The sequence below is a fragment of the Lycium barbarum genome, chromosome 4 (assembly GCF_019175385.1).
Source record: "Lycium barbarum isolate Lr01 chromosome 4, ASM1917538v2, whole genome shotgun sequence".
NCBI lineage: Eukaryota > Viridiplantae > Streptophyta > Magnoliopsida > Solanales > Solanaceae > Lycium > Lycium barbarum.
The window spans coordinates 13048470-13120558 of record NC_083340.1 but is presented as its reverse complement, the minus strand read 5'-3'; the positions used below and the strand labels follow the sequence as shown (position 1 = coordinate 13120558).

Sequence of the window (72089 nt, the reverse complement as noted above, 5' to 3'; positions counted from 1 at the left end):
TTTATGTGGTGATTTGGGTCAAGTGAACACATGGTCTTTCTGTAAAACAAAGTATTTTATGTATATATTTTTTAAAATTGGTATAATATTACTCAGTGGAACACATGCTACAAGAAGGCTACATGATGCACTTGGTAGAAGGTTGAGTTATTTACTTAGAGGACTAGGGATCAATTCCTACTTAATACATTTTTTTCTTCTTTTTTTAGGTGTGAACCTGTGTTCTAGAAATCCTATATTCGCCTAAGATAGGTGATCACCATTAATCATTCCAATTAATTACCTCTGTGGACTCCTGATTCCCGGTGGAGCAAGAGTATTTTCCAATGTATTTTAAATCGTTGTATAAGAGTTAACAATTCAAAAGGAATGTTTGGTGTTGAGTTTTCCTTTCATGAATACAATGATCCAATCGTCATTGCTATTTCTAATCACCACGCCAGTTCCCCTTAGACCAGGGTTCGGCCAAGAGAGGAGCCATCGGTGTTTAGTTTATAGCTTCATCCGTGAGGAGGTTTCCATTTAACCTGATGGAAGTCCTATCAGGTTTGTTTGAAATAAGGCACTACTGGTCTACCATAACACCACTCGATCAGATTTCTTGTAAATGTTACGAAGTTGATCGATATTAAACATTAATTTCACTTCATTAAGGGGATCATAAGTTTAGCTTTAATACAATGTAACACCCTGATCCGTTATTATAATTTGACCCCGCAAGTGAAATGTCACATGCTGTTATAACTGTTTTTGATGTGTTTGGGTGCTGGAACCAAGTTTGGAGGGATTCGGAACAGGAATCACATTGCTAATTTTTGGCTGTTGTACCAGTCCAGTGTTCAGTAGTGCGATCGTAGAAAGTCCACCACTTCGATCACGACACTACGTGTGAAGGCTACGAAGCCAATTGCTGATATAGCCACATTTACACCATATATAATGGGAAATTTCACAAATCCTCATAACTTAGTACTTTCACGATAGTGGAAATTAAGAACCGCGTTCACTGCATAGCAGATCCTTGCCCAGCCCCTCCGAGCACAGTTATATTACGATCGCTGGAGTGAATCCGTAATCGCAGTTTAATGACAGGTACCTAGGCTTCAAAGAGTCAGTACTACTGATTTCGCGGCCAAGGCTCTACGATTATATTTTATCCAGCATAAAATACAAATTGAATTATTAATGCAGACAAAATCATCTTGCTCAAAATACTGCATTGGGGCCTATTGCCCATCACCGCATCAGTTTTTGTCTTAACATGGATGGAGATGCCTGTAATGTATTCTGAGATCAGCTTGTTTTTTTCTATTAATTCTATACAAAATAAGCATTTCATTCAAACATGTGTGCTTCAGGATGAGGGCCAGTAAAAAAAATAGATCTTGCACCAATTTAAATCTCTAGGAACTATCAACTTATAGTATAACCACATGCATCCCGAGAAGTAACAACTGTATTCTCGATTTAATTTACAAGGACATAAGAGTAAGCAAGATTCTATTATGAAGTACTCATATTTTGGCAAACTATGAGATTTAAACCCATTAATTAGATGGAATCCTATACAGTACAACCTTTACCACAGAGAATACCTAATTACCCCTCTAAACTTGTCTACTTTTGCGGAATCCTATGATCCACCAAGACTTGTCCGAAGTGAAATTATAACCGCCAGCCTCAAGATTTAAACTCGGTACGTGTAGTTTTTATACACGCGCGTAGTTTATGTTGCATGTCAAATACTGTCTTTTCAAACCATTTTCAAGAAGTGGAATTTTTCATTTTCTTAGCTAACTAGTTGGGGGCTGTGAAAGCCCCAATGCTAGAGCTAAATATTCCAAAAGAGTGACACCACACGTTGACGCACAAACAACAACAACATACCCAGCAAAATCTCATAAAGTGGGGTCAAGGACTCAAGGGAGGGTAAAGTGTACGTAGACCTTATCATACCTTGGGAGATAGAAGGACTGTTTCCGGTAGACCCTCGGCACAAGAATAAGCAATTCAAAACAGTTTAAAAAGTCATGGCAATATACTATAAAAAGCATGACTATCACAAATTAATACAATAATCGAAGTACAAGAAACAACATATGGTCGTTGCAGAAATCGAAGTGTAAGAAGCTACAGAAGTAATACTACGACTACTAGTATGAAATCGAAGGGCAACAAACCACACATTGACGCAAGTTATGAAAATTCTTAGAGATTCCATTTGGCTCTTTGCCCAGACAATAAAAGCTAATCACAGAGCTTTAATCCAATTATGTTGCCTGTAGCGATAAAAGATAAACAGTAAACCTGTCCAACAGATCCATTGCACTGTCATCTTCTACCTAAAAAATAAAAAATAAATAAATACAGAAGTACCTAAAAGCAGTCACAGAAAAATGAAATAAGGGAAATATTTTATTGACGGAGTACTATCCAAATAATGGAGGTCCGCAAGGCAAGGAATCAAACAAGATCTCGTGGCTCTGTCTTGGAACGTGTGAAGAAAATATATGATAGTTAATTAAGCATTTTAAGTGGACGGTTGGCCATCAAAATTATTCACTTTTAGAAAAACTTATTTTTCAAGATTTTTTTACTTTTTTCACCTTTTTACACTACATTTCACTAAAAATTACAACTTAAAAAACTATGGCTAAATACAACTCCAACTCTAACTTCAAAAATTTCAAAAAAAATATTTTTTTTTTTATATTTATGACCAAACGACACCTAAAAAAAGACAAAGATCTCAATAACACGAGCAAGCAAGCCAAACTTATAAATATATATAGTAATACAGTATTCTTTTTTCCTCGTGTCGAGAAAATGATCTTAGATTATTAGTATAAAGAAAATAAGCTTAAATAAAATTTATTTTGTTTTATTTACCAAACACGTTAAATATTTTCTAACGATCTACTACAATAAAAAGTCATATAATTAAGGGTGTGTTTGGTACGAAGGGAATTGTTTTTCATAAATAGGCTTCAAACTTGGCTATTTTTTTAAGTATGTCCTCCAACTTTTGATGTATACAAGTAGGCATCTCAACTTGTAAAAAATTAAACACGTAAACATAAATGCTGACGTGACACTAACATGACAGATAAATTTTGAAGGTGTTTAGAGACAAGTTGAGGTGCCTACTTATGCACACCCAAAGTTGAAGGGCATACTTCAAAATGAAACCAAGTTTAAGGGCCTATTTATGTATTATGCCACTTTAAATCAAGCCGTAAAATTTGATAAGAACAGCCATAAAGGCAGAGTTCTTTTTGAAACTTGGCAGCCATGATAGCAATAATTTTCTCTGTTTTCTTAATTGCCACACTGGTTCTTGCTAGGTTCTTATACAAATCATGGTTGTATCCAATTTCCCTACAGTATTTCATGAATTCACAGGGAATCAAAGGTCCACGTTACGAGTTTCGCAATGGAAATTGCAGAGCAACTTTAGAAATGCAATTGAAATGCAATAATGCTCCCATGGATATATCACATGACATATTCCCTAGATTGCAGCCACATTTCCACTCATGGATCAAACTATATGGTAATATCCATTTTCCTTCTCTCTTTTTTTTCATTTTTTTTTTTATCAATTGCCTTTTAAACGATTTGTGAATTTATGTATCAGGAAGTACTTTTCTTTACTGGGTGAATAGTAGTCAACCACAATTAATTGTAAGTGATGTTGAGTTGATCAAAGATATTTTTACCAACAAACAAGGTACATTTGGGAAGGCTAAATTTGATGGCATCCTGAAGAAATTCGTCGGGGATGGAAGTGTTTTTCAAGAAGGTCACAAATGGTTAAAACTTCGGAAAGTGGCTGACAATGTTTTCCATGCCCAAAGCTTGAAGGTGAACTAATTTCTTAAATCTTCTCCAATATTTAAAATCAAGATTCAAGAACCAATAATTATTAAAAAAAAAAAAAAAAAAACTGGGCATTAGTGACGAACAAATTATGAACCACTAATTATTAAAAAAAGAACTGGCATTAGCGACGAACAAGTTATGTTGTTACACTGCAAAATCTGTCCCTAATCCTATTTAGTTACAGATTAGCAACAAATATGCTAGCTAAGAACAATTTAGCGATAAATTAACGACGAAGCTCGCAGTGAATTGCAGTTGTTTCAGTAGTGAATATATCTAACTAATGTTACCTATCAAACAGGATATGTTGCCAGCAATGGTTGGAAGAGTCGAAGCAATGTTGAAAACATGGAAATCTTATGAAGGTAAAGAACTTGAAGTGTTTGAAGAATTCAGGCTTTTAAGCTTGGAGATCATCTCAAACTCTGTTTTCGGAAGCGATTACTCAACTGGGAAACATATATTCACTATGCTGGACAATATAGCTTATATAAGTTCAATGAGCTATGGAAAGAATCAGAATCCTATTATCGAGTACGCTTAAACAACTTTTATTTACATCAAATTAACTTTAACTTACTATCGTTTTTATTTAATTTACTCTGGCTCCTCTACAGTAAATTTTTCAGGTCATCCGACGAGATAGAAGCAGACAAAATCCTTGAAGAACTCAGTGACTCGTTCGCAGGAATCATAAAGAAAAGAGAAGATAGAGTTAAGGCACGACAATCAGACAATTTTGGAGATGATTTTCTTGGATCGCTCTTGGAGGGTCGCTTTAATGCTGATCAAATAGCAAGAATTTCTGTGGATGAAATCATAGAAGAATGCAAATCATTCTATTTTGCTGGACATAAAACAGTGACCAGTTTGCTAAGTTGGAGTGTTCTACTCTTAGCAATCAACCCGGATTGGCAAGAGAAAGCAAGAGAGGAAGTTTTTGAAACTGTTGGGCAAGAAAATCCAAAGGCAGAAAGCATTTCAAGGCTAAAAATTGTAAGGACCTATTATATTCTTCCTTGGAATTAATCCGGTCAATTGGTTTTTAAGCTCTTCACAAATTTATTTTTAGTTTTATGTTTTTTTACAATAGATCTTTAATCTTACACACACAATATTTGAATAGTTGAGGTACAAAAATGGAACAAGTGATAGTTAAAGAGTGTTTTGATAAATAGTTGGTGATAGTTTAGGTAGGAAACTCGCACGCATATAGTTCAGGTGAGAAACTCACGAAAAAATAATAGTTCAAGTGTGTTTTTGACCTTTATCTTTTTATAATTTGAATAGAAGAAGCAATCCTACAACGATCTTCCTGTATTACTTTTTACTGATCTCCTAACTTCACAAAAAGTTATAACCCCTATTATTTGATATTTGCTTGTAGGTGGGCATGATAATAAATGAGGCACTAAGGCTTTATCCACCATTTCTTCTTCTACAAAGAGATGTTACAAAAAATACAAGATTGGGAAAACTAAGAATTCCAGCAGGAATTGAAGTGATTATAGCAACTTTAGCAGTTCATCACAACAGTGAAGTATGGGGAGAAGAAGCTCATCTTTTCAAGCCAGAGAGATTTGCTGATGGTGTGTCTAAAGCAGCAAGGGATCAAGTTATGGCCTTCCTATCATTTGGTTATGGTCTTCGAAAATGTGTTGGATACAATTTCGCCACAATGGAAGTGAAAATAGCACTGTCGATGATCTTGCGGCGTTACAGGCTCACTGTTTCACCAAATTATAATCACTATCCGATTCCGATGTTTACCCTCCGTCCTAAAGATGGAATTCAAATCATTCTTCATCCACTGTAAGCAAATTTTTAAGTATGATCATGCTTAATTAATAAAATTCCAGTGAACTTGACCTTAACTTACCCAGTTCCTCTTTATTTCTTCCATTCTGTATTGGTAATCCAGAGATCTTAAGTATCTCATGAAAACGAATTGCACATAAATATTACTTCTACCAACAGGGTGCTGCATCGCAAAATGCTAAGCATTTAAGGGTGCAACATTTTAAAGAAAATGATTGTTGTTTATCTATCTCTTTTTTTTTTTTTTTTTGTGTCAAAATAAATCAAACAAATTGCGCATCTCAAATATCAGTTTTGAGTGCGTGAGAGTATTTTCCTTGAACCTTTTTTTTTTTTATGTTATAGGAGTAACTGAAAAAGCCAAAAAGATTCAGTCATTTTCTCCGGCAAATAACTAATTGGAAAATTTAGAGCTTCAAACTTAAAAACATAATTCAGACAAAATAAAGGAAGAAAGGTTCAAAAATTCATCGTCCTTCACATGTTCACCACCTGATTTTTTTTTCTTTTAATTATGTTTTGAGAAGGTGCTGATAGGAATGTTTCGTACCAAAATTATCGCCTAGGAAAATAAGGTAGAAAATCGAGATTGGGTCTACAAACGAAATATCACCCACCGTAAAAATTGAATGGAAACCAAAAAGGAAGAAGGGGGATGTCCAGGGGTTGTTTAACTATACACAATTCATGTCGTGGTCGATGGGTGCTCGAGTACCCGGCACCTACAAAGTAAGTCCGCCCCTGCAGGAAAACAAAGGGGACTGCCGGGGGTAGGGAAATGTAGGGGAAGGTATATATGGTGTGGAATGGGATTTGTCTAATTGTTTTCTTATTTATTGTACTTTTGTATTTTTTTTTAATTTCTTAGTTACACTTAATTACAAGTGTCATTAATAATTATTTTAGTGAGCAAGTGCAGTGACGACTTTATGTGTTAAAAAAAAAAAAAAAGAGTCACGTCAAGCCACGTTTATCCGACTAAACTCGATGTATGATAGAAAGGCTATCACTTGGTCATGTATTTCTAAGTATAAGTGTCTATTTTGCCAGAAAAAAAAAATATAACTGACGACTAGTTAAATTTTAAAGTGTAACATGCAAAAAGTAATAAGTTTAAAAGGCGATTGAAATATTTAGCCTTAAATAAAACTTTGTCAAATAAGGCATTGGACGTAACTCACATCCCAAAAGCTATAAGGAGCCCAGAGTTCTCATCCTTCACCGATGTGATATATTCTCTTCAAACTCCATTATCTTTCCAAATTTTTTTTGGGGACTTTGAAAGGTTGGTGGTACATTAAAGGAGAGAAGAAAATGTTTGCCTACCGGCAGTTAGGTGGAGACTAGGAAGGAATGAATACATGATCCTGATTCCATTTTGCTTGTAATTATTCTATACAATAGATAAATAACTGAAATTGATCAAAGAATCAATGATAAATTATTTATTGAGAGATTTAACACTACAGATCAGATTAAACGCAAACTTCATATTTACAATAAATTAGATTTTGGAGATGGTATGAAGGAATAACGTATTTTCTTCAATCTTTTTTGGAGTACCGATCTTGTTTGTTGTCTCAATCAACTCATGTTTGTACTAGTTAGATCAACTTATAGTCATTTGAGTGTAAGAAAAATTAATGGGAAACATGGCAAGGTAGAAAAAAAAAATCTCCAACCTACATTATTAACGAAACGCTTTTAAAATTCTTGATAAAAAGTTAATGCGATTGAATCTTTCAAAACGTGAACTCTCAGAAGTGTTAGATCAACTTAAAGTTGGTTCGCTGACTGTGGGTAGAGTATTGCAGGACGGTCACGTAATTTTAAGGCATGATACCCTTCATGTGTGCTTTAGAGCGTTACACGAATGTTAGAGCCGCAGCCAAAACAAAAAACACTGATTTTGAACTTGTAGTTCTTTAACATGCCATGAGATTGTGTTACTATTAAAGAATGAATTAATAAAGAAATAGTGTTATATAAAATGAAACGGGATTGTATAATATTCTGTTTGATCAAGCTTCTTGAAAGTCAAAAATGCTTATTTTGGGGAGTCGAGGTGTTTGTCCTAATTTTATTTTATTTTATTTTAAAATAAGGGCCTTTTAAGTAGTATTAGAAATTATTTTTCAGGAATTATGTTTTGTGTATTACTGCTCCAGAAACTAGGCAGCATCTGTTTTTTGAGTGTCAGTTTACTCAGGAATTATGGCTAAAGCTACTCAGATGACAGAAATGGGATAAAAGGATTCAGGACTGGGAATTAGAATGGCTATGAGTACAACGGCAATCAAGAGGTAAACAACGAAAGAGAGTACTACTCAAAGCTAGCTTAGCTACTATGGTATATGGAATTTGGTTGAAAGGAATATGCAAGTGTTTCAACATAAGGCGTCCACCAGAGACAGCATGCTGCACCAGATGAAACTCAATCTGTGTATTCGAGTTAGATACAACATGAAGCTGCTTAACTATATCAGCTCATTGGGAGCTTAGGAATTTTGGTAGATTAGTTTTGTTTGTTTTCTTCGATTGGTATAGAGGTTTCATACCGTGAGGGGAGAGGATTGGTTAATCCACCCCTGGTTTGTAAATATCTACTTGGTGATTAATAAAATGTTCCTTTAATATTGACAAAAAAGTTTTTTTTTTTTTTTGAGAAGCTGAAAAAAGTAATTTTCTAAAAAGCATTTGTAGAATATTGACCAAGCACAACTTGATGCTCTAATATTGTCATAAGTGTCTTTCAAATTGATTATCCAAACACAATATGTTACTCTTCAAAAATACTTTTCAAAAAGCACTTCTAACAATTTTTTTTTATTTTTAAAATAAACATATAATTTCAAAGACGGCCAAAGAAGCCATAAGTATATCAAACTTTCAAAAGAAAAAAAGAAGAGGGGGAGCTATCCGCCTTTGCAGCTACCGCTTCAAGTTGCCACTTAGATCTTTTTTTGGTACAATCAAGTTGCCATTTACACGATATTGTTGCCAGGTACATTGCTTTGAAAAATTATTTTGAGACTCGTCGAGGGCTCGTCTCTGGGCGGAGTACTTGCAACACGCTCTGAAATTTATGTGTGGGATTTCATTTTGTGAGGCTTATACCTCAAGCGTTATTTGTGTACCCTAAAAACACCCCACGCTCATGCTTAGGAGTTGCCCAGTAATTTCTATGTAAATTATGTGTTAATTTTCCTAATTAGTTTTGTTGACCCTCAAAATTATATTTTTTTAACAAATGAATCACAAAACTTCTTTTCATCTATAAAATAATGAAAATTGAAAGTAACTCGAATAACGAGTCATATATAATATTGCATATTTACTAATTGTTAACATATTGAGAATTAATAAACTTTGATTATTTTTTTTGGGAAAATAGATGCCGAAATGTATATTTTCACTTGTTATTGATTTTCTTGTCTTATTTTATCATCTACGTCTCCTAAAATTATCATGCTTTTATTAGTTTGCTATTTGTAATCAATTTTGTATTTGTTCATGGAGTAATGCTTTAAATTAGTAGTACTGATGAAATTTATTGACTATTTATTTTTAGGGAAGTAGAATGTTAGTTTAATTGTTTGAAAGTTGAAGACATTACAGTTGATTTGTATCTCAGAAATAACTTTAACAATATGCATTATTTTTATACTAATAAAAACAGCCTGGATATTTTGTCTTTTAAGCTGTTTTTATTCTCTTAAACATTTAATGTACTTTTTATATATTTTCGTGTAACCCCACGATGTGGGATTTCACTGGGTTGTTGTTGTTGTTTATATATTTTCGTGTTATTACTCTATTTTATTTCTCCTTCTATCTCAATTTATGTGCCACAGTTTGAATTTCGAGAATCAAATATGTTAATTTTGACTGTGTCTTTCGGGCAAAGAATCATTATGTCTTCTAATTAAAATTTACATAATTAAAAACTACGTAAAAAGTATCATAAGTCACAATAATTAACAATTCAAAATATTTAAAGACATAAAAAAAATGTGATTAAAAAAACTTGTTTGAATCCTGAAATGTGCAACATAAATAGGGACAGAGAGAGTAATTAATAAATTTAAAGATCAATGGAGCTTACTTCTCATATTTCGAGACTTACAGACATCTTCCTCTAAATTAGGTAAAACGTCTTACCTTATGCTCCTATCTTTTAAAAACAGATGAGGACCACTAAAGACGTTACTATTAGCTATCTATAAAATCGCTCACTTTCTCACGATTACACGCATCTAATTTTCACCTAAATACACATAACTCTCTGTTTATATCTCTGTTAGTCTTTCACCGTTCATCAGGTGTTCTTCATTGCCAAGATCGAGCAATTCAATAACGGAAGATCTAAGCCAAATGATTCACGTGTATCAAACCTAGCCTCGGATTTCGTTCTACCTGCCTTGGCATTGAAATGTGTGCATATAATAATCCACCACTAAATGAGTATGGGCGCTAGGTACTCTGGACATTTAACAATCAGGCTTTTTATAATTAAATAAATATATATCCCAAGATCCATTCCTTTACACTTTCGTCCCTAAATATATGTTATTGTCGCTTCTCGAGAATTTAATTTGCTAATTTTCAAAGCTAAATTGAATAAAATTAATTTAATATTTTAAAATTAAAATTTTGGGATTCGGAATTATGCTCAAAACACTAGTAGAAACAGAGGTTTTTCCCACCTTATTTACACCTAATCAGCTCACCGGGAAAATGCATGTTGAAAATAGATTTTCATTGAAACGTTGAAAACTTCCTAATTTCTTTATGTGAAAACACTACCATTTAGATATTTCCCACCGACATTTAGTGAAAATAGCAACTGAACATTTTTTAGTGAGAAAATAGTGAATTTTTATAGTAGAATTCTATAGGTTGTAATTCTGTCATACCATCGACATTTAGTGAAAATGCAAAAACTGGTTCCGTATGTTTCAGGGTAGATTCAAAATAATCCCTTCAATAAGCACTGAACAATTTTAGTTCTTCTAGTGTGAAAAGTTAACATTCATCTTTAATTTTTATATTATAACACAAATACATAGCTTTAATACTATTAATATATATTTTTAAAATTTGTAACACTATTAAATATATATATATATATATATATATATATATATATATATATATATATATATATATATTTTCCCACTGATGTTCCACGGAAAAATGTTTAGTGGTTATCCACTGAATGTCTGTGGGAAAAAACAAAATAGCAGTGTTTTCACACGGAAAAATTAGGAAATTTCCCAACGTTTAAATGGGAACCTGTTTCCCACCATGCGTTTTCACAGTGAGCTGATTCTGTGGGAATGAGATGGGAAAATCATGTTTTAGAATACAAATTTTCCACTAAATGTTAGTGAAAAAATATGTATTTCTAGCAGTATATAGTGTATACTCATTGGCATCAGGTAGCAAATCACATATCATGAAACTACCATGAGACCAGTGTCATACCCCCTTTTAACCGGAGTTAAATTAGAAGTATGACATATTGGAGATTCCTAAATTTGTTTTATTTTAAGGAGTCGCCACCTAATTATTTATGGTGAATTAGGACACCTAAAGTTTAAAGTTATGTTTAAAGTTAGCTCTGTTTAAGGTCTGCGAAACTTAAGATTCTAGGTAAGGGTTCAATTAGTCTAAAGGGAAGGTATTAGGCATCCTTTAAGACCCATTAACAATGGTTAACCAACCGGACTTATGATTAATTAGGCTAAGGGTAAATATAGTATTATAAATGTTTGGGGAATAACCTATAAATATAGCTAAAGTTTTTTAAAGTAAAAGGTAATAATGTTATTAGAAATAAGACATGTAAAAATAATAAGTTGTATAAAAGGATATTCCTAATGTTACTTCGTAAACACGACTTATAAATGTTGTTGATTTTTAAACGAAAGTGTAATAGTAATGTTTAAAATAATACTTGTAGAAAATGTAGTGATTTAATAAGAGTTTAATTATAAATAAACCAAAAGAAATGGGATGAGTGATGTTTCATATGTATTCCGATTATGAATTACGCTAACTAGCAGATTAAAATGCATTTGTAAAGTTATTGCAAGATTTATATTAATATTTTAACAAATGTGTATTTCAAGTGTTCTAAGATAAAGGCATAAATATTGATTCTTTTAACTCAAATATATATAGTCATGCTATTAAAAAATTATTCCAAATAAATGTTATCGATACTATATAAGCAGTTTAAAACATAACTAGAAGTGAATGTAATTTTGTAAAATTAACTACCCACAACTAAACTAAAACCCTTAATGTTACTAAAGTTTAATTAACAAGCACGAATGTCAGTCATACAATACATGTTAAATACACACAAAAATAAAAAATAGAGGAGTAGATATAATGAGAATGGGCTCATCCCATTTAGACTGTTGCCATCTGTTTGCAACTGGGCTTCGGCCCAGTAACAATTTATATGTGTTGTTGCGGACTGCCTGATACTGTATGGCATATGGGCCTCGGCCCAGAATTCGTTCACTGCGAACGGAAGGCTGACTCGAGAGGAGGATTTTGTTGGGCTTTGGCCCAACATCAAATGCGGGAGATGACGATTCCAAGGGACTCGTATGCGATATTCATGCATAAAAATAAAAGAAAAAAATTAGTAAAGTGAAGATATACAAAACATTCTTCAGATAGAGTGCGAAATAAGGACAAGATGTATATGCTAGTAGCACGCAGAGGGAGTCAATCATATATGACATGTAAGTGGAACCAAGTGACAAATTGTTAAGTTGAGAAGAGTGCAGTGATCCAATTAGCACAGATAGATTATTAAAGGGTAGGAATAGTTACAGAGATTTCCTTATATCATACTACAAGAGTAGAACCAAAGAACCATTTTTTTTACGGACACTTCACACGATTTCTGATTTTGTTCAATTGTAAGCTCAAAATTTCCAATTGCAATATTGAAATGAAGTCGTTAATGGCTGTTGGGATAGAGGCTAACACGATATTCTCCCAATATCATATCATAGTGACATAACAGAGCCACCTCATAAACACCAAACACTTGTCTTTGCCTTTTATACTCATGACTCAGAAGAGAAGGAAAACAAATAAAGCAAAATGCAACAGCCTACCATTGCTATTGCTATCACTACTCCTGGCAACATACACACACCCTATTCACTAGTTTTTACTCCTGTTCGTTTTTTTTTTTTTTTTATAAGAAAGTGTTAAAGGGAATATGATTAGAAGTAGTCCAACAAATAGGATCCCATTTAGCGAGACCAACTAATCAACATCTCTTCCCACCTCTATTTCCAAATTTGAATCACTCTTATTAGTTATAAAGAATGAGGTTCACATAAATATTTTGCATTCTCAACAGTGCAGGAGATCGTGCATATTTTCAGAATTCCTAGCTAAATGCAACAGCCACATGTGCAGGAAGGAGAGAGCATTTAACTGATTTTATACAAACACGGGACAACAATATAATGCATGAAAACCATATCAAATAAGTTTCCTTCAAGGCAATTATAACCTAAGGCAAAAGGATCATGTCTAATTTCATACTAGCAGTACCAACAGTAATTTTAGGCATAGAGTGTTTTAAGTGTTTGATCAAACAACCAAAAATGAACATGCGAATCAATACGAGGATATACATATTGGACAACTAGATTCAACTACTGCATACTAATGCTAGCACAGATAAATAAACCAAGATAGAACTAACTTATGTGCTAACATATATTAAGGCCGAACCAGCCAACCAATTTATATGCTGAACATGTCCAATAAACTACAAATTCAATGCTTAAAACAAACTTAGTTAAATGAGCCTGATCAGGTACCAATTTAACGGAAATGATCATATAGTATACAACCAACAATTTTGTCAACAAAGGACTTTAAACAGCCTTACAGGACTTAATAGAGCATTGGTGCAGGTTAGCAAACTATGGACTGGACAGATGTTAACCCAAATAGCTTATACGACAGTCGAGTTTTAAGTTAAAACTAAACACTTATGCATTTGAAAGCCAAACTGTATAATTTAGCAATCTTCACTAAATCATTTGAACAGATAAAAGAAAATACAAAAGTTGTAAACGATTCATGCTTCTCAATTCGCATACCGAAACTCTTACAAAATCAAATCGACCAAACCATGTCGCACTTTAAACAAGCAGAAAACAAAGCTAAAAATTAATTGGAAACCATCAAGATAGCAACAGAGCTCTGAAGTTTATACAGGCAGAAAACAACAGCGACTTAACATTGATTTCTAAAAATGAATTTAATCCATACGACACAGGTATCGACAAGAGGAATGCTTGATATCTACTTTCACAATACATCAACATAACAGATGTCCGAATATCAACACAAGCATCCCATATACGACATTAACATATTCCGAAGGCATGATTTTACACTAGAGACTCAAATTCATGTTTTTATTTCAAATAGGCAGATTCATCCGTGAAAGTAAAAAAAACAGAGAAAAGGTTAAAGCTTAAAATTCACCGACCTGTTGTGGGTGCAGTGAACGGAGGTCGTCGGGGTCTCGAATCTATGCTCGAACTCGAACGAACCCGAACCCGAACCCGATTAAAGTAACTAAAGTTTCAAAACGAAAAAATGAAAATAGAGTAATTGTTGGTCGCGGCTAAAGTTCACCGGAAAAGGAAAAATCAAGTGTGGAAGATAGTTGTGTCCCTCAAAACTGAATCAACTTTCTCAAAAGAAATCTGAAAAAAATCCCTCGAAATTTTTATATGCTTGACTTCGAAAAATAAAAGAGCAAACAGAAATAAGGTTTGGAATTTTCAAAACTCCTCCCTAGAAACAAATGGAATTCCCCTTTTTATAGGAAAATATGAGGGGAGAGAGGAGCGTATGAGCAATAGGAGTGGGAGACAAAGAGAAGTGGAAGGAGCATGAGGCGTGGGGGGACAAGGAGAAGTGGATGGAGTGGAAATGGTGGGAGGTGGGAGCGGCTAGAAGAAGGAGAAAGAGAGAAGGGGAGGGAAATGAAAGAGGAGGAGAGTTTTAGGGGTTTTAATTGTAGTGGGCCGGACCGGGTCGGGTAAAAATAGAATTGGGCTGGACCGGGTAAGGGAATTGGGCTGGTCGTTAGTGAGCTGATTTTTATTCGAAATGGGCTGATATAATGTGGGTTGGGTATTAAAATGTGGGTTGTTTATTTGGATAGGGACATAATATTGTATTTGCATTTCGGGTCATTAATTTGGCTGAAAATTGTTGATCCTTCCTCCGCTATTTAATTATTTTTGGGCTTCTAATTTAATAAATGGTATAATATATATTATGTAAAGACAATAAATAATTAATATATAAAAAAATATTTTGCAAAGTGTTGTCTTGTAATTAATTTAACGAGTCCAAACCCGAAAAAAATGAAATGATGACGAATCATCTAAAATTTGTAGTAAAGTAATACTTGTAATGTTGAAAATAAAAGTAATGATATTAGTAGTAGTGGCAATAAAATATTGTAAAAAATAAAGTATTTAGCTCGTCAGTAAATTTAGAAGCCCGAGTAAATTAAATAAAAGAGGGACAAAATTGGGTGTCAACAACCAGTATATATATATTTGGAAAGGAAGAGTAAAGAATATGTCCATTTGATATATCTGAAGGCAGCTTAGTGTATTCAAATCCACTATATTAGTAAATTCATCCATGGTCTCCAAGATTCCCACCATAGATTTTTGCAAGCCAGACTTGAAACCAGGTACTGCACAATGAGACTCAACAAAAGCTCAAGTCTTCCAGGCCTTGAAAGAGTATGGTTGCTTTGAAGCAATATATGATAAGATCCCAAAGGAAATTGGAGAAGCCATGCTTGATACTTTAAAAGAAATATTCCCATTGGAGTCCAAACTGAGAGAATATCTAGATAAACCCTTTGCTCGGTACCAAGACCTACTTCCACACACACCATTCAATGACATTAGGCGCACTGCCGATTTACTCCTCCCTGAAAGTGTTGAGACCTTTTCAATACCTTTTGGCCTGATGGAAATCCTCATAATAGGTATTATGCTTGCTTATCTTATTAACATACTAAAATGGCGAATGCGGAAAGAAAAACGAAGAAGAAATGAAGAGAAGCTAAGAATTTTAGAGAGAGAAATTCTGGAAGTATCTAAAGCTTCTCTGCAAAATGAAAAATGATTCAGTTGCCTTTTAGACAACTGTACACAGTTGTTATATACATAAGTCCCCTAAGAATCTTATAATACAGATGAGTACAGCTAATTAAATAAAGAGAAAAGAAAATATTCCTGGTCATTAACTTGGGCTTGCAACTAACTGGGCTGCTCTGTCATTTTTATTATGAGGCCCAACACCCCTCCCCCCCCCCCCCCCCTCAAGTTGGAGGGTAATAATACACCCAACTTGGGCAAAATGGAATGATGGAGGACCCCAGTCAAGGGCTTGGTGAATATATCTGCCAGTTGAGCAGTGGTAGAAACATGGTGAAGTGAAATAAGGCCATCCTGAAGCTTTGTAATGAAATGACAATCCACCTCGATATACTTAGTGTGCTCATGAAATACTGGATTATGAGCAATATGAATAGCCGCTTGATTTTCACAATAAACTAGGACAGTCCCAGAAACAAAAACACCAAAATCAGCCAACAAACGAACAGTCCAAGTCAACTCAGCCACCACCTTACTAATGGCTCTATATTCAGCCTTAGCTGAGGAAAAAGACACCACAGGTTGCTTCTTTACCTTCCATCCAACTAGAGAGTCACCAAGGAATACACAGAACCCAGAAACAGACCTACGAGTATCTGGACAGCGGCCCAGTCACTGTCACAATAGGCAGAAAGGGACAGATCAGGAGAGTGGCTAAAATGAATACCAACATCAGAAGAACCCTTAAGATAACATAGTATGTGCAGGGCAGCAGTCATGTGAGGAGTTCTGGGAGATTTCAAAAATTGACTCAAGTGCTGGACAGCAAAACACAAATCAGGCCTGGTGTGGGTCAAGAAATTTAATTTCCCAACTAGGCTTCTGTATGATTCAGGAGAAGATAACAGATCACCATCAACAACCTTTAACTTCATATTCAAATCCAAAGGACAGGTCACAGGGCTAACAGAATCACAATAGAACTCTAAGAGAAGATCATGAATGAATTTTCTTTTGAAGTAGGACAAGACCAGACTCTGAATAAGCCACCTCAGTGCCTAAGAAGTAATGAAGAACACCCAGATCTTTGATCTTGAATTGAAGGTCCAGAAACTGTTTGAGACTAGTAATCTCATCCAAATCATCACCAGTCAAAATAATGTCACCAACATACACTGCCAATAGAACAATGGAGGAACGGGACTGCTTGATGAACAGTGAATAGTCATTCATAGAGTGGATGTAACCCCTTGAGCATAGAGCTTGAGAAAGCTTTGCATACTATTTCCTTGAAGCTTGTATTAGCCCATAAAGGGACTTTTGAAGTAGCAAAAAAAAAGGTGAACCAGTAGGAGAAAAGACAGTAAGACCAGGTGGTAACTTCATGAAGACCTCTACCTCCAAATCACCATGGAGAAAGGCATTATTCACACCCAATTAAAATAAAGGCCATTTTTTCTTAACTGCAATAGAGATGAGACATTTAATGGTGGAAAACTTGATGACAGGATAAAAGGTCTCATTGAAATCTACACCTTCTACTTGAGTGTCCCCCTACAAACTAACCAAGTTTTGTATCTTTCTACAGACTCATCACCTTTATATTTGACCTTATAAACCCATTTGTAGCATATAGGCTTCTTGCCAGGTGGCAAGGAACCAACAGACCATGTATTGTTGGCCTCAAGAGCCTCAAATTCCTTATGCATAGCCTCTTACCATGCAGGAATTGAGGCAGCCTACTGATAAGACAGGTTCAAATGCAGTAGGTCCATCTAATGACTGAAAGCAAGAGAAAAAAGGAACTAGAGCCACATAGGAATGGAGAAATGGTACAGATGTAAGGTTGAAGGTGAGAGGGAAGGTGATGATCCCTAGAGGATCTTCTAGGTTCAACTGAGGGAACAACTGGAGGGACAGGGTCATGTGTAGGTGGTATAGCTAAATCAGGAAGATCAGACACTAAAAGAGGAGAAGTAGTGGAAGGTGGATCAGGTTCAGGTTACTGGGAAGAAAGAAGAAGAGTAGATGCACTAATAAAAGAGGTTAAAGGCTGAGCAAAAGGAAAGATGGATTTATGAAAGACTACATCCCTAGATATAAGAGTAGTGTTGGTGGTCAAATTATACAATTGATAGCCCTTCTTTCCTAGGGGGTAACTAATGAATACACAAGGGTCAGCTCTAGGCTGAAACTTTTTCCTATAGACCTTAGGGACAGTAGCAAAACAGAGGCTCCCAAAAGTTCGGAGATGAGAAAAAAACGGAGCATGACCATATACAAGTTCATAGGGGGATTTGTTGTGAAGTAAGGTGGATGGAAATCTGTTAATAAGGTAGGTAGTAGTAAGCAGACAATCACCCCAAAACATGAGTGGTAATCTAGATTGAAAGAGTAATGCCCTAGAGGTTTTCAGAAAATATCTATGCTTCCTCTCCACCACCCCATTTTGTTGGGGTGTATGTGGACAGGATGTTTGGTGCATAATTCAATGATCATGAAAAAATTGGCTATTGAAAGAGCTTGAACCTAATTCTAGAGCATTGTCACTCCTAACTGACTTGACTGAAGCATCAAATTGTGTTTTGACCATGGCAAAGAAAGCTTTTAACAAGAGAAATGCATTGCTTTTAGACCCCATAAGGTGGGTCCAAGTAGATCTAGTGTAATAATCAACAATGGTAATAAAGTACTTGGAACTACCATATATAGAGGTACTATAAGGTCCCCAAGAATCAACATGAATCAGTTGAAAAAGGGAAGCAGTTTTGATAGAACTAGTAGGAAAAGATAGTCTGGGCTACAAAGATTGTTGAGAAGAAAATTTACAGAGAATGGAAGAAATATCCTTCATTCTAGCAAAGGGTATATGTCCTAAACGATTGTGCCATAAAATCTCCATTTTATTTGAAGTGGAATGATTTATACAGGGAATAAGGATGACATCAGGCAATGGAGAAGTAGTAACAGAAGAACAACAATTAGAATTAACAGAAACATGAACAGAATTAACAGAAACAGGAATATCAAAAGAACCAGAAGCACAGCTATGCAAAGCAGATTGCTGATTGTTGGAGCTTGTAGAGTCCATCATCCAATTTGCCAACTTCCAGTGGCCTCTTCATTGAAGGGGCCTGTAGAAGACAGGAAAATTTAGTGAACAGGACAATGCAATCCAATTGAGTAACAAATTTGTGGACAGAAATGAGGTTGTAGTGAAAAGATGGTAGACACAGAACATTGTGTAAGGTGAAAGAGAGAAATTGTAAAGAGCCAGCGCATGTCACTTTAACTTTGTACCCATTTGGTAAATTTACTAGATAGGGGATGACTAAGGGTTTAATGTCAAAAAGAAAGTCTATGTTATAGGTCATGTGGTGGGTGGCCCCAGAATCTATGATCCAAATGCAATCAGGAACATTACCTAGCATGCAAGCACTAGAAACACTATTTATTTTATCAGCTAAAGATATAATACCAGTAAAATTTGCAAATGCTGATATCAGCTAAAGACTCACATTTCAAATTTGCAAATGCTGATAGCCGAGAATCTGAAATGTGAGTCTGCTGCAACATGAGCATCAACAGATTGTACTGCTCCTTGGTGAGAGTAGGAACTTGCTCTGAGGAGCTAGCATGATTAGAAGTGCCTCCACTTTGAACCTCAACAATTGCAATGGTTTTGTTGCCTTTGTTGAACTTAAAATGAGGGGGAAACCCATGAAGCTTGTAACACTTATCAATGAGGTGCCCAGCCTTCTTACAATACTTACACACCAAATTGGACTTGGGAAACTGATTATTGGGAGTAAAGCTAATTCTTTGAGTAAATTGCCTATTGGGAGAAGCAGTTTGTGCAGTGAAGGAGGCAGACTCAGTACTAAACTGACAGCTAGGAGTAACTTGTCTCTGTTTCTCATCTTGTAAGAGTATACTATAGGCTGAGTCCAAAGAGGGAAGGGGATCCATCATCAGTAAGTTACCCTTGATCCTCATTTAAGTCTCATTAAGTCCCCATGAGGAATTGGTAGAGCCTATTTTCTTCTTCCTCTTGGATAAGTGCTTCTTTAGCAGTACAGATGCACCTATTTGCATTCTTAGTGTGCATGAAGCTCAATTTATCCCAAAGTTTCTCGAGCTTATTGAAATAGAAGGCAATATCCAAACACCCCTGACTAGTGGAAGCTATCTCCTTTTTAAGCTCAAATATTCTAGTTTCATTCACAGTCCCATATCTCTTATTCAACTGAGACCAAATGCTCTGTGATGTTTCAGAGTACTGCACACTCTCAGCTATCTCAAGGGTAAGGGAATGAGTTATCCATGACATCACCAGATGATTAACCCTACTCCATTGCCTAAGCTGGGGTGAATCATCTAAAGGTTTAGTAAAACTCCCATCTACTAAAGCAATTTTGTTCCTAGCGAATAGAGAAACGACCATATTTCTTCTCCAACCCCCAAACCCAGTTCCAGAGAAAGGAACAGGAACAAGAGATATCCCAGGCACATCAGACATTGCAAGGTACAATGGACTCGAAGAGTCAGGAACGTAAGTAGCAGTAGTGGAACCATTAGCTGGTGCATTAGTTCCCATACTTATACAAACCAAAGCTACTTTAATAGACAATCAATAGAAAAGATTCAAGGAACGAATGCACCAAAATTGTTGCAAAAACTAAGCTTGGACAGAGCGTGATGTCACAAGTCTCAAATGCAAAGATTCTAGCCTGGAAACCCTAATGTTCAGGCGAAGTTACCAATTTTGTTGTAGAAACAGAGCTGTGCACAGATCACAATGTCAAATATCTCGATTGTGAAGACTCCAAATAAAAAAAACCCTAATTTTTTGCTGAAAACTTGAAAACAAACCCTAACTCTGTCAAAATTCAAAATCCAACCAAAATTGATGTGTGTCTGTGTCAACAAACACCACAATAAGCTTCAAATTGACCAAATCGCGTAAATCACCGATGAAGTTACCGGAGCTCCGGCGAAGAACAAAATTTCAAAAAAAAATATCAATGAAACTGTACGAGGGTAACATCGCTCAATTGGAAATCATATACTGAAGCAGAATCTCTGCTCTGATACCATATTAACATACTAAAATGGCGAATGCGGAAAGAAAAATGAAGAAGAAATGAAGAGAAGCTAAGAATTTTAGAGAGAGAAATTCTGGAAGTATCTAAAGCTTCTCTGCAAAATGAAAAATGATTCAGTTGCCTTTTAGACAGCTGTACACAGTTGTTATATACATAAGTCCTCTAAGAATCTTATAATACAGATGAGTACAGCTAATTAAATAAAGAGAAAAGAAATTAAATATTCCGGGTAATTAACTTGGGCTTGCAACTAACTAGGCTGCTCTGTCATTTTTATTATGAGGCCCAACATACCTTTTGTGATCATTCCTTTGCATTAGATTATTGATTCAAGCAAGAGTAAGAGTAATTATACTACTATTAAATCTCTATTTTTCCACTGATTTCCCACTGAAAAATGTTCAGTGGCTATTTCCCACTAAATGTGGGTGGGTAAAACCTAAACCATAGTGTTTTCACACGAAAAAATTAGGAAGTTTCTTAGTGTTTCAATAGGAACATGTTTCCCACAATGCGTTTTTCCAATGAGTTGTTCAGTGGAAATGAGATGGAAAAATCATATTTTATAGCACAAATTTCCGACTAAATTTCAGTGGGAAAAACTTGTGTTTCTAGAGGAGTTAGGGGTCCGTTTGATCAGTGAATAAGTTATACTTGAATTATCAGTATTTATTTTGTGGATATACTTTTATTAGTTGATATTTGGTTCATTGGATTAATAATTGGATGTATAAAACATCATATAAAATATTTATTTGATTTTACATCAGATATAGGAACTTTAATTTTTCAATTTTAAACTTAATTTTCTTAAAGAATTTTTTCCACTAATAAAAGTAACTTCAAATTAAAGAAGGAAATTTAAGGGGTTCTAAAGGAACTAATCGTGATGATTCAGTCCTAAGAAAGTCTTTGCAGAAAAGAAAATAAGCAAACAAAGGAGGAGAATTCGAAAAAAGCATCTTCATTTCCAACAAATTCACACGAGGCCCAGGTACTCCAGTGACTAGCTAGAGTGCATGCTACCACATTCGCCTCACGATAGATGTGTTGTACGGGAGGATGTTTTTAAAGGACTTGAATTTGGTCTGAAAGCTTCCTCTCTCCCCGCAAGCAAAGACGAGATCACCACTTCTCTCAACAATGGACTTCTCTTACTTCGTAACCTTAACCTTAAATGTCTTTTCATAGATCCTCGAACCTCTGACAGCAGAATTAATCTCAATGCATGCGTTCTTTCTCTCGTCTCCTCATCCGCATATCCTTCTTTTTTCCTTTTTCTTTTGGCCGTTTTTGTTAGGCATTGAACCTCACCATATGTGTTGAGTGGCGTCCTTCCGTCCCTAATACCTAAATAGAGTTCCGGCTATGGAGCCTAAAGCTTAAACCATGGCAGTTATAAGCAGTAAGCTCGCCTAGTCTTTCGCCCAACCTTTACCTGGGAGAAGAGTATTTGAGGATGGCATTTTTGTCATTTTGTTGTTTTACCTCAGAAATAGTAATCCCAGGATTGTTATTCCATCACGTCTTTTAATTTAAATACAATCACCTTATATTACTATTTCTACAAGTTTTATATGTTTAATTTAATCATATAAGTAAATTAATTTGTCAGTAATGTGGTAAATACCTACTCAAAGTCACTTATGGAATTGAATGAAATGCTGAAAAGGATGATTTTGGAGAGTCTAGGGATAAAAAATTACATTGATGAATTCTTGGCTCAAAACTCTTTTTGTTTGCTGCTTATAAATTACAAGAAGGAAGTTTCACAAGGTGAAAATGTGAGTAAACCAAGAATGATTGGCCACACAGACACTGGATTCTTGACCATAGTGAAACAAGATCAAGCTGGATTGCAAGTTCAGATGAAAAATGGAGACTGGATTGAGACCAATGTTTCCCCTAATTCCTTTGTCGTTTTAGTTGCGGATTCATTGATGGCAAGTGATTCCCGGTAAAAACTTACCTGTATTTCAAATTTATACGAAGCCAATAAATACATGACATGATTGAGATTACTTATTATATTATCAAAACAAGCTGAAAAAGGAAGTATTTTGTGTAAATTGTTACAGGCATGGACAAATGGTCAACTATCACCTTCTTTCCACAGAGTAAAAATGGCGTGCGACATTGATAGGTCCTCCATTATGTTATTTGCTTCGCCAAAACCAGGTTACATCGTAGAGGCCCCAAAAGAACTAGTGGATCAGGAACACCCGATGCTTTTCAAGCCCTATGACGTCGCTGGATACTATAAACATGTTATATCCGGAATTGGTTACGGAGCTAGAGATCTTCTCAAGGCTTATTGTGGAATTTGAATTTGTTCCTATTCTTATGCTTTAGCTTTAATTTCTATGTTTTATGTTGGTATCCTTGCTCTTTATTCCTCCAAAATAATATTACTCACAACTTTTGATCTTAATAAGCTTTCCTGTTTCTTATGTTTGTAATGACTGCTTTATGCTTTCAATGATGCTTATTTTTATACTTTTGAGTTGTTCTCTATTGGAGAATGAAGATTAATCAAATTTCTCAAATGGTTCTCAAGTTAAGAAAATCAGAGGCGAATCTAGGATTTCTGGAGCATGGGTTCACCACTCAATTTTCAATCAACTGCACCATTTAGTCTTTTGTAGTATATGTTCCCGTAGGTAGTATTATACTAATTTTAGAAAATATATACATAAAATACCTAATTTTTGGCCAGACCATGTGTTCACGTGCTCCAAAAAAAGGCCCTAAATTCGCCACTGAAGAAAATCATGGAGTAAAGTCATTTTGCTTTGTTTTGTATTTATGAAGTAACTCAAGTTAAGAAATTATGGAGCAAAGTCATTTTGTTTTGGAGAAACACTGTTATAAAAAATTAGCATAGTTGGAAGAGGGTTGTCAACCAAAGAACTAATTTTTTAATTTGGTTAAATATGGGGAAATCAGACCTGGTTGAATATCACTCATAGGTATTATTAAAAAAGGGCATATTTGCTTAATTTCACATACTTTAAGGGCATATTTGGCACTTCTTAACTGTTATATCCCATATTTTGTACATTCGGATATTTCAAGATAGTCGTGGTAAGTTAAGGGCAAGACTATTTTCCGGAATTATTTTAATACACAAGTTGTTTATTAGTATGGAAATGTTGAGAAAGGCTAAGGGTAAAAAGAGAAATTCACAAGTATTCAAGAAAGTTCATGAAGGGCCAATTTGGCCGTGTGTGTGGGTCCCACCCATGGCTTGGCCAATTACTTTAGGCCATGAGGTGGGGCATGTATATACATATATATGTAGGTGAGGGCTTACATAGCAAGACTCATTCTTCTTCTTAAAAATTTCAAGAAACTTCAAGAGAGGGACATGGTGGTATTCGGCCATGGCTAAGAAAAATTTACCCCATGAGAAATTGATCAAAAAAACATTTTCTTCTAGTAATTCAACCAAGTGGAGGGCCCTTATTAACATGGAGTGGTTGTTGGAATAATCAAATCATTCATTTGTGCAATATACAACCCTAGCCAAGTAAGAAGACAAGTGGAAGAAGGTAAGGTTTAATATTCTCTTTCATGTGTTGTGGATGATTTGTGAGTGTTGTAGTATGTAGAAATGGATGAAATTCATGAAATATGGATGTGAAGATTGTGGCCGAATAAAGGTGTGTTGGTAAGATAAGATGAATTGATTTTATTTAGTAGTTTGATTGTTATTGTTGTGGACTCCATAATGAAAAGGAAGGTTTGATGGCTTGAAAAGAAGTTGTAATTGTTTGTGGGTTGTTGCAGAAGTTAATGTGAAATTAGTATGGTTTCTTATATTTGTATGAATGAATTTGCTAATGTGTGGATTGTTGGAGTAGTTTATGAATTTGGAAGAAAAGAATGTGTCGTTGTTGTTCTTATGGAGTTGGAAAGTTTCGGGTGGTGTTGCAAATTGGTTGGGCCATTTTGATCATTGCGCGGATTGTTTGAAGTGTTCTTGAGTTTTTTTTTGTAAGGTCTTGGGCAAGTATTTGAACGTGTGAGCATTGATGTTAGCTTGATTGTATGTGATTGAATTGAATGTAAGTGAAATGTCGTCGAATTATGTAAAAGGAGTTACTAACGTTAGAATGCATTTGAATTGATTGTTGAAGCTGTTAATGTGGTTGTTGGTATTGTTGTTGATAATTTGGCCGAGTTGGATTCTCGGGGTTGGTTGAATTTACAGGGGAAATGCTGCCGAAATTTCGGCAAATTATAAATGAATTTATTTGAAGGACTAAGACAACCGTATGACGATGAGTCTAATGATTGTGTAAATTCTCTTGAATGTAGACTAGCAAGCTTGGACAAATAAGCGTAGCTAATAGGACGTGGAACAGGTATGTGAGGCTTACCCTTTCTTTCTTTTGGCATGTCCTAGAGCCAAGTAAGATATGATACGTATCTTGGGGTAACTCTATTCGTTGATTCCGAGCTTGTTTATGATTCAAATGCACTTTTGATATGTTTTTAAAAGAGTTCTGTAAGAATTAATGTTCCTAACTTTCGTAGACGGTCTCGGATTGCTTTAAAACGTTCGTAGAGGTTTCTGTACTAAAATGTCCATAACTTTCTTATACTAACTCGGATTGACCCGAAACGTGTTTGTGATCTTTCAAGTGTCGGTTAGCGTACCTATCTATCGAGTCTTGAAAATTGATTTATGTGCATACAGTTTCTCACTACTCTGCTCGTGCATGCCTCAATGTATCTTTCACTAAGTCCCGGGCCAGGATATGTTATCGTGCGTATTCCACTGCATTGTTCACCGAGTCCCTCATTAGAGGGCCGGGTACGGTATATGTATATGATGATATGATTTTGGCACCGAGTCCCATGATGGGCCGGGTACGGTATATGTACATGATGACATGATTATGGCACCGAGTCCCATGATGGGCCGGGTACGGTATGACTTTATTCACCGAGTCCCTCACTAGAGGGCCGGGTATGGTATATATATATATATATATTTATACATATGCATGCATGATGATATGGTAATGTGATGGCATGATTTTATTCACCGAGTCCCTCACTAGAGGGCCGGGTATGGTATATATATTTATATATATGCATGCATGATGATATGGTGATGTGATGACATGATTTTATCCACCGAGTCCCATAATGGGCCGGGTACGGTATATGATAATGTACGTATGATTTTCATTTCAAAAGGGCAAGTGCATTGATGCTTTTAAAGGTCATATTTGTTTCTGGTAAATCTCTGTTTTCTTATGATCCTCTTTACTGTATTTCATGCCTTACATGCTCAGTACATATTCCGTACTGACCCCCTTTCTTCGGGGGCTGCGTTTCATGCCACGCAGGTACACCCAGTTAAGTAGAAGACATTGCTAGAAGATGTTCCAGCGGGATTGGCGAGCTCCATTTCCTTTCGGAGTGTTGCCGAGTCAGAGTATATATGTTATGATTTCGGATTGATGTTAGAGACTTTGCAAACAGCGTCACGTATGTGGGTTGTCAGTCTTGTAAGCGGCTCTGTAAGCCGATGTACTATTATGCATTATGTTACAGATTCCATATGATAACAAAATTTCACTTGCCTTGAGAACGATGAAAGGAATGATTCTGTAGGCCCTTAGAATGTGTTTCATTTTTATTTGACTTAAGAGTCCAAAGTGATTATGTGTGTAATAAGAGTCAGCGGGTTCGCTCGGCCCTAAGTAAGGGTCGGGTGCCCATCACACCCTAGTAAGATTAGGGTGTGACCAAGTGGTATCAGAGTAGGTCGTCCTAAGGGTTGTCTGCAAAGTTGTGTCCAGTAGAGTCCTGTTTATGGGTATGAAGCCGGCCACATTTATAAACAGGAGGCTGCAGGGCATCTAGGGATTGTTGACCTTCTTTCTGTCTTAGATCGTGCGATAGAGCCAAGTCATAGGAAATGAGATTCCTTGTACTAACTCTTGATCTTAGCAGAAGCACAGTATCGACGGAAGAAGGTGAGTGATGATATGGGAAGTTACAAAGGTAAGTTTTGATATTTTTACCTGAAATTGGAAGCTCTGGATGGCGGGAATGCGTCGTATAACTGTATGCCCTGTGAGGCATTGTTGGTATTTGCTGCGTACAGATTCTGAATAGTTAGAATGGTAAGAGAAGACTCTGCCAGAAATCTTTCAAAATCAGGTCGTTCAATTAGGTACGCCTAACAGAAGGAAGCGTGGGAAGGAAATATTGTAAATAGACAATAAGTGGGATGCGTTGTTTTAGAGGATTTATGGATTTGGCATAGCATGAAGAATAATTGTGAGAAAGACGATTAGCAGTCCGAAGGATTAAAATGGGTTACATTCGAGGTTTAGTAGGAGCAAGGGCTAATGGGCGATTCAAGGAAAGTCGACCAATGAGTTCTGCTGTAGATTATTATATAAGAGTGGCAAGCGGAAGTCCAAAGAGGTGGATAATCGAGTATTTATAAGTAATGGCGACGAAAGTGTGTTCCCTACCATCAGGAATCTGGAAATCCAAGATGAGAGGTAGCCATACACATAGGTGAAAGGTGAATAGTGGGAATTGAAAAGGCTAAAATAGTAATTGTAAAGGGAAGGACGTGTTACGAAAATGTCTCGGAATCTGTAAGACTTCGACTTGCTCCAGATCATGTAATGAAGGTCATGCGATGAGGTGGATGCGATTATATCAGCGTTAACACACCAAATTCCTTCCGAGTTTCGAGGTTAAGCGTGCTAAGGTGAGAGAAATATTAGGATGGGTGACCCCCCTGGGAAGTTTACTGAAAGTCCTATAGATTTAGACATAAGAGGCAAATGAGAAGCTAGAGTAGCCTAAGAGAAATTAGAGTATACGGGATGGTTGGAGACCATAAGAGGTCGCGTAGGACGAGGCAGACTAGACTGGTGAAAAGACAGAGAGTGCATCACAGTTTTGGAATTAGGATAAGCTTGAATAGCGTTGGAAGTATTTTGTGGGCGAGATGGTAGTAATTATATATATATATGCAGATGGTATCCTATTTATGACTGTATCGATGGGCATGTGTATCCCAGCGGTCGGCGTGGTAGTACATGGGAGGCATCAATCGAGTGAGGGTACCGAAGTTCAAGTGACAGCAAAAATAAATGGTACAAGTGTTACAAGGTAAGCTGATGCTGTTTCCACTACAGGTTAAGATTGGAAAGTTCTAATACAAAGATACTTGAAAAAGAAAGAAAGTGAGTAAATGGAAGATAAGGAGATCAAAGTGCCGGAAAAAGGGTGAAAGGTAAGAAACCTCAGGGAGTGAAGCCTCCGAGAGAAACTACAGGCAAGGCACGAGACTACTTGGGTAAAAGATTCAAAGATAGGTACGTGAAAAGGATAAAGTGCGGTAATATGGAGCAAAAGAGGAATGTGTGGGGCTCGAGAACCGATTTTAATAAGTGGGGCTAAAAGAATAGTGACTATGACAAGGGATGTGAGGTAAGGGAAAGAATGTTTAGGCTTTGCGACGATGTTAAGAGATTCCCAGCCTGTGAGAGGAATATAAAGAGATAGGCGTAGGGTAAGATTAACACGGATGCCTCGGACATGGAGGAGCTTTCCAAAAGGGTAACTTAAGAAAGAAGACGGATTTGCGCGTTTTAAGGAATATTTCACAAACTTCGGAGATGACACCGCAATAACAAGAGAAGAAAAGTACTCGAGGAAGAAGAAACCCAAGAAGCGTTAAGGATGAAAGTAGGAAAGGTATACTAACGGGTTAGTCGAAGGAAGAGGGGAACGTTTGGGAATAAAATAATTGGAAATCTTTAACCATAGGAGTAAGAAGGATACTTTGACAAATTAGCGATAGGAATCCGATTATGCATCGAGGAAAGAACAAGGAGGATGGGTCGACACGATTGATTAGAAAAATTAATGGCATAAAATGAAAATTCATGTGAGGTCTGAAAGATTTGATCTTAGAGGAAATGTGATGAAGTGCAAGGAACGTGCATGGGAGACCACCCGGCCGTAGCATCATAAAGATAGATAAAGGTTCGACGAACGAGGACACAGAGAGAGTAAACTGTAAGAATTCTATGCTAAGAGCAAAAGTAGCAGGACGCTCGAAACAACATCGATGCACAGTTGCAGTGCAAACGCATAGTTAATAAGACTTACGAGTAAGTGAGCTAATTGGGCGAAAGGACTAATAGTGGATGGAAGGGTATGGAAATGTTGACAAAACGATGATATAGACAGAAAAATGAAAGAAAAACTTATGGTAAGAAGTTTTCGATATGTCATGCACAGAGCTGGAAGGAAGATGAGGAGTAAGGTATAATTGAAGACTTCATAAAAGGACATAGTGAATCTCGACGTCTCCATGAACTAGTGAGTCCATAACACCGTTAGTCACAAAAGACAGAGGTATGGAAAGACGAAAAGAAGGCATCGGAATTGGATACCTTTACAAGTATTCTAGTTAAATATGAGAGCGTAAGTAGCAAGAAGATAGACAGACCAGACCATACGATGACGGAACCCCGGCCTAAAGAAGAAGGTGAAGGGCAGTAGGTAATTATCGTAGACAAGGGTACTCGAACACTGTTGGCGTATAAGGAGCCCTTAAAAGGGGGGGGGGGGGGGGGAGAACATATTATATTAGACTTAAAAGGAATCGCAATATTTTCAAGCTCTCGAGGAGGAAAATTTATTAGCTCGAGGCCAGAGTTCAAAACATATCCGCATATCAGGAGGATACTTGAAAGAAGTAGAAACGAATTGACAGTAAGTGTATCAAGAGGCAAACATGAGGATAAAGGAGTAGCCTATAGCCACACTGGATCGTTAAGTGAAGATTGCGTACCAAAGACATGGCTTTTGTTAGGGTATTGTGACGAAACAATAAAGGAGAAGAGATGGCCTAGGAAGCCGAGGATGAGATGAAGAAGAAGTGTCCCTATTTATTTCCTATACCTACAGGTAGTCTAAACTCCTAAATGGGTTATGTTGACGGATGAATGAGCTGTGTACCATAGCTATAAAGGAAATATTTCCCCCGAAGTGTTTATAAGACCTTATAAGACTAATTCGACATTCGAGGACGAATGTCCTAAAGGGGGGAAGGATGTTATATCCCGTATTTTGTACATTCGGATATTTCAAGATAGTCATGGTAAGTTAAGGGCAAGACTATTTTTCGGAATTATTTTAATACACAAGTTGTTTATTAGTATGGAAATGTTGAGAAAGGCTAAGGGTAAAAAGGAAAATTCACGAGGTGGTTCATGGTAATATTGTGGAAGGCTAGGGGCAAAGAGGGAAATTCACAAGTATTCAAGAAAGTTCATGAAGGGCCACTTTGGCCGTGTGTGTGGGTCCCACCCATGGCTTGGCCAATTACCTTAAGCCATGAGGTGGGACATGTGTACACCTTTAATGGGCCATGTATATATATATATATATATGTAGGTGGGGGCTTACATAGCAAGACTCATTCTTCTTAAAAATTTCAAGAAACTTCAAGAGAGGGACATGGTGGTATTCGGTCATGGCTAAGAAAAATTGGCCCCATGAGAAATTGATCAAAAAAATATTTTCTTCTAGTAATTCAACCAAGTGGAGGGCCCTTATTAACATGGAGTGGTTGTTGGAATAATCAAATCATTCATTTGTGCAATATACAACCCTAGCCAAGTAAGAAGACAAGTGGAAGAAGGTAAGGTTTAATCTTCTCTTTCATGTGTTGTGGATGATTTGTGAGTGTTGTGGTATGTAGAAATGGATGAAATTCATGAAATATGGATGTGAAGGCTGTGGCCGAATAAAGGTGTGTTGGTAAGATAAGATGAATTGATTTTATTTAGTAGTTTGATTGTTGTTGTTGTGGATTCCATAATGAAAAGGAAGGTTTGATGGCTTGAAAAGAAGTTGTAATTGTTTGTGGGTTGTTGGAGAAGTTAATGAGACATTAGTATGGTTTCTTATATTTGTATGAATGAATTTGCTAATGTGTGGATTATTGGAGTAGTTTATGAATTTGGAAGAAAATAATGTGTCGTTGTTGTTCTTATGGAGTTGAAAAGTTTCTGTTGGTGTTGCAAATTGGTTGGGCCGTTTTGATCATTGCGCGGATTGTTTGAAGTGTTCTTGAGTTTTGTTTATAAGGTCTTGGGCAAGTATTTGAACGTGTGAGCATTGATGTTAGCTTGATTGTGTGTGATTGAATTGAATGTAAGTGAAATGTCGTCGAATTATGTAAAAGGAGTTACTAACGTTAGAATGCATTTGAATTGATTGTTGAAGCTGTTAATGTGGTTGTTGGTATTGTTGTTGATAATTTGGCCGAGTTGGATTCTCGGGGTTGGTTGAATTTACAGGGGAAATGCTGCCGAAATTTCGGCAAATTATAAATGAATTTATTTGAAGGACTAAGACAACCGTATGACGATGAGTCTAATGATTGTGTAAATTCTCTTGAATGTAGACTAGCAAGCTTGGACAAATAAGCGTAGCTAATAGGACGTGGAACAGGTATGTGAGGCTTACCCTTTCTTTCTTTTGGCATGTCCTAGAGCCAAGTAAGGTATGATACGTATCTTGGGGTAACTCTATTCTTTGATTCCGAGCTTGTTTATGATTCTTATGCACTTTTGATATGTTTTTAAAAGAGTTATGTAAGAATTAATGTTCCTAACTTTCGTAGACGGTCTCGGATTGCTTTAAAACGTTCGTAGAGGTTTCTGTACTAAAATGTCCATAACTTTCTTATACTAACTCGGATTGACCCGAAACGTGTTTGTGATCTTTCAAGTGTCGGTTAGCGTACCTATCTATCGAGTCTTGAAAATTGATTTATGTGCATACAGTTTCTCACTACTCTGCTCGTGCATGTCTCAATGTATCTTTCACTGAGTCCCGGGTCAGGATATGTTATCGTGCGTATTCCACTGCATTGTTCACCGAGTCCCTCATTAGAGGGCCGGGTACGGTATATGTATATGATGATATGATTTTGGCACCGAGTCCCATGATGGGCCGGGTACGGTATATGTACATGATGACATGATTATGGCACCGAGTCCCATGATGGGCCGGGTACGGTATGACTTTATTCACCGAGTCCCTCACTAGAGGGCCGGGTATGGTATATATATATATATTTATTTATACATATGCATGCATGATGATATGGTAATGTGATGGCATGATTTTATTCACCGAGTCCCTCACTAGAGGGCCGGGTACGGTATATATATTTATATATATGCATGCATGATGATATGGTGATGTGATGACATGATTTTATCCACCGAGTCCCATAATGGGCCGGGTACGGTATATGATAATGTACGTATGATTTTCATTTCAAAAGGGCAAGTGCATTAATGCTTTTAAAGGTCATATTTGTTTCTGGTAAATCTCTGTTTTGTTATGATCCTCTTTACTGTATTTCATGCCTTACATGCTCAGTACATATTCCGTAATGACCCCCTTTCTTCGGGGGCTGTGTTTCATGCCACGCAGGTACACCCAGATGAGTAGAAGACATTGCTAGAAGATGTTCCAGCGGGATTGGCGAGCTCCATTTCCTTCCGGAGTGTTGTTGAGTCAGAGTATATATATGTTATGATTTCTGATTGATGTTAGAGACTTTGCAAACAGAGTCACGTATGTGGGTTGTCAGTCTTGTAAGCGGCTCTGTAAGCTGATGTACTATTGTGCATTATGTTACAGATTCCATATGATAGCAAAATTTCACTTGCCTTGAGAACGATGAAAGGAATGATTCTGTAGGCCCTTAGAATGTGTTTCATTTTTATTTAACTTAAGAGACCAAAGTGATTATGTGTGTAGTAAGAGTCAGCGGGTTCGCTCGGCCCTAAGTAAGGGTCGGGTGCCCATCACAACCTAGTAAGATTAGGGTGTGACATTAACTCATCAATCAACTAATTAAGTTAATGGAGTCTCCAGCTAAACTAAGTCATACTTAGACCAACTACTGAACGGTAAGGATATATGTGAGCTAAAATTTAACCAAGGGTATATCTGCACAATTTTAACTATCAACCATAGTTGAGCTTTTTTACTTACTATATACTAACATCATCCGCTTCTACTCAATGAAGGAATTTGGTGAAACATCGAGCTAAATCAAATCTCCATTTTTCAAGAGAATTTGCAACTTCTATATGCATTTTTGAGGGAATAAAGGAAACACTTGACCCATTTATTTATTGATTAAAGTTTTCAAACAACCACTCAATTTAAAGAAATTATAGAGCAAAGTCGCTTTGCTCTGTTTCATATCACCAGACTCACTCAAATTTAGAAAATTATGAAACAAAGTCACTTTATTTGTTCTGTATTATATCTTAGAATAGTGAGTTTTTGAGAGATACATTTCATGCGCTCCCGATAGAATACTTACAGTTTTTTGGGGGCCTTACTTCAATCCATTTAGATTTTTTCTCCGTTATTTAGGTTCGGACTCACTTAGTTGCCAATTAGGTGGAAACTATGTAGGATAGAGGATCTTGATTCCATTTTGCTTGTCATTATTTTGAGCAAACAATAAATGACTAGCACTGAATTATTGATCAACCGGCAATATGTCGGCGATTCATGCGGTGATAAACATCATTATAATGAATTAACGACGAAACGACTTTATATAAATGTAGTCAACATAATATGGGTAAATTTTTCCATACATGTATATAAAACACTAGTTTTTGAGCATGTGTGTCTCGTGATAATCAGTACAAACTTTTTAAAACGGTATAGACAACATTAAAACGGGTAATCGATGACTAATTGAAAAATTGAAAGGAAAGTACAAGCTGAAAAATGGATAGTAACATAGTCGAATGACTTGATCGCGGATTACTATTATAATTGATAGATATATACAATCAACTGAATCAGTATAACCTTTTTCTTATGCGGTCCATATAATGAAATATCAAATATTCAGGTTGACAACTCCTTATTGTTCCTTTTTGATATTTCATAACATATTATTTAAATGTGAATAATCTTGTAGTCATTGATCCCGCAACCTTGATTTCCTAGAAATATAAGTATGAAAATTTGTCAAGGAAATTCTCAAACAACTTCAACCATAGTGAATTCTGCATTATAAGTTTATACAAGTGTCAAGTTATTGTCTCATCCTCAACTCAAAATATAGTTAATTTAATTATTCCTTTGAGATTGAAAATTAAATTATAATTGTAAATTCTCTCTCTAAAAATGCTCTCTCCGTACAAATCTGATTTCTCTAACCAAATGGCTATCTTCTAGCATCTGAACGATACGCGTCGTCCCCATTGGGACGAGATTGGCGCCGGAAACGGCGCGTGAGCGTCGATACGAAGATGCTAACAACACTGCGAACACATCCACCGACAAAGCCCCATCCAATTCCAACTATGCTAAAGCAATCCAGACCCCTGCTATTCAGAACCCTAATCGATTTGGGAACCCCGACGTTAAAGCAAAATTCACAAATCACAACGGAGTAGCAGTGGTTCTCTTCAACTCGAAAGATTACTATGGAGTGATGTCTAACGAATGCAGATTTACACTGGTTGGAAAATTTATTAAAACCAGACCACAAATAGAGAAACTTCGAGCAAGATTTGCGGAGAAAATTACTGTCAAAGGTAAAGCTACTATCGGGGTTTATGATTACCGTACTGTTTTTCTTAATTTCTCGATGGAAGAAGATTTTAAGGCTGTGTGGTATAAAAGATCCATTGAAATTGATGAACAAGTAATGTGGTTGAAAAAATGGACACCGGAGTTCAAACCTGATGAGGACTCTCCGATAGTCCCTGTTTGGGTATTGTTACCTGGATTGCCTTTCCATTTGCACACCTGGAATTATGTAAAACAAGTAGTAGCTCCAATAGGAACTCCACTTACCATGGATGCTGCAACAGAAAATCGTACCAGACCAAGCATGGCCAAAGTGAGAGTGGAGGTAAACTTGACCAAGACCAAGTTAACTTCTATTTTTGTTGGAACGGAGGATGAAAATTGTCCTCGAAAAGGTTTCTACCAAAAGATCGAATATGAGAACGTTCCAAAATTTTGTAACCATTGCAGAATTTTAGGACACTTTATATTGCAATGTAGAAGGGTTGAAAAAAAGAAAGTTGAGGAGTTGGAGGATAAAGAAAATGGGAAGATAAGGCAAAACAATAAAGTACAGGTAGAGGAAAGTGTTGATGATGATAATGTTGTAGAAAACAATCTGCAGAAAATGGAAAATGAAGCAGAGAAACAAGGGCTAGATAAGCCACAAGAAACCATTGGCACAAGAATGGACCATTCTATTATAGAGGCCAACGAGCAAAAGAATTATACTGAGGCCAAGACTGGGTCTGTGTTGAAAGAAAAGCTGGATAGGATCAAGAGGAAGAAGAAAAAAAAGCCTCCAAAAAAGAGAACCAAGATTAAGGTCAGTGCTGCTCGTAAAAAAATCAATAACATATCAGTTGGAGATGGGGAAGACAAGAAAGAAATCGTTACTGAAGGGAAACATTATACATCTGAAAATATGAAGATCACTGCCAGCGTTGAGGACAAACAACAGCACCCAAAAATTAATAAAGCGACAGAAGAGAATGAGAACAGTCAACAAGTTGGTAATACTAACAATGAATAAGATGGTAAGGATTCTAATGAAACCGACAAGGAAGATGGTACTGATCAAAATAACAGTGCAACTGAAGAATATGTCGCTGATTCTCAAGAAGAGGAAAAGCAGGATAGTAGTTCACGGGGGTTGGAAGAAGTTGGCTTCATAACCTCTAGTGTTGACACTTACATCAGGAATCAGCAGGGCATTCAGCTATTTGTTGATTTAAATACCGGGAATGGAGATGATATCAACAACACTAGCAGTGTTAATAAAGACAGGGGAGAAGAAACAGAAGATAAACTTGGTGATGTGAACTCACCAAGACATTTTGAACAAGAATTACCAGAACATTTCAGGAGCATATTGATAACACTGTTGCAGGATTTGAACAAGCTGGAGTCTCACCTATAAAGATAGGAAAGGGCAAAAGCAAGAAAAGATCCAAAAAAAAAAGGAAAGAAGTTCAAAATAAACCTACCCTCTAATATTTCTATGATTAGTGCTATTATATGGAACATTAGGGGGGTTAGATCAAAAAAGAGAAAAACGATTCACAGATTGAGAAATCTGGTCAAAATGAATAATAGTCAGTTTGTTGCTATTATGGAACCTATGGTTAGTAAAGACAAAATTGAAGGTTATAAGAGATTTCTTGGCTTTCAACATTGTGTTTCTAACGATAATGGTAAAATTTGGTGTTTTTGGACTGTCCATTATTTGGCTACTGTTATAGCTAACGATGAACAACAAATTACTATTAGATTCAATGATGCTGCTAGCAATGAAAAGTACTATATGTCCAGTGTTTATGCTAAATGTTCTAAAGCTGAAAGGAAAGATCTCTGGGAGAGCCTTGAGGATATCAATCAGAATATTACATATCCTTGGTGCATTGGAGGAGACTTCAATGTTATAGTGGATCCCGATGAGAAATTGGGTGGTAAGCTGCATAGAGCTTCTAAGAGTTTTAACTTTATTAGCTGTATGGATAATTGTGGGATGGCTGATGCGCGGTTCGTGGGGCCAAAACTCACCTGGTGCAATAATAGAGAGCCAAGAAAAAGGATTTGAAAAAGGTTGGATAGAATCATGATAAACAACCAGTGGGTTCAAAAATTCAACAGTATCTATGTAAGGCATTTGTGAGAACAGGTTCGGATCACAGACCTCTTCTTTTTAAATGTCATTCTAACCAATTTTCCTCTGTTAGCTACTTCATGTTTCTAAACTTATGGACTGAGCAGAAGGATTTCATGGAGTTGGTCAAGCAAACTCGGAATATCAATATCATTGGTAACCCAATGTGGAGATTACAACAGAAACTGAAAATTCTGAGTAAAAAGCATAGTGACTGGTCTAGAATAACTATAGGGGATGCTCACAAAATGTTGAAGAATGGGAAAATAGAATTCAGATTGTAGAAGAAAGAGATATCCAGGATAACACTGAAGCTACTAGAACGGATCTTAACAAAGGCCAGGCTGAGTATTTAAGATGAATGACTATTCACGAATCAATTTTGAAACAAAAGGCTCAGGTTGATTGGTTTGAGCAAGGAGATAGTAACTCCAGGTATTTTCACAGCCTTATAAGAGATAGAAGCAACCGAATGAAATTGCATAGAATAAAGAACAACAAAGGCAGGTGGATTCAATGTGATGAGAAAATTTCAAGGGCAGCAATTAGGCACTTTGGAAAATTATTCAACCTGCAACAGAACAAGGCCAACATGGATCTTCTGGATTGCATTCCTGGTATAGTATCACAAGCTGAAAATAATATGCTGACAGCCATTCTTTCTGAAAGCGAGGTTAAAAATGCTGTCTTTAATATGAGTCCTAGCTGCAGAAGTGTTGACAAGACAACTCAATAATCTCTACAACAATAGCAGATTCACTCCATTCTCTATGAACAAGAAGGCATCGCAAATCAATCATCTTGCCTATGCAGATGATATAGTTATCTTCTGTGGAGGAAAAACTAGATCCATTAAAGCTGTCATAAAAGTGATTCAGAGATATGAGAAGAGCTCTGGCCTAAAAGTTAATGGGGACAAGAGCTTTTTTGTCATAGCTCCCAAAACGGCCAACTACAGGATCAATAGAATGAGACAGGCTACTGGATTTCTGGAAAAGCAATTTCCTTTTAACTACTTAGGCTGTCCTATTTATATTGGTTGTAGGAAGATTGAATATTTTGATGGTCTTGTAACAAAGATTGTTAATAGGTTAAGTGGTTGGCATGGAAAATTACTCTCCTATGGAGGGAAACTAACTCTTATTAAACATGTGTTGTAAGCTATTCCAGTATACACTCTTGCTACTATGGACCCTCCAAAAGCAACTTTCAAGCTTATTGAAAAACATCTACAAAGATTTTTCTGGGGTTCAACTTCTGAAAAAAAAACAAACACCATTGGAGGTCTTGGGAGAATCTGTGCAAAACCAAAGAGGAAGGTGGCATTGGGATTAAAAGATTACAAGAGATCAGCGACACCTTTGCCACCAAAAGATGGTGGAATTTCAGAACCAATCAATCCACATGGGCTAAATTCTTGTATTTTAAGTACTGTTCTAATATACATCCAGTGGCTAGGAAAAGAACATATGGACAGTCCCATAGTTGGAGAAAAATGATGAACATCAAACTTCAGGTAGAAGACAACATTGTCTGGAAAATCAACAATGGAGAATGCAATTTTTGGTGGGATAACTGGATGGGAAATGGAGCTTTAGCTCTTCAATGGGGCCCAATGCTCCTAAATCCAAAAAGATCAATGTGAAGAATTTCCTAGAAGGAAATACTTGGAACGAGAGGAAACTTGGTACTTTGCTACCTGATAACATTGTCAGAAGAATTCTTAATATCTCTGTGGGAAATCCTGATAAACAAGACTATACAATTTGGAATTCTTCCATGGATGGTAATTTCGATAATCATAGTGCTTGGCAGATAATAAGAGCTAAGTTCCCTGTAATGAATTTCATCAATCAGGTTTGGCATAAGAAGATTCCTTTCAAAATATCCTTTCTCTCATGGAGGATGTTAAGAAGGAAGCTTCCTTTTGATGATATACTCTGTAAATTTAAAAAACAACATGTTAGTCAATTACTACCTACGTGTAAATGTTGCACTAACCCTAACTGTGAAACGTTGGAGCATTTTTTTATACAGGGACAGTTGGCAGTACAGATATGGAATTACTTTGGAGCTTCTCTAGGCATCAAAGTTACAAATCAAAATCCAAAGAACAACTTGCAGATTTGGTGGAAGATTAGAGCTATCAATGGCATCCATAAGATCATACTTAAAATCACTCCAATAGTGATTTGCTGGGCGCTATGGAAAAGTTTCTGCTCCTACAAATATGAAGATCAGCGTAAACCTGTCCAAAGCAAAATCATCTTTTAGATTGACTGGACTTTGCAAAGGACAATGGCCTATGCTTTTCCCAAGATCAATTTTCCTCCACTATGGACACAACTATGCAGTGCAGTGGAAAGGATGAAACCAAAAGTTATTTGCAAGCCGGTACTATGGAAGAAACCAGAGCTTGGATGGGTTAAGATCAATACCGATGGAAGTTTTTTTGCCCAAAGTGGAAAAGCAGGAATAGGAGGGGTGATCAGGGATTATCTTGGCTCCTTAATTATCGCCTTCTCTGCCCCATCGAGATGTGAAAGCAATAACTTGGCAGAAGCCAGTGCTGCATTGTTTGGTGTACAATGGTGCATGGCTAATGGTTACAATCAGTTCTTTCTTGAACTTGATTCTCTTTTGATTGTTAATATGATCAAACAGAAGGACCTTAGAAATTCCAAGCTCAGAGAGACTCTAAGTTCCTTACATGATCTACTGAATCATGCTAACTTCCAGGTCACTCATTGTTACAGAGAGGCCAATCAAGTGGCGGATGGCCTAGCTAAACATGGTGCAAATCTGAACAATCCTATGCTACTCACTGATCATAGATTTTTGCCTAGAATCATTCGTGGTGCTTACCACTTGGATGCTTGTCAGTTACTTAATTTAAGAATAAGATATGACAAAGCTAACTTCTTTGTTAGTTGATCATGTATTTTGCTCCCAGTTTAAAGGAATATTTCATCCTGATCACAATGTAATTTTCCTTAAACTGATTAGAGGTCAGGCCAAGCCCCCCTCTTCTTTTGTAAGCTCTCTTCAGTGAATATATCAGGCACACAGGCCTTTTGTGATTAAAATTTTTTTTATAATTGTTGTTACTTCTTGAGAATCCAAGTAAGATTTTAAACTTTAACATGCCTTCTCAATAAATTTATCATAATCTGAAAAAAAAAAAAAAAAAACTCATAATGTAACTCATCCGCCATGACAGCTAGTATAATATGGAACTTTTTTTTTTCTGCATATCCTTTAATAATAGTATAAAATAATTCCTTATTCACACACAAAAAGAAAAAGATATCCATATAGATGAGGATAATAATCAAGAACTTACAAAAAGTAGATCCATGCCCATGTAATTAGCGAATAATAAAACTATCTTCCAAGTATATAGGTAACTGATTTTGTAATTCGAAATTTCATACTTCAAAACTCTTATTAACAAAAGGCATACTTCAAAATGATATCCTATTCATTATGTTAAAACGAAGGCAAACCTATATCTTATTTCTACCTATTTACACCTGGTGCAATTACAAGAAAAAAAGTAGAAATAAGACGTAAGATCAATCTATGATTCAAGCTCATATATGGAGCAACCAAAAGCGACCCAATTACAAGAAAATTCACGGAAAATTAAAATATGCTAGAATTTAATAACCAAAAGTATTTGCAACCAAAATAGGAAAGAAGTAATCCATATGCTTTGGGAAGTTTTACGCTTTTTGAAAAGATTACGTGAAAAGAAAAAATAGTATCGAGCCCAATGATCATGTACAATACAACATGATAGTACTTGATGTAATATCATTGAAAAATTCATACCTCTCCAATGAATTATATTTTGGCCTACACTGCAAGAAATTAAATTTGAGAATATTGGAAACTGCAAATTATTCATTTTCGGATTGTGTGAAAAGAAAAAGCGATTACCAAGAAATCCAATGATCTTGTATGATACAACATGACATTTCTTGATTTTATAATTTATCATTGCAGAATACATACTTCCTCCAATGAATTATGTTTTGGATTACAGTGCAAAAAAAAAAAAATATATATTAGTGAAATAATTTATAGTAAATCATTGGCAAAAAAACACATAACGAACAACTCACATACGACCTGGATATAAGCTGATTTAAGAGAAAATAGAAAAGAGGAGCTTGGAAGGATAATAAAAGAAAATTCATGCTATAGGGAGGGCTGAAGCATGGGATGGAGGAGATTTGGAGTCCTAATGGATTTTATTCATTTTAAAAAAACCTTTCACGTTACTAACTCTTCAAACTGACTCTTCTTCATTTTAAAAACTCTTCAGATCACTAACTCTTAAAATTATCCATGTTTTGATGTTACTAACACTAATATCTAGTGAAATTGCCCGTGATTCGCGCAGGTACGAAAGACAATAATTTTACAATTGACACTTTTGAGTTTTTTTTTTTTTTTTAGAAAAGAAGAAAACAATTTCTCATGTAACCTGGATTAATCTTATATTTATTTGAATATTTTCTTTTTTTTTTCTCTTTGAGTTATACATTTGACTTCAATAAACATTCAATCCAAGTCTAGAATAATAAAAGAAAAGTAAAATATGTTAAGAAATATTTGGAGAAATGCAATGTCCGATGTTGGACTTCATTCCAACTTTTTCTCCCTTTATAATGTTTTATCCTTTATCTCCTATGCGTTCTTATAATGTTTTACCCTTTTATCTCCTATGCGTTTTCATTACTTATTCTTTCTCTTACTCTCCTATTTTTTGCCTCACGTTTACAGAAATCTTTATTTTTCGTTGTAAAGACAAAGTAATTATATAGGAATTAACACTAACACTATAACTATAAGCCTGCAACATGCATAAGATGTACTTAATAAGAACATTATATATATATATATATATATATATATATATATATATATATATATGTCATTTTTCTTTTCGAGCACCTGATGAGTCATTTATGTCTGATGTTTTCGCCACCTACCAAAAATTCAAAGTCACTTTCAAAGCAAACACAATTAAAGAAATAAAAGAGATTCTACCACAAAAAATTACCTCGAAAGAGTACTCTTACCTCCGTTTTGCAAATTTTCACTATTTCGTGTAATTTACCCGTAAACTCAACCTACAACTAAAAAAGATTCTACCACAATGTGCACTGCAAAAATTTACCTCCAAAAGACTCCTGCAAGGCTTGCGAATTTTCACTATCTTGTGTAATTTACCCACCTGTTCAATCTACAATCGTTTTCGTTCACATAAGAAAAGTATATAAATTTCAATATATTCAAAAACGAAATTGATTAGTACGTGAAAAACTCAGCATATTATCAATTGTAGAAGAATTGAAGATAGAAATACGAGGAAAAAGTTGTTATACTGTGGCAAAAACACAACAGGAAAAAGGGAAATAAAATAACAAAAAGAAAAGGAGAGAACTTTCTGTGCGGAGATTAGACTGGATTGAGGAGAAGAATGATATGCTTAGGTATAGCAATACTCCGTTTGTAACTTATGGGTAATGGGTAATACAAACAGAATAGTAACGCATACAGAGTTATTGTAATAAATTTAGTCTTAAACGCGTTAATTTTCATAAAGGTACATTTTTTGAATCTTGGGAAGAATAGCTTTATTCAACAGAAATAATGAATAACTCAACAAATAAATAAGAGGAAGTTAGGAAAAAAAGCAAAAAAAGGAGAAAAAAGATAAATACGAATGGTGGTGATAGAGAGGTGTCACGTCACCTTGTTTATGCCTAGCTTTATAATATATATATATATATATATATATATATATATATATATATATATATATATATATATATATATTATGGTGGGTGAATAATTATGGAGGAAACGGTTTCGGTGAATTGATTTGAAGCATTAAAGTGTTGCTGCCTTCTTAACTTTTAATTCAAGTTTTGTGTAATTAAAATATGAATATTTAATTAGATTTTTATTTACTTTAAGGGTGAAATGGTAATTTAACTTTGAAGATACGAGCTTCCTACTTTTAATATAATATGATAATTCTATAAAATGATAAAATTAAACAAAAGAAGTAGCATGACTACTTTTCTATGTTTGTAATTGAGTCAAAGAAAGAGTCGTTTGACTCTTAAATAGATCAACTCTCATATAAATTGGGGCGGAGGAAGTAGTAATATAAAAGGCATAATACATAGATAGACACCTTAACTTGATCTCAACTGGCAAGTAAACATCTCAACTTTGAAAATGCACATCTAGAAATCTCAACTTGGTTTAAGTTAGCCTCATAAACATCCCAACTTTGAAAATGCACATCTGGACAACTTAAATTTAGCTATGTCTTGATGTGCATATTCAAAGCTGGGATATTTACGGGACCAAGTTAAACCAAATTAAAATGTCAGATGTGAATTCTCAAAGTTAAAGTGTTTACTTACCAATTAAGGTCAAGTTGAAGTTTCTATCTAAGTATTATGTCTAATATAAAATGGAATAATACTTTTTCTTCTTGTTGGCAATCTTTGTGATCTTTATATAAGAAAAAGGTACTCTAGTAACCTCCAACATGAAGCACACGTGTGATAAGTTAGGGTCAAGAATACCTAAATGTAAATGGTTAAACAACTCATAACATATATCAAAGCCAAATGAATTTGAACACAATATAAAGAAAACAAGGGGAAAAAAAGGAATCGAGAAGCAAAATTGGAAGTTGAAAAAAGTAACTATTCTATCTATTCTAATTTTGTCAGAGTACAAAAAAGCAAGCCAGAAAATCATTGAAGATTACTATTGATGTTGTTCACTTTTGTCTGTCCATTATATTAAAAATAAATTCTCAAGCCGATATTCTTGCTTCCGCTTCGTTCACCACCGCTCGCGCAGAGGGTTCTCTCTAAGACGGAACGTTTCCCTACCGGTATATTTTTACATCCCACAGCAAGAAGCTAATGAACCTAAAAAGGGATAAAGGCCCAGCAGAAATAACTTATTTTCGAGACCCCATTATAAGTTCTATCTGTAATCTCCATTCCAGAATCATAAATGAGATTTTCACCTCATACGGCTCCTCCCTTATGTGCATAATGAGAATAATACAAATTCTTGATCATTGGAGGAACAATATCACCATTTTTGTTCAATAAGATACCAAAGTACATGATTGACTCATTCCATATTAGAAATAATCGCAGGAAATCCTGTGATAACCTGGATAAATTTAACTTTTACTTATCACTTTCAGCATATACTATTTTTTTTTTTTAATGTTTTACCCTTACTATTAATTACTTATATTTCAAATTATTTCCAAAGAGACTAAACATCAATTATATGGGTATTGTGATAAATTTTCATAATAATTATTGTTTCTAAAAAACTGTGCAAAGTCTAAATTAAACTGGACAAGTAAAAAGTGAAAGGCCGAAGTAAATCTTGTGCTGCCAAATGATGGCACATATATTCATATTATTCTAAAACATTTAAATCCGGTGATTTGTCTAGCTTCAATCGAATGCGAGTGGGTGATAGCATCGAAGGGATGGGAAGCCTGAATAATCAATCCTATGCCAAAAATTGCATTTAAAACATTGATGGCACGTATATGAACATTATAAAACATTTAAATTTCCTGATTTGTCTTGCTTCAATCAACTGCGAGTTGGGTGATAGCGTCGAAGGGATGGGAAGTCCAGAATAATCAATATGTCAAAATTGCATTTAAAACAATTATATTTGAGGTTAGGTTTGTTGGGATCGAAAAAAATCATGGCGTCCTGCGGAAGCTTACAATTACAAATCTTGAACGATGATAAATCAGACGACAAAGAAACTATATTAAAAGAGGTATAATATATTGATATGGTTTGGCCAACTGGCCTACATATGAGAAACTAATTAAAAAATATAAAAACTATTGGGAGAACATCTCCCCCTAAACAAGACTTGTTAAACGACTATATGGTGGATGCTATTGTGTTCTCTAGTTGTGGGAAGGAGGTCTTCAATTTATAAATGTCCAAAACTTAAGGGCTGCTCAAATATGGAAGATTTATATTTTCCTTTTGGAAAAAGTAAAATCAATTATGGTAAACTTTTTGATCTTCCTTCAAAAAAAAAGGTAAAATCCAAATATGATAAGAAAATTAGGGCAAAACCCTAATAAAACACCCCTTTTGGCCTAGATTTTCTTGACAAAACTTGATCTGCCTTCTTCACATAATCTTCATCACTGTTGTTTGTCATGGTTTTTTATTTTATTTTTTAATTTTTAAAGATGCAACAGCAGGAATGTTGAAAATATGGTTGAAACTTCGTCTCCACATGTAGCGCTTCAGTCTTTTGTTTTGCTTATTGGATAAAAAATCTTCATTATCGTCAATAGACTACAACTTGATAATCAAGTTGGAGTGGATGAAGTGGTTATTGGGCGTGGCTCTGCCCCTTCCCACCCAGGTTTGAACCCAGCCAACAACATTACTTTTTCACCTTAAAAAAAAAAAAGACTACAACTTGATCTGAATATGCTTTGAACCTGTCTTCAACCTCGTTAGACCATTGGCTTGGATACCACGTGTTGGGATAGAAATAAGCATGGCGTCATGCCGAAGCTTACCATTGCAAACCTTAAACGACGATAAATCAGACGACAAAGAAACTATATTAAAAGAGGGGTAATATATTGATATGGTTTGGCCAACTGGCCTACATTAAAAAATATAAAAATTATTGAGAGATCATCTCCCCCTAAACAAGAAACATTAACGACTACATTGTGGATGCTATTGTGTTCTCTAGTTGTAGGAATGAGGCCTTCAATTTATAAATGTCCAAAACTTAAGGGTTACTCAAATATGGAAGATTTATATTTTCATTTTTAAAAAAGTAAAATCAATTATGGAAAACTCTTTGCCCTTCCTTCAAAAAAAGGTAAAATCCAAATATGGTAAGAAAGTCAGGGCAAAACCCTAACAGGGTTTAATATTAATTTTATTCTATTCTCCTCCTTCCTTTCACTTTTATTTGTTCATTTTTATACGCGCCTTAATAATTACTCCCTCTGTCAATTTATATTTGTCATATATTGACATGGCACGACTATTAAGGAGTCAAAAATAAAATGACAATTTTATTATATCACCCATAATTATTGCTAAGTAACCTAATTATTGAAATCAATAAAACATACTTTAAACGTTATGCAACCACTAAGAATTTCTTGAACTTTCCAACCCAATATTTAATAATAGGGTAAAATATGTATGCATTAATGGAAAATTATCTCTTGATTTTCTAAACTGAATAAGTAAAAATGGATAACTATTTTTAGTATACAAGACAAGTAAAGATGACGGATTGAGTAATAAATGAAGTATACCATAATACTCATATTAATTGGTGTATATTATATAGTCTCAATAGACTTGGAATCGCGATTTTTTTTTAATCTTTCACTTGATATACTAAAGTGGACAAGTAAAGATAAAAATTTATTTTTAATATAATCTATATATAATATAAAGCTAGGCAATAAAAAAGTGATGTGGCACCTCTCTATGGCCACCATTCCTATTTATCTTTTTTTGTGTTTTTTTTTTTTTCATTTTTTCTGTCATTCTATACATAAATACACTAACTAAATGTATTAACAAATGGGCAAAAAACGTATATGTGCGTAGTAAGAGGGTATATTTACAGAACATGACAAGACTTTTCAGTTTACAAAATATATCAATAGTTTTAAATTTCTTACAAAATCTATACTAATCAAGTAAATTAAAAGGCAGTGAATAAAACACGGTAAATAAATTAGGCGGCAATCATGGAGATAACGTAAGGAAACTGATCTTCCCTTATTTTATCCACTTTTTTCTCTCCCATTAAAAATTAAAAGAAAATGGTCCCTGATTTTCTCCACCTTGATCTTCCCTTATTTTATCAACTTTTCTCTCTCCATTCAAATTAACATACATTGTTCCCTGATTTTCTCCACATTTTGCAAAAAAAGTCCATTATAATTGGAATTCTCATTGTATAACATTTGTATAAAAATTATATTAAAATTGTATTATTCAAATATCTACAACAATAAACATCTTAAAAATAAATTTCATAGAACTAATTATATAATATAAAACTTTAAAATATAATTTTCATACAACTCAACATACAATTATAATACAACTTTAATCTAATTTTGTTACATCTTCAAACATGGAGATATATATATATATATATATATATATTGTAATTGATACAAACCATACGCATTTCATGCACATTGTGACCACATATATCTCAAAAATGATATATATCATATTAATACAAATTTCATACATATATTAGTTTTTAACATTTTTAAGAACTACAGTATATATAATTTATATAGATTTCATACGTACGGTGATCATATATATCGCAAAACAATACAAACCAACTTTTATATATATTTAATGTCAGTAATCAAAAGCTTTCTATTATTAATGTATACATAATCTATCAACAATTGTAGAGGAAGAGAGAGTGAGAGAGAGAAATCGTTTTGAAAAGAAGAAGAATTTGATTGGTAAGTATCCTAAAATTAAACCCACATTTAAAACCAGATTCTAATCCTAAATAAAAGCCCAAAATTGTGGGTATTCCATTAAGCCCAAATTTGGTATATTTTGTTAGTTTGTTTTGTAAATAAGGAAAAATATTCTTATGTTTTATAATATTGTAACATCCCGTAAATCCGAATTAGGTATAAATGTATGAATCTAGTATAAAGGTGATATTTTAGCTATACGAATCTATTTGGGATGAACTCGGGTGATAAATAGTCGTTTTGAAGTCAAACCAAAAAGTGAAGTTCTTAAGGCCTTCTAAATTCGTCTAAGTCTAGGACAGTCTGTACTTATGGCCTGTTTTCGGGTACTTGCGTTAGGAATTTGTGAAAATTTCCTTCTTGAAAGTTGTATCCCTTTGAAATACTTTTTCAATGGTATATTATGGGGGTCAAGGGGACATCTGTACAAAAAGTTATGGTCATTTTACTGAAGGAGTACAGAGCAGTCCGTTCAATGGTCATGTTATACGAACTACTTATACGGCCCATATAATTTTATACGGACTGTATAAGTCGTCCATACTTCATGACGCTCCAAATCGACGTTTTGTTCAGCCATGATGAAATGTGGTCATATTATACGGACCGTATAATACGTCCATATAACTTCCGCCCCACTTTTGTATAAATTCAAGCCTTGAGTTCTTTTATTTCATTATTCACAATTCCAAGCCCTAGCAACCATCCAAAACATCAAGGTAAGTCCAATCCAAACCCTTCCAACTCAATTCTAACATATATTCTAATAATCTAAGCAAGAAATTATTGTTCCTGATCTAGGGTTTTCAAGAAAACCCATCTCAAGGTTCAAGAATCAAGATTTAGGAAATCTTCTCCAAAACTCAAGTCTTTAATTCAAGTTTTGGAGCAATTAAGGTATGTAGAACTTCCATCCACATGTGGGAATCTCTACGTTCTTCCCCATGCTCCTTTTCTTGATATTCATGAAGTTCAAATCCTAGCGCATTAAACCCAACATATTGGTAGCCCGTATTTATGTATTTATGTACATGAATTTTGTATCTATATTCGTTATTGTATTCCTAATCTTCCATTACGGTTATTAGGAACCCTAGCTTAATCCATGAATCATGAATTCTTCCTCATGTGTTCTCATTATGTTTATATGAAACTTTATGATTTTATCTAACAAGTTACAAGCATGTTTTCAAGTCAATTATATATATAATTATGAACTATTGTTATTACTCATGAATCAAGAACATGTTTGCAAGACTTTGACAACTTATCTCAAGAAACCATATTACAAGATATTTCATGAAACCATGTTACAATTTATTTCGTGAAAACATGATTACAAGTTATTTCATGAAAATCATGGGCTTCTTAGCCAACTATATTATGTTCATGTTTTTGGGAATTGCTTAGTTAACCGAGAAGGCTCAGATAGCCTGAAACTACGTTGCCACCGTAGGATAAGGGTTGTCAGCAAGGAGGCAATGTCATACCCCATTTTAACCGGGTTAAAGTAGAGTACAACATATTGGTGATTCCTATTTTTGTTATTTGTTAAGGAGTCGCCACCTAATTATTTATGGTGAATTAGGACACCTAAAGTTTATTAAAGTTATTTTTTAAAGTTAGCTCTGTTTAAGGTCTGTGAAACTTAAGATTCTAGGTAAGGGTTCAATTAGTCTAAAGGGAAGGTATTAGGCATCCTTTAAGACCCATTAACAATGGTTAACCGACCGAACTTATATTAATTAATTAAGGCTAAATATGTAGATGTGATATTTAAATATTTAAGAAAATATCTTGTAAGTATTGCTAAAGTTATGGACAGAAATAGAATGTTATTAAAAATAAAACTTGTAGAAAAGTAACAGTTGCATAAAAGAGTTTAGTTACAAATGAACTAAAAGAAACAGGATGTGTAATATTTATATATTTTTGGAGAAAATGACTAACAAATTTAAAAGAGTTATTTAATAAAGTTTTATAGAAAGATTATTAGTTCAACGTATATTGTGCGAAGGTTGTTTTAAACAAATATGTATTTCAAGTGTTGGAAAGGAACTAGTGAAAAAGTTATCCGTTGAAACTAATTTGCTTTTTATTTCTCAGAATAAGCTAACGTTAGTGTAAGTTTTGTGACGTTTTAAACTTCCAAGATAGTAAACATAAATTATGATTCTCTTAGCCAAAAGATGTAGTCATGCTATTTTGAAAATTAATTACTCAAATAAATGTTATAGATACTATAAATAGTTTTAAAAATAGAAGTGAATGTAATTTGTGAAATTAACTACCCATTACTAAACTAAGACCCTTAATGTTACTAAAGTTTATCTTAATTAACAAACAAAAATGTTAGCCATACAATACAAGTTAAATGTGCAAAAGAAATAAAATGAAGGAGTAAGATGATTTAAATGGGCTCTGCCCATTTAGGAGTGTCATTGTCCGCTACTGTTGCTACTGGGCTTTGGCCCAGCGAAATTTAACAGATTGTTGTGGATGGGCTGACTCGAGAAAAGGATTCCATTGGGTTTTGGCCCGACGCCAAATGCAAGAGATGATGAGTCGCTTGGACTCGTATGCGATGATCATGCATAAAAACGAAAGAAAACAATTAGTATACGATCAATAAATAAGATTAAACATGTAAAATATAACTCAAAACAAATCAGTAGATTATATATATACTGTGGATATTTTGGTATATCTTATGTATATACATTCATACATACGTGACTATGCCTAACCATTTAGATGGAAAGAGCTTAGAGGCGAAATATGCTATAGAAATTAAAAGAAGTAAATTCTAACAGTGTTCTTTTTGACATAGTATGACAGTTATTTAAACTTTGCATAGAGTGTAGGCAAGTTCAAGAAGTAAATAAGCGCAGGATTAACAGCAAGCAAGCAAGCAGTATTATCTATAGAAATAGGACATGAATATCATGCTTGGACTTAGACACTTAGCAGGCCACAGTGGAGCTAAAAAAAAAACAAGTGACAGACAAGAAGCAAATTCAGAAATTGCGGCTATGATAAGTTCAAGACAAGGGCACCCTATCAAGACTTAAGTCTTGGCAGCAAACAAACTCCCAGGTAGGTTCACACTAAACAGCCAAGCCTCTGGCAGCAAACAAACTCCCAGGTAGGTTCACACTAAACAGCCAAGCCTCAATCAACACGAACTAAAACAAATAGCTTTATTACGCAACATTCAGACTGCCAGGCTCACATATTATGCATAATAACCATGAGAATGATAGGTAGTGACCTTAGTAACCACACATTGGTCACGGATTCATTGCAACCAGAGGATAAAATTAAGCAATGGTAGCATAGACCAATCAAGTAAGGTAAATTAACACATCGCAAAGTGCGATAAGCATAGATAGAGGGGTAAGTCAACTAAACAAGTAGGCTGGTTTAAACATGGAATGTTTACATGTTTTTAAAACACACTGATTAAACATGTTGAGAATAGAGTAGCATTTAAATAAGTCCTTTTCACACACAGAACTTTGAAATGAGTCATGTGACAGTTAGCATGTGTCCAAACAGTTAACCCAAATAACTTATACGACAATCAAGTTTTAAATTAACACCAAACACTTATGCCTTTGAAGACCAAGCCATATAATCTAAAAAAATCACACCAACTCATTTGAACAGATGAAAGCACATCATTATCTCTTAACATCGATCAGATCCTATCTTTTAACAAACCCAATCATGATAATGCAAGCTGGAGGAAACCACAACTAAACAGACAGGTGACTATCATCTAGCATTAATCGAATTCGACTTAAACCATGCAGTAATGACGTAGTAAGCTAACCTAAGTCTCGAACTAACCATTCCACATTAATCCTATCAGCTTAAACAAAACAGCCACGACTTTGTAGACAAAATAAAATCAACAACCAATATCGACATGTCGTATAATCATTTTCGTCCTATCTCAAACCAAATAAATTACATTCATGACCGAATACGTTATTTAGAGCAAATAGAGCAAAGAGGGATAATGCCGATCTGCTTTAATTATATACATAATATACCTAAGATATACACACCATGGTGTGTATATCAGATGTATATCGAATGTATACGTTCTTCTTACCTTGATAACCCACTGTATATCCTATGTATATTCGACTTTTAAATAGGTTCTAAGTCCTGTAAATTCAATCTAATTATCCAAACTACAACAGACATCTTTCGAACTCCATCTTTTAGCGATTAATATCCTATCCTAACAACTACCAAACATCAAACAAACGATACAACAACAAAGAAAATATATAACTACTAAAGATGGCAGAATAAATTAAATTCTTAACCAAAGCAGAAATTAAGACTACAGGCGATAAATATGTCAAAGTTTACCTTTTTTGTGCGCAGTGAAGTGGGTGTCGACGACGTCGAATCTACTCTCTCGTTATGAATAGATTAGGACTCGACACAACTAAGCTCCAAAATCGTTGTCGCGGCTAAAGTCCACCCAAACAGAACGGAATGTTTAAACGACTTTAGAGTTTCGAGTGGTAATCCAAAAATGGGAAAATTGTAAGAATGTGCTAAGGAAAAATGTTCAAGACCAGATTTAAAAAAAAAAAAAAAAAAAAAAGGAAAAGACTCAAGACTTTTGTGAGAGGAAATATTCGTGTATGACTAATAATTCCCCAATCGGTGTTCAATCCCCCCTGCAAACGTCTCAAGAGAGTTCCCTCTATAGGGTTTCAATTCGGGTTTAAGAAAGGAGAGAGAGGAGTGTATGAGAGAGAGGAAGCGGGGGACAGGCGTGGTGGAAGTGGTAGGTGTGTGGGGGAGACAACAGTGAGTGGAGGTGCAGAGGAACGTGAGGAGAGAAAGGAAGGAGGGGAGCGGGTGGAGAGAGAAAGGGGGCGGCTGAAGGGTTTTAAGGAAAAAGCAAAGAAAAGAGAAAGAGATTAGGGTAAGAGAATAAAGGGGTGGGCTGGACCGGGTCGGGTAATGGAGTGGGTATGGACTGATCCGAATTAAACATGGGCTGGATGAGAGTTGGGCTTTTGTGTGGGAATTGGGCTGATTTATTTAAATGGATGGTGGGCTTGACACATGGGCTATTAATTTGGCTGAAAAGTAATTGTTCCTTCCTCCTCTATTTAATTATTCTTGGGCTTCTAATTTAATAATTGGTATAATATATATTATGTAATGACAATAAATAATTAATATGTAGAAAAATAAATATTTTGCAAAGTGTTGTCTTGTAATTAATTTAACGATTCCAAACCCGAAAATGAAACGATAACGAACATTTAAAACTTGTGATAAAGTAATGCTCGTAATGTTTAAAAATAAAAGTAGCGAAAATAATTGTAGTGAAAATAAAGTATTTAGTTCGTCAGTAAATTTAGAAACCCGAGTAAATAAAATTAAATAAAGGAGGGACAAAATTGGGTGTCAACAGGCAACACCTTCATTATGCAGTTTGGATCCTTACATGCTTATTATTACTTAAATCTCATATCCCTGGCAAGGTGTGAGTGTTCTGCTGGTAGGACGCAAGTACCAGATCATGTTGTCGGTTATACTATAGCGTTCCCCACGTTACAAGTAGTTTTACATACATGTATTTCCATTGATTTCCTGTTTTCAGACTTTACTCACGTTTCATGCTCCTGTTCAAGTTACATTCTGTTTCAGTTCATGTCCTATACCTATGTTGTGTCATGTTCTTCATTTCAGCAGGTTTTACATACTAGTACTATTCACCATGTACTAACGTCCCTTTTGCCCGGGGCCTGCACTTCACGGTGCAGATACCGATTTTCAGGAGCATACACATGCGCAGTAGGATCACTTCAGTTATCGGCTTATTGGTGAGCCCCACTCCTTTCGGGGTTTAACATGGAGTCTGCATTAGTATTCAGTTTATGGTAGTCCAGGGCCATGCCCTAGTAGCTAGTATTCAGACAAGTTTTAGAGGTTTCATAGATAGATGTTAGTCCACAGAGTCAGTTATGTTTTCATGTTTACAGACTGTTATGTTTTCATGATATTTCATGCTTACATTTTCATGATAATGTGAAAAAATTACATTTTCATGATTCATTTAAATTACATTTTCATGATTCATTTTCATGATTCATTCCGCAAATTACATTTTCATGATTCATTTAAATTGCATCATATAGATTATATTGTTTTGATGCCTATGTTGACAAGCAAGCCATGAGGTTTGCTCGGACACATGCAAGCAAGACCCTAGTGCCGTGTTACACCCAGGCCATGGTTCGGGGCGTGACAAATATAGAATTTTAAGTAGTATTATTAGGTCACTTCCCCTTAACAAAATCTTCATGAAGTAATTATTCGTTTGTAATAAAAGCCCATTAACCGTTTGATTGAGGCAGCCACGTACACTTTGCAATAAAGCTCAAATAAATTGTTTGTCTGATTCAACCCACGTAGTAGAGTATAAATAACCTCAATTATTATTCCTCCATCCTTCCATATTCTATTGCAGACAATTAGTATCCCACTAATTCTTGATTTATTTGATGATACTTATTCCCATTTTCTAACGTAATAGTTAACAACTATATATATGGGGAGGTTCATGGATTATTATCAATATATGGGGAGGTTCATGGATTATATTTGATAAGCTTAGCTTGTGAAACGGTTAGTGCAAGGACGGAGCCAAGTCATTCAAAAATAATTTTGTGTTCGATGCTATTTTTGATCTGTAAGTTTGATAAGAAACGTTTGTTGCTTCTATTCCTTAATAAACACTGCATATTATTCTTTTTTGGGCTTTTTAGTAAAAAACATTTTCACATGCCCGTTTGCGCCGGAAAGCGTACAAGTGATTCCAGTCGTGAAAAAATTGCTTGCTTAATACTCTATTAATTTATAATACTTTAGATAGATAATCCATATTATATATCTTATCTATGGATAAAAAGGAGTAAAATACTAAAATTAAAGAATTTTCCTTTATATATTCTTGAAATTTATTTTCTCCTTTATGATTTTTAGTCATTTGAATTAACTTTTTTCCGCTTTAGGAGTTATCATTGTTGTTGTTGTTGTTATTGTTGTTGTTGTTGTTGTTCTTATTATTATCCTTTAGTCCTTCAGTACATTGACTTTAAGCCTAACTTCAAGAAAAAAATGTGAATAATTTAGGATTAGAGAAGAAAATTGATATATAAGATAATTAAATTGTAGATATGAAATGTCGGTTTAACATGAAATAATACTTATTGATATAAACTCATATCACTTACAGGTATATCACGTGATTCTGAAGGTTAATTCTGTGTTTTACATGTTTCAGAATAAATACTTCTAAAATATACAAAACTACTAATGTACTTCTAAATTTAAAAGTTACTAAACAAGTTCAATTTTGGATATGCCTACATTTTATTTTGACTTAACAAGATAATGTGAAAAAATTGATATGGAATAAAGTATGAGTTCAGGTCATAAGAATGGTGATGTAACACCTTTCTTTGGCCAGGATTCATACTTATCTTTTCTTTGCTCAAAATTTTGCCTCTTTTTCTTTATTTACATTTAAAAATTAATCAGCCCAATAATTAAAAAAATGTAACCCCCTTAGTTACCTTTCTTTACTACATTCTTTAAGATACACTAATTCAAAAAATACTAAAGAAGGCAGTTGTTGATTCTTTCCGCTTGCCTCTATCTGAAGTGCTATATCCATGCATTTTGCTTCTATGCCGTGAGCACGTTGAGAAGAAATGGTACCATTATGTATTTACATAATATCCTCTTGTATTTCATGGGTGAGAGGTTTTTGATAGTCGGTTTTTAATAAAAAATTGTTCAATCATCGTATAACTTACACGGTTGTCGCAAAGAAGGTAAAGAGTTGCACCAAGAAGGAAGAAAGAAAATGACACCAAATTTTTGGGGCAGCATATGCTTATACATTGGTATTTGACGAACCTATTGCTTTCTACCTTAAAGCCTTTGGCTACAACATCCGCCGCTACTTCTATGACAATCACAAGTATGTAAATGTTGTTTGTTTGAGTTTGTTCTGTTAGTTTAGATTTGATATTAGGAAGACTGTTTCTACAAGGAGGTTCAATAAAAATTGAATTTACAATTTGATAATTTGTTTTTATTTTCGAAAGAGATACATACACATAATATTTCTATTTCACTTTGTATAATATGATTCGGAGCATGAGGGTCAAACCACCTAATTTTCTATACACGTTCGGATAAAACATTTTCAAGTTCTTTGACATAGGATTTACATATCCATAAATTATGTCAAAAATACTATAAATCACAATAGAAAGTAAAAGTAAACTTCACTTATTATTATTTTCTTTTTGTGAAAGATGAAAGTGTGGAAAGTAAGATAGCAAAAAAGCAACAAAAAAAATAGAGAGAATGTAAACGAAAAGGAAAGGGATAGATAAAAATTAAGGCAAAAGTTAGAGAATAGTGATGTATAGAGGAAGAAGAAAAGGAAGGAAGAGAACAAACCAAGAAGATGAAAAAAGTTAAAATAAAATATTAAGTCTGAAAAAGAAATTATAAACAAAATGCTGTAATTATTTTTATGTGTTTTTTCATCTCAAAAGCTGGAGAATAAATTCACCCTATGCCGTGTGGGATTCATATGGCGGCAAAAGATATACTTTTTACAAGTACAGATATACTAATATATAATTAGGTGTGTAAATCAGACTTTGGTACATCATGTTGAGGGCGTACGTTATTTTTGTATTATCCCCTTCTTTGGATTTTAGATCATATATATATATATATATATATATTTAAATACTAAGAACATAAAAAAATGTGTTTAAATTTATTACTCTTCCACATACAGAGATCAATTTTCTTTAATTTATAAAGGCTAACAACCGTTAAGTGATGAAAAATTAGCTAAAATATATAAAGTTAAATATTAATAATAAAATAGAGTAAAACCTGAACTAAACTATTTGAAGGCTAATATTTTATTATTCATGTATTAGAAAAGGATTATTTAGTTCTTCTCTACCGCGCGATGCACGAACAAGTTCACTAGTTAAGAAGTAAAAGTAAATGACGAAACTACATGTAATATAAGTTGGGATAGGGCAAAGGATCAATCACGTAAGATAAACCTGCCAACTAGGCCGATTGAACCAGTTGAAATCGGTGACTGAACCGGTCCAACCGGTTTCGGACCCGGATTCCCGATTACGTGTTGACGGTTACCCGTCTAAGTCGGGCCGGGTACGGTTCCCAAAATTTCTAACCGTCGGATCGGTTAACCGGCCCGGTCGGTTGGCCAACCTGTTAACCAGCCAAATTTTAAAAACAAATCTTTTATATTGGGGCCCAAATATGACTGTTGGCCAACATACCATTTTGGCCCCCCACCACCCTCAACCCCCCAAACTTTTACTTTTAACACTTTAACCCCTCCCCCACTCCTATATAAACCCCTCTCCATTTTATTTTCATCCATACCGATTCTCTCTACACTTTCTCTCAATTTTTCTCAATTTATAGCTATTTTGCAACAATTAGCCACTTTAAAATTACAATTTCTCTCAATTATACACTATAAAGTTTCCTTCATGTTTCAATTTTATATTTTTTGCAATTATATAAATAAAGTTTTAGTGGAGTTGGAGATTTTGCAACAATCTGACTTATTCCGGCAATTTGGTACCTTCGTTCCAACTCTATCTTTAATTTCCGCAATTTATTTTCTTGTGATTTAATTTCTTGCTATTTAATTATGAAGAGACGGGGTGAAAGTAGTAGTACACCTAGTTGGAGGGAAATAGGGGGAGGGGAAATATGGATGATACATTTGTGGGTGAAACACCTAATATAGGTTATTATGACATTAGTGAAAATAATCCAATTTTAGATAGCGAAGTAATGGAACACCGATTTGGCGCAACCATTGTTGTTGATGATGATGAAGCACAATCACCAGAACATCCGATAGGAGATACACAAGCACAACAATCACGAACACAGCCAAAACCCGCTCGTAAGACAACCTCTAAAGTTTGGAATTATATGACTAAAGATAGGGAGAAAGAAATAGTCACATGTAATATATGTAATAAAACATTTGTGTTTAGGTGTAGGAACAATAAGGATGGGGGAACGGGTTTACTATCGAGTCATTTACGACAAAACATAAGGATGTTTGGGGAGAGCGAACGGGTTCCGAGGGTATTCAAAAAATAATAGACCCACATACTGAAAAAAAATTAGTTACAACAACAAGAAAGACCGTGTAGAGATAGCTAAAATGGTAGCTTATGATGCTTTATCATTTTCATTTCCTTCGGGGCCGGGATTTGTTACTTATATTCAACGTAGTTATAATCCGATGTTTGAGGGTATTCCTAGAAGTACTTGTAGAGAGGATATTATTGATTTATATAAAAAAAAATATAGATTTTATTTGCGTCATGTACTTAATTCTTTAAATTGTAATATTTACCTTACCGCCGATCTTGGTATTAGTATTAATAAGTTAGATTTTTTTGCTATTACATGTCATTGGATAGATGATAGTTGGGTGATGCAAAAAAGAATTATAGCTTTTATATATGATGAAGGCAAGAGTCGTCACGACGGTAAATTTTTAGCGAATGGAATAACAACTACTATGAACTTTTTAAACATTTATAACAAAACACTTTGTATTGCTTTAGATAATGCTTCTAACAACACAAAGGCGGTTGACTTTATAAAAAATGAATTAAACCCTCCACTAGAAAACATTTTCCATGTGAAATGTAGTTGTCACATTTTAAACTTGATTGTTAAAGATGGTCTTAAGTTATTTGATGATCTTATTCACAAGGTTAGAAATGCGGTTGCTTTTCTTTTTTGTAATGCCTATAGGGCTAAAATTAGAGATTTTAAGAGTCAATGTGTGAGTGTTGGCCTTATACCTAAGAAAATTCAAGTTGAAGTTGATACCAGGTGGAACTACACTTACATTATGTTGCAACAAGCATATGAATATAGGGTTCCCATACAAAATACTCACAACAATCAAAATGAGGAGATTAGTGAGTGGTTAAGTAATTCCGATTGGGAAGATGTTGGTGGAATGTACTACACTTTAGAAAAAAAATTATAATACTACTCCTGCTTTTTCTAGACAATTCTATCCCGCGGTTACCGAAATTTTAGCATACGCTACTCCTGCTTTTTCTAGACAATTCTATCCCGCGGTTACCGAAATTTTAGCATACTTAGCTGAAATATGTAGCACCTCGTGCATCTGGACTAAGATTTGACTCGTAATATGGGGGTATAATGAACCCAATTTGAGTAGTGTGTAAATGGTGTTTGAAACCCAATCAAGACATGAGAAGAGTCCTTAAGCAAAGGAAAGTCGGAAGCTACCCTATGGAGCGTGTTTTCAAGTGAGTTTGCACCATGTCTCACTTAAAATGAGTATAGGGACAAATATGTAAGGAATTTGGGAAAATTTCCTTCTTGAAAGTTGTATATATTTGAAATACCTTTCCAACGGTATATTATGGAGGTCAAACAGACATCTGAAAAAAAAGTTATGCCCGTTTTACTAAAACAGTGTTCTGCCGATTTATGGTGGAATCTACGAGCTGTAAAAATTATACGGGCCATAGATTTGGGCCGTAAAACTGGTCTAGAAGGCCCAAATTACTGTAATTGATTTACAATGGTATCCAAGGTCCGTAAAACTTTTACAAGCCGTAAAATAGGGCATAAAATAGGTCCAATAACAATTTTAAAACTTCGTTTTAAGGCCTTTTCACTTCATTCTTCACACCCCAAGCCCTAGAACGACCTTCTATTCTCTCCTATCATCAAGAATACCAAGGTAAGCCAAAACCCCAAGGTAAGCCTATTCTAATCAATCCAAGTCAATTCTAATATATATCCTTGTAATCTAAACAAGAAATCATCATTCCTAACCTAGGGTTTTCAAGAAAACCCATCTCAAGGTTTAAGGTTCAAGATTTTGGAAATCTTCTTCAAAGTTCAAGTCTTTAATTCAAGTTTTGGAGCATTACCATGTATGTAGGGTTGCTATCCATGTGTGTAAACACCATTGTTCTTCCCCACGCTTCTTATTCCATAAAGTATGAATCTTTACGAAAACTAGGGTTTCTACACCATGTTCATGACAACCCTAGGTCGATGTCCATGAAAAGGTTATGTATGAATTGCTATTATTCATTATTGTGTTCTTAATAACTCCGTATGATTATTGAGAATCTGTCCATAATCCATGAACACTCGTATCTCGTATTCCATGGATTCTTGCATGCATGTTTTTAAATAAAAATGCTTATTTCATGAATATCCTACATGTCTACTAGCTTTCATGCAATGATATTATATAATTATCTTCATGCCATGATTCAAGATACATATATGCTAAATACAAGTTATTTCATAAAATCATGATTACAAGTTATTTCATGAAACCATGTTTACAAGTTATTTCGTGAAATCATGATTACAAGTTATTTACAAGTTATTTCACGAAAATCATGGGCTTCTTAGCCAACTATATCATGTTCATGTTTTTGGGAGTTGCACAAATTACTGAGAAGGTTTCATACCTGAAACTACGTATGCCAATGTAGGATAAGGATCACTCCGCCCAGTAGGACGATTCCTTCATATTTTCCCCATTGAGGGATTTGGATCCATTCATGTCATGTTCACGTCTTGTACCCCGGCAAGGTACAGGACGACTTAGCTGGTCGGGCAGAGATCAGACGCCACGTGTCAACGTGGTGGTTACATGTCGGTTATATTAATGCTCTCCCAACTTTTAAAATGTTTTTTTATCCATGTTATATATGTATTTATGTCCATGTCAGATACACATGTTCATGGCCAGGTTTCAGTTTCAGTTCCAGCTCTCATCATGTTATTTCATGTGCCATGTTTATTTCATTCAGTTGCTTTACATACCAGTACATTCAATGTGCTGACGTCCCCTTTCTATTGCCCGGGGGCCTGCATTTCACGATGCAGGTACTGATTTACAGGACGACGCATCTGCTCAGTAGGACGGCATTCGTATCAGCTTATTGGTGAGCCCTATCTCATTCGGGGTTTAGTCAACTCTTTATTTTATGATTAGCTATGCATCTAAGGTATGCTAGGGGCCTTGTCCCGGCGAGTATGTTTTTCATGTTCAGACTTATGTTAGAGGTTTCATAGACTAGACAAGTCAGTTATGTCATATCACACTTTCGGAGTCGTATAGCTATTTTGGCTCATTCGTGTTATTTCCGCACTCATGTTTAAACAAGTATTTTGATTAAGTATTATGACTTATTGCATTTTATAAAGGCTCATCACGCATTCACGTTATATTCCGCTCATGTTATGCCTCATGATGATTCAGCAAGTCATGTGGTTCGCTCGGTCACATGCAGTAAGGCACCGAGTGCCGTGTTTCGCCTAGGCCATGGTTCGGGGCGTGACAAAATAACTAAAGTTTTATATGAGTATAGTGATAAACTGGGTTATCAAGCGGCTATTCATAGTATGAGAAAAAAATTTAAGATGTATTATTTTCCCATCCCAACTTTATTTATATTGGGTTCTATTCTAAATCCTTGTCTTAAAACTTGTTATACCGTTGAGTTGGTTAGACAAATGTATCATTATTTAGATATTACTATCGAGGAACCATCTTTATTTGAGGCCGAGAAAGCGGTAGATGTTGAGCTTAATTTTGTTTTTTTACACATTATTCTAAGTTGGAAAAAAATGCTATACCCGTTGCTCCACACCCTACTACTTCTACTTCTCAAACTAAAAAACGTGGCATGTCTAGTTTAGGAATTTGGAGAAACATTTCTACTACTCCTTCTAGTAGTAGTGCAAACTTTGATGAACTTCAATTTTATTTGACGGAGCCGGTGGTGGAAATGAGCGACGAAGTGGACGTCTTAGCATGGTGGAAGAAATCACTACAAGAAAAAATATATTTGGCAACAAAATTATTTTTGTTGTCATAGATTGATTATTGTTGCAAAAAGTACTTTTGGCAACAATTTTTTTTTTGTTGCATAGACTTTTCCCAACGGCTGTCATTTCAACAACGTGCAACAACTTTTTTTTTTGTTGCCAAAAGTACTTTTTGCAACATTAATCAATACTATGGCAACAAAATTAAATTATTTGGCAAAAAAAAAGTTCTTTGCCAACAATAAAACTAAGTTGTTGCCAAATATTAAATTTTTTGTTGCAATTTCTATACTTTCTTGTAGTGAATACAAGGCGAATTATCCGGTACTTGCAAGAATGACTCGGGATATCCTTAATGTTCAAATATAAATTGTGGCCTCGGAAAGTGCATTTAACCAAGGAAGACGACAAATTGGAGACCATAGACACTCCTTATCCAGATTTAGCTTGCAAGTACTAGTTTGCATTCGCGATTGAATTAGATCGGAGCGGCGCAACCAAAGGCTAGCAACGGTGGAAGGCGAAGAGGAAGAGATTGAAGTTTTAATAGCAAGTGAAGAAGACCAAATTGAAGACATGGAAGATATCTCAATGGATGAATATGATATGGCGGACATTATCCAAATGGTTAAAACAATGTGATTTTATTTTTGTACTACTTAGTTGCAACTCATGTATTATTTGCAATTTAAAAAAAATTACAACTTGCAAATAAATATTATCTGTTAATGAATAAAATATATGGCTCATTGAGATTTCTTCTATTTACTTGTGTTCATATTCTTACAAGTATTCAAGTTAATATTACTTATATTAAGTTAGGAATATACCTACAATATACTTATAATATACATCTACTTAAATTATCAAATAGAAAGTTATAACTATATATATGTACAAATATATAATCTTGAATTTTATAATACTCATGAATTATTAGTAAATATAAAATTTAAGTTATAATACATATAACTTAAACATATATACCTACAATATACTTAGAATATACTTATAATATACATATACTTAAGTTATAAAATAGAAAGTTATATACTTAGAAAAAAAACAATCTTGAATTTGTAAATATGTAAACTTAAGTATATATATATATATATATATATATATATATATATATATATATATATATATATATATATATATATATATATATGTGTGTGTGTGTGTGTGTGTGTAAAACCGGCCGGTTACGGATATGATAGTTTCAACCGGATAACCGGCCCCGGTTAACTGTCAACCGGTAGCCATGGATGGTTTTTTAACCGGCAACCGGCCAGTTGAGCCAAGCGGTACCTGAACCGGGCCGGGGTTACCCGGTTGAGAGGCTTGACGGAAGATCACCAGCTCTAAATCTAGCATGGACTTTTGTTCAACCTGCCTTGGCATTGAAATGTGTGCATATAATTCACTACTAAACGTATGGGCGTGGGAAGACTCTGGACATGTTAGCAATCATGCTTTTTAAAATTAAATAAACTATCCTCATATGAAATGGTAAGTTTTATTTTTCATAACACAAATCATGTCTGTTAGTATATCTTTCTGTCCATTTTAGTTGTTATATTTATCTTTTACACGCTGGTAAGAAAATATCAAGAAAATTAGATTAAATTATATATATTTACAATTTTATAATACTTCCATCTCAGAAAACTTGTTACATTTCGATTCTAGAGAGCCAATTTTACTAATTTTTTGAGTTAAATTGAATGATATTCATTTAATATTTTAAAATTAAGATTCAAATATTAAAATATTATACGAAATTTTTTGTAGGTTGTAATTCTTTACATATTAATATGGTAAAAAAATAGAAAAAATGGTTTTATATGTTTGAGGATAGGTTCAAAATAATCACTTAAATATGCACTCAGCAATTTTAGTTCTTTTAGTGTGAAAAGTTGACATTCTTCTTTAATTTTCCGGTTCAAATAAGTGTACCATTTAGTCTTTTAATTTTGGTTCAAAATAAGTGGTCGCTTACATTATTAAGAAGAAATTAATGGTATTTTTTCAGATTTTCCCCTATTTACTCAAGACAATAAATAGGCAAAAGTCTTAATTAATTAAAGATAGTTTAGTCAAAATACCTATCTTTTTTAGAAGTTTGTGTTTTCTTATAGGAGTTAGTGTTTTCTAAATAGATGTGAAAAAAGCTAAATGGACACTTATTTCGAGCCGGAGGAAGTATTTAACACAAACTCATGACTTAATAATAGTTATGCAAGTTTTTAAAACTTGTATACTCATTGACAAGAGGTATCAAAGAGTGTATATATAGCTGGAAGGGAAGAGTAAAGAATATAGGTCTGTTTGATATATCTAAAGGGAGCTTAGTGTGATCAAATCCATTATATTAGTGAATATATCATCCATGGCATCCAAGATTCCTAGCATAAATTTTTGCAATGCAAAGCTGAAAACAGGTAGTGCAGAGTGGGAGTCAACAAGAAGTCAAGTTCTCCAAGCCTTACAAGAGTACGGTTGCTTTGAAGCAATATATGATAAGGTTTCAAGTGAAACTAGAGAAGCCATGTTTGCTAATTCAAAAGAAATCTTTGAATTTCCATTGGAGACCAAACTTAAAAACTTGTCAGACAAACCTTTGCATGGCTACAAAGGGATGATTCCGAACCTACCATCTTATGAGAGCCTTTGCATTCCTGACTTGCTCGAATCTCAAAGTGTTGAAACATTTGCCAATATCTTTTGGCCTAATGGAAAATCTGACTTTTGGTATGTCTGCTCTTTTAAGATATTTCATTTTCCAGATTTTGGATGTGTTTGATATGTCAGAACATGTTTTCTAATTTTTCTATGTTTGATTGGTTAAAACTTCTCATTTTCATATTTATTATTCACAAGTTGCCTTTCATTTTCCGTAAATTTTTGTGCGATTTTCCTTTAGGTGATTTTTTTCCCTACCAGTTATTTCCTCCCCCCCTTTTTTTTTTTTTGGCTGTCCGTGGGAACGGGTGCAAGGGCATGAAAGATTCACCATTGAGATTTATAAGTCTAACGATACTAGTGAAAGTCACCCACACAATAGGTGCATGTGTAATAACAGTTTCAAACCTCTCTCATTCTCTATAGTAACATTTTACCATAACATTTTGCTATAACAATTAAAAAGTATCCGGACAAACGAGCTATAGAGAGGTTTGACTGTTATATTTTGTTTAATATATCCTATTACCAAATTGGCATTAATTCTTGTGTGTCTTTTTTTAATTATCACGTTGTACTCGTACTATTTCTACCAGCTGTATGTTTATTTTAACCAATGCATTATCTAAATTAAATTGGCAGCAATGCAGTAAGGAACTACTCAAAGCCGCTAATGGAATTGGATGAAATGGTGACAATGATGGTTTTGGAGAGTATAGGGATGAAAAATTACATAGATGAATTCTTGAATTCCAGTTTTTTTCGTTTTCGATTTACACGTTACAAGAAGTTGGCAGCTCAAAGTGAAAAAGAGAATAATAAACTTGGATTGGTTGGCCACACAGATGGTGGCTGGTTGACCATAATATCACAAAATGGAGTAAATGGATTGCAAGTTAAGAAAAAAGAAGAGTGGATTGATGTCAACATTGCACCAAATTCATTCGTTGTTTTATCTGGTGATTCCTTCGTGGTAAGTGTTGTTTCTTACCATTACTCTCTCTGTTTTAATTTTAACTATCGTTTTAGCTCTTTTTACTTCCAAAAAAAATAATGAATAGAAATTATAATTTCTTAAGTTATCCCTATTTAATAAAAGTAGATTGATCTTTTACTCTTAAATACCGTCGTTCTTCGTTAATATTAATGGTATAGTTGGAAATAATTGACAACTTTCTTCTTGAATATTTAAAGTGATAATTTTTAAGCTAAAACAATTGTTACTTTGGGATGGAAGGAGTACTATTTATTTAAGACGTTTATAGTTTATATATTTTTGCTCTAGCTTTCTTCTTAAGTTCTGATGTATTAGTATCAGCTAATATATAAAAATTAAAATAGTAGTTCTAATGGACTTCCCTAATTATAATTATGAATAGTATTTAATTTGATTTAATTTAGTTTTAGTCGGCATTGTCTCCTTCGCTAGTCTAGAATCATTTAGTTTTATTTATTTATTTATGTTCAGTTTAAATTAATTCTTCCTAATTTTTTGTGGGATTACACTGAGTATGTTATTGTTGTTGGTGCATTTCAAAAAATTATTATGAGAATGATAAATTATACTACAAAATATCAAAGATTGCATTCTCCAGCCACATAATACATATCTGCCTTCTCGAAAACAAGAAAGCCACTAACATGCTTTTTACATTACCCCGTAACTTTTACTTATTATGTTAGGTCATTTGTCTTATTTTAAGATAAATCACAATCTTAAAGAAGATTCCTTGTAGATTTTTTTTTTAATTATGTAAAATTCTTTTCACATTAATAATATATATAACTTAAATTCTTTTCAAAATATTTTGTAAAACATTATACAGGCATGGACAAATGGTCGATTGCATTCTCCGGTTCATAGGGTAACAATGGGCGGTGACAGTGATAGGTTCTCCATCCAGTTATTTTCAGTACCAAAATCAGATTACATCATAGAGGCCCCAAAAGAGCTTGTGGATGAACAACACCCTTTACTCTTTAAGCCCTATGATATTACCGGATATTTTGAGTATATTGGGACAAAAGCTGGCGCCAGAGCCGGGGGCGATGCTTTTAAGATTTATTGTGGTGTTTGAACTGTCGCAGTTCTTAAGCTTCAACTTTCTCTGTTTTATGCTTGAGCCATGTTGCTTTCCTGTTTGCTATGACTTGAAATAAAATTTTATGTGTTTAATGATGCTCTGTTTTCCTAATTTGATTTGTTTCTATTGGAGAAGGAAAGATCCCTTGTCGATATATAAATTAGGGGTCAAGTGGCTCTAACAATATCTTTCATGTATTCCCTCCAAATTTAGCATATAGTTCAAAGTTCGATGGATAATGCATTGATATTTCTATTCTTCTCCACTTAAACAATATGCCTTAATGTTTGTGACATGCCAAGAATTAATTATATGGGAATTCAAAAAGTAATTACTATGATGTCGTAGTTGGGTTTTGAATTTGTGACTTAAATCAATTGCTTGTAAACCCGTCTACAACTACTCTAGAACTTTCCCTTGTATCAAGGGAATTAAGCAGTTTATATATAATAAATAAATAAATAATTATTTGTATCTTATTTCTATAATATAATTCTCGATGAAGGATATTTAAAAGAACTCCCTGCCCTTTTACCATCTTTGGTCAGTGGAGTAGCCACATATCTTATTATTAAGGGTATTCAAGATTTTAAAAAAACAAATAAGAAATTCTTTTAATGCGTGGGGTCACTAGAATCTTGTTCAACCAAAGTTCCTGCCACGAACGATTTCAACAATCAGCTTTTACTAAATATAAACAATCTAAAAAGTTTATGTTTTTCAGTTCTATTGCTTTTAGTAATGAAAATACACGAAATACTGTATAAACTAAAATACTAGATGATAGATTTAATTGTTCAAGATTTGTATTGAACACAAATCAATATTCAAAGAGAAAAAAATAACACTGATCTATCAATTTCAACTTTGAAAGTTATCTTACAATTTATATTTTTAATTTTTAATTTCAGCAACATTACAAATTGCATATATATCTTGATATTTATCTATACTATTATAAAAACACGAAAGTTATTTTATTTCCTGAGGTTCTTCTTGTCAGATTAGATAGTAAATTTCCCATTTTGATTTGCAGTCCAAGCATCCTAATAATCATGCAAAGGATCAAAATTGATAGTTTGTATATGAGCCACTAGATTATCAAGTAGAACATTGTGGAGCCTCTCCCTAGTCCCTATCTATCACACCCCAACCTTGGGCGGCTGTGGCCGGCACCCGAAGGCCGGAGGGAACCAACCTTTATATCTAAACTTCATAACATGAACCGCGGGCAGTCAAGGCCGCCAAATGATGACAATATGAATAAAACATGATAACCCGTAAGCAGAAAAGGCCCAACCAAATATATATATATATATATATATATATATATATATATATATATATGCATAACTTGGACCGACAAGACCATAGTCAGAAGGACGGCAAGGCCAAGCACAACACATGTCCACTGACTAATAGTCTATAAGCCTATAAGAGCACTAATATGCATCAACTGGTCGGTACAGGGCCCCGACGTATCCATAGTCATCCTAATAATATATATACAAGCATGCATTCCTACTCAAGACTCTGACTAACAACTCTAGAGAAATGAAGTGGAACAACCAACCGCTGAACATCTGGTACCCTACTGGGTTGGCACACCAACCTGTCTATCTGTACCTGTGGACATGATCACAACGCACAAAAAGGGCGTCAATACGAAAGATGTACCGAGTGTGTAAGGCGGAAAGCATAACATAACATAAACGTAAGATATATAGAACATAAGAAAAGGTACGGAGAGACAACCTGAAACTCATAGCAAAGCCACTGTGGGCACCCATAACTCTGATATGAATGTAAATACGTGCTTGTAAAATCATTCCTCACTGTGGAGGCATCTATCATAGCATATAATAATGAATCCCTCTATGAGGCGAGCTCATCATCATCTCTGCCCAACTGATCAGTGGTATGCATAGCTATGTGCCTGCTCGGGTGTCTATGACACGATGCAGTAATGAAAGAAATACATCTAGGTACATATCTACGTGCCTGCCCAACTGACTATAGCGCGGCGCAGTAATGAAAATACATACATATATATAAATGCAATGCAAGACCGACCTCAAAAGGGATATCATAGAAAAAGTCGGAGTGACCTATCGACGTTATCCTCCACCTATAGTTATTATCACTACGTTCTTTATCTTTCAATTCAAGGGACGACAAATGTAAGGAATATGAGATATACCGTGATACGGATTACACATGAGGTAAGGATCAGCTCAACCGAATGAATATAGTAGACTCAATCCCAACATGAAAAGTACTATAAGGAACATTATTCTTCAATCGTTAGACAAGAGAGATAACTACTGCAAGAAGGCATGAAAATACAAGTTATTCATGAAGAGAAGTGAACTTAACCATTGTGGAGCACAAACGACACAAGTTTAACGAGAAGCCTTTCAATCGATAACCAACTACAACGTATAGAAAACGTAGAAACTACTTCGACACAAGCCATACATGAAGTAGAGATTAGCTCAACCTTTAGTAAACGTGACCGACGCAAGTTGACAGAATGATATTTCAGCGAAAGGTCATTTGAATACTAGTCATGCCACAAAGAGAAGAGAAAGCCTACATACCTCAACGAAGAAGTTTTCCACGTTCCACGAGTCCTTGAATATCTTACGAATGGTCACCTATGATTCCCAGAATCAATCCAAAATAGAAGTTGCTTCAAGATGACGTTTTCTTCCGAAAAGCGAATTTTATGGAGAAATGAAGGTTTTGTGATTGCCACGGTTTTTGTTGTGTTAAGATGGATTGATTAGCTCCTTGAGATGTTCATGGATCATGGAGGAATGTTTGAGAGGGTTTGGGAGGTATCTTAGGGTTTGTTCTTGAGAGAAATGAGGTTCAAAATGATTTGGGGCGTTTTTATATATGTTGAGCTAGGCAGCGACCGACTTTGGTTGTTCTGTCCAGCGGCAGTTTGCACCCTCGAACGGAAATGCAAATATCTCGCTACTCCGCCGTCGTATCGATGAACAGTTAAATATGATGGAAACTAGACTCATAGACCTTCAATTTTGTTGGTGGACCACCCCGTAACACCAAGTAGATTGAGAGAAAAGTTCCGCGACATCTGACCCAAATTTCAGTAAAATTTACAAACTTAACTTGCGACACCCTTTGTCGACTTTCGTATTACAACTCGTTTGACTTCCAAACTTAACAAGCGGTCATTATACGATTCAAATACTTCATATCATTACTTGCTTAGCATGTGAAGCACTCCTTATCCACCCAAAAGTACATGTTATCGTATTCCCAGCTTGCCGACTTTTGACGAAATTCATCCTTTTTTGATTCATTCACCCTCCAAACCTTCCTCCACTTACTAATATTATTTATAGACTCTTATAACCATTGTCATACCCCATTTTAACCGCAGAGGTTAAATTAGAAGTATGACGTATTGGAGATTCCTGTTTTTTGTTTATTTTAAGGAGTCGCCACCTAATTATTTATGGTGAATTAGGACACCTAAAGTTTATTAAAGTCATTTTCTAAAGTTAGCTCTGTTTAAGGTCTGCGAAACTTAAGATTCTAGGTAAGGGTTCAATTAGTCTAAAGGGATGGTATTAGGCATCCTTTAAGACCCATTAACAATGGTTAACCGACCGGACTTATGATTAGTTAGGCTAAGTGTAAATATGGTATTATAGAAAAAGGAAAGCAGTTTTGTAAGTGTGGCTAAAGCCATAAATAGATATGTAAAAATAGAACTTGTAAAACAATAATAATAATTTGTATAAAAGAGTATTTTTAATGCTGTTTTGACGAAGGTATAATAGCGTTGTTTAAAATAATACTTGTAGAAAATAGCAATTGCATAAAAGAGTTTAGTCAAAAATAAACTAAAAGAAAACGGGACATGTATGTTTATATGTGAAAGAAATGACTAAAATTTAAAGAGTTATTTAGTAAAAGCTTTGAAGGTTGTTCTAGACAAATACATATTTCTAAGTGTTGGAAAGAAACTAAAGTGAAAGAATTATTCGTTGAGTTAGTTTACTTTTTATTTTTTCTTAGAATACGCTAATGTGGTGTGAGATTTGTGACACTTCTAAATAGTAAAACATAAATTATGATTCCTTTGACTCAAAATATGAATTTGCTATTGAAAATCAATTATACCAAAAGTAAATATTATAGATTCTATAAATAATTAAAAATGAAACTTCATGGAATTGATTATTATTAGTTTCCTTAAATTGACTACCCATTATTCATCTAAACTCCACTAATTTGCTAAAGTTCATCTAGATTAACAAACAAAAGAATTAGTCATACAACAAAGATTAAATACACAACGATAAAATAGAAGAGCAAAGAAATTAAAGGGGCTCAATCCATTTTTAGGCCTGCCGCGACTAAACTACTGTTTGGCTCAATCCTTTTGGACTGCTGCTATTCGCTGCCAATGTGATGGGCTTTGGCCCAGAATTATCCCCTTTTTTAGAGTGGGTTGACTCGAGAGGAGGTAGCATGATTGTTCGATCTTGCAGCAAAGTTGAGTCTCATTCGAGACTCCTCACAATCCCCGATGTCATGCAAAAGAAAGGAGAAGAAATTAGTGTGAGGGTATAATTCCTATAATGTACAAAAATCATCATATCTGGGAAACTTAAGAGATGATTAACATGTGCCAAGATATATTCAGCCTAAAATATAAGAACTTGCAACTGGAACTAAGTGACATGTGAAGAAATGGGCAAATAAGCGATACACAACGACCACTAGCGTAATTCCAAACGTAGCAATTAGCGCAGCTATAAGTAGCAGCAAAAACATCAACTGTTTTATCGAACGTAAGTAATATCCACATAGCGGCCAAGTATAACCACATCTTTCTCGACACAGGTACTGGATTAACACACAGATGCAATAGCTATTTGTAGTATAGCAACAGTCAAGAAAATGGCAACAGCAGCTGGCTAAAAGTAATGACCAAAGTATCGTTGTTTATACCAAAGTTCAGCAGTAGCTATTTTATCAAATGTGGCTCACAAACCCAACAATAAAGCAGCAGCCAAAAGGGACAGAGGTGTTTGGTTTTGATAACTCAAAGGGAAACAATCCCTTTGCAGGTTCATACAATGTATTTAAGGCAGCAAGCAAGGATTTTCTGAAGAAGAAACGTATGCAGATACAGGGGAAAGGGAAAGGGATCAAACATCGTACACTTGGATTTTTTTTTTTTTTTAATTTTCTGGGCAAGACATATGCAGCATGTTTGCATATCATTTTCCACAATATATATGCATATTTAACACTAATGAGGATGAAACAAAGGTCATATGCAATGAAAGGTTTAAGTCCTCTAAATCCGAGACACAAACAATGTTAGCAGGTATATAACGCAAGCAAGTTAGTCATAAACTTTGAATAATATGACTAATATTCTTTAAGTCTACTCAATTTGTTGCAGCCTCAAACTTGTTCCTTTGCTAATTTCAACAACATACCTTTCATACATTACTTAATAGCACAAGACGGATTTGAGATATTCAAACAAACAGCACAACCATATCGTCATATATTTCAGTCTGTAGCATTCTTGTTAACAGATTATACCACCAGGATTGGGCTTAAATAACCATATATCATTGTATTCTCTCTAAACTGCTAAGACAAGAGTTGAAGCTTAATGAATTATTTGTAACATATTCCTTTGGTCCCAACTGCTTAGCATACACCAGGATAATAATTTATGCTTAAAACTCAGGTCTATACTGCTGTTATTAAACAAACAAAAGAGAATCAGATTATCCACGAGAACAGCATATGCATACTAGAACTTAACCAAACATGGATTGAACCAATAACCAACATCAATTCATACCAAAACAGCTGCATCAACAGGGATATTCATATTTGTAAATGGGTATATTCAGCATGAATCCTATCAATTTAAACGAATTCTAAAGGGATGTAGAAAAATGCAGGCCTTTGAAACTAGTA

General features: G+C 34.8%; 3 protein-coding genes, 1 long non-coding RNA gene and 1 pseudogene across 4 annotated transcripts; 4 read left to right on the top strand and 1 right to left on the bottom strand.

Moving 5' to 3' along the window:
- Positions 1-3240: 3240 nt before the first annotated feature.
- Positions 3241-5756, top strand: LOC132638202 (cytochrome P450 CYP749A22-like). Its single transcript, XM_060355164.1, has 5 exons — positions 3241-3553; positions 3638-3864; positions 4184-4416; positions 4500-4878; positions 5270-5756. The coding sequence occupies exons 1-5, from the start codon at positions 3292-3294 to the stop codon at positions 5696-5698; spliced, it is 1530 nt and encodes a 509-aa protein (XP_060211147.1). The 5' UTR covers positions 3241-3291; the 3' UTR covers positions 5699-5756.
- A 6202-nt stretch (positions 5757-11958) lies between these two features.
- Positions 11959-14513, bottom strand: LOC132638201 (uncharacterized). The gene is made up of 2 exons (XR_009581628.1): positions 14243-14513; positions 11959-12275 (listed from the first exon to the last, which is right to left on the bottom strand). It is a non-coding gene; the product is annotated as an uncharacterized LOC132638201 (long non-coding RNA).
- Positions 14514-15417: 904 nt separating this feature from the next.
- On the top strand, positions 15418-23316 carry LOC132637169 (2-oxoglutarate-dependent dioxygenase AOP2-like; annotated as a pseudogene).
- Positions 23317-37525: 14209 nt separating this feature from the next.
- LOC132637168 (uncharacterized) lies at positions 37526-38254 on the top strand. The gene is made up of 2 exons (XM_060354304.1): positions 37526-37853; positions 37926-38254. The coding sequence occupies exons 1-2, from the start codon at positions 37526-37528 to the stop codon at positions 38252-38254; spliced, it is 657 nt and encodes a 218-aa protein (XP_060210287.1).
- A 25437-nt stretch (positions 38255-63691) lies between these two features.
- Positions 63692-66109, top strand: LOC132638200 (probable 2-oxoglutarate-dependent dioxygenase AOP1). The gene is made up of 3 exons (XM_060355163.1): positions 63692-64089; positions 64663-64993; positions 65847-66109. Exons 1-3 carry the CDS (start codon positions 63728-63730, stop codon positions 66096-66098), a joined length of 945 nt encoding a protein of 314 aa, XP_060211146.1. The 5' UTR covers positions 63692-63727; the 3' UTR covers positions 66099-66109.
- Positions 66110-72089: the final 5980 nt, after the last annotated feature.

What these genes read in the sequence shown, in the direction of transcription:
- LOC132638200 (XM_060355163.1), top strand. Translation starts at nt 63,728, where the DNA reads ATGGCATCCAAGATTCCTAGCATAAATTTTTGCAATGCAAAGCTGAAA. An exon ending in AATGGAAAATCTGACTTTTG is followed by an intron (nt 64,090 to 64,662) that starts GTATGTCTGCTC and finishes TTAAATTGGCAG; the next exon opens with CAATGCAGTAAGGAACTACT. An exon ending in TATCTGGTGATTCCTTCGTG is followed by an intron (nt 64,994 to 65,846) that starts GTAAGTGTTGTT and finishes AACATTATACAG; the next exon opens with GCATGGACAAATGGTCGATT.
- LOC132638202 (XM_060355164.1), top strand. Translation starts at nt 3,292, where the DNA reads ATGATAGCAATAATTTTCTCTGTTTTCTTAATTGCCACACTGGTTCTT. An exon ending in AATCAGAATCCTATTATCGA is followed by an intron (nt 4,417 to 4,499) that starts GTACGCTTAAAC and finishes GCTCCTCTACAG; the next exon opens with TAAATTTTTCAGGTCATCCG. An exon ending in GCATTTCAAGGCTAAAAATT is followed by an intron (nt 4,879 to 5,269) that starts GTAAGGACCTAT and finishes ATTTGCTTGTAG; the next exon opens with GTGGGCATGATAATAAATGA.
- LOC132637168 (XM_060354304.1), top strand. Translation starts at nt 37,526, where the DNA reads ATGAACAAGAAGGCATCGCAAATCAATCATCTTGCCTATGCAGATGAT. An exon ending in GATTGTTAATAGGTTAAGTG is followed by an intron (nt 37,854 to 37,925) that starts GTTGGCATGGAA and finishes AAGCTATTCCAG; the next exon opens with TATACACTCTTGCTACTATG.